Below are 72,089 nucleotides of genomic sequence, written 5' to 3' on the forward strand. Positions count from 1 at the left end.
TATCATTCTTTACAGTCCACATTCATCAGATAGGATGAACATGATATTCCCCTTGAGTCTTTTAGTTTTACTGGTATATTCAAATGTCAGAAAATGTGCTATTTTTAATAATTGATAGGGAATAATGACAACAAAATTTGTTTGTCATTTGATGAGTACAATTTACTAGTACAACTTAGGCCTGCCACCGAGCAGAGAAAACAGGGCTGATAATGTTGTGCTCCACGTTTGGGGAGTCAACAACAGATAGACATAACACCATCAGCTCCTCCATCGGCTCCATCAGCTCCATCAGCTCCATCGGGTCCATCGGCTCCATCAGCTCCATCAGCTCCATCGGGTCCATCAGCTCCATCAGCTCCATCGGGTCCATCGACTCCATCAGCTCCATCGGCTCCATCAGCTCCATCGGGTCCATCAGCTCCATCGGGTCCATCAGCTCCATCAGCTCCATCGGCTCCATCTTCTCCATCGGCTCCATCAGCTCCATCGGGTCCATCGGCTCCATCAGCTCCATCAGCTCCATCGGGTCCATCAGCTCCATCAGCTCCATCGGGTCCATCGACTCCATCAGCTCCATCGGCTCCATCAGCTCCATCGGGTCCATCAGCTCCATCGGGTCCATCGGCTCCATCAGCTCCATCGGCTCCATCAGCTCCATCAGCTCCATCAGCTCCATCGGCTCCATCGGCTCCATCAGCTCCATCGGCTCCATCGGCTCCATCGGCTCCATCAGCTCCATCGGCTCCATCAGCTCCATCGGCTCCATCAGCTCCATCGGCTCCATCAGCTCCATCGGCTCCATCGGGTCCATCAGCTCCATCGGGTCCATCAGCTCCATCCATCTGCACCGGCGCTCATTAGAAGTGATCAATACGGGACACTGCAGGGAGCTGATGGACATTCTGGTTGGAAGGGCCTTGTATAAAGGTCCCTACACCTTCAACTTCAAGGTCTCCTTGAGCTGATATAACCTGGATTTAGTCATCGTGGAAGGAGAGAGAGGGTGGGGGTTTGGGGGGGGGGGGTGGCTCAGCATGTTGAATTCTGAAATACAGAAATATCAATATTGGCTTTGAATGGATGCCCAGAGGAATGATGTCAGGATGCCTTGTTATCTGTGCAGGATCATAAGCACGTGTGGGAGACAAACGCATCAAGGATGCCGACGTACTAGACAGCGTGTGCTAGCATGTTCAAATGACTGTACAGAAACTATTCAGGATTTCAGCTTACTTTCAGAGATCTGTATCATTTCCTTGTGACTAGGTGTCTCTTTTTTTGTTGTTGTCTCCAAACATGTCTGATAGTAAGACAGTAAAAAGGAAGAGGAACGTGTAAAGGAGAACATCAAACAGTTCCTCAACAGTAAGTACGAGTCAGGAAGCTCTCTGCTGTGTGACCCAATGACGTAGCTAGTTAAAACCAGGAACCAATCAGGAGGCTCTCTGCTGTCTGACCTAATGAGGTAGCTAGTTAAAACCAGGAACCAGTCAGGAGGCTCTCTGCTGTCTGACCCAATGACGTAGCTAGTTAAAACCAGGAACCAGTCAGGAGGCTCTCTGCTGTCTGACCCAATGACGTAGCTAGTTAAAACCAGGAACCAGTTAGGAGGCTCTCTGCTGTCTGACCCAATGACGTAGCTAGTTAAAATCAGGAACCAGTCAGGAGGCTCTCTGCTGTCTGACCCAATGACGTAGCTAGTTAAAACCAGGAACCAGTCAGGCCGACAGCACCGAGCATCTCTCTCTTTCGCAGGGAGTCTTTTAATCTCTGCAGAACAAAAATGAAGAAGCACAACGTTTCCCCAATTTATTTGCTTTAAATCGAAGCTTTGGAGAAATCAGGAAAGGACAACAACAACAAAAACAAAAACAGATCTGAGAAGAGAGAGAGAGGAAAAAAGAGAGAGAGAACAAACTGACCTGCTGTAACATGAGTTAGTAGCTGGAAGGTAAAGCCTGCTTATATTGAAGCAAAGTTCTGAAAATAAGCAAAGAACAGAATGTATTGATTTTCGGTGGATTCTGGGTGTAGAATAGAGAAGGAATAGAGAAGTGCTCTTTGCCCGATACGTCCAAATGACATCCCCCGAGAGCTGCTTAATGGTAGGGGAGGGGAGGGGAGGGGCCTAGCCCGTCTCATGGATAGAACTGCCCTCGGGCTAGGGCTAATGGTATTGGCTGAGCCCGCCGCTATAAGAAGTTATTTTCTAATAGCCAACTCTGTGTGTGCCAGGAAGACAGACGCTTTATTGATTGGACCAAATGCCCTTGAGTTGGTAACATCTGAAATGGAAAATCCACCAGGCTAGCAGAAACTTTCTGCCAGTTATGTTTCTGGACGGCAATGAGAGAGAAAGGGTTTCAGGTGGAGGGGGTAGGAGGAGGAGGTAGAGCCATGAGAAAGGGTTTCAGGTGGAGGGGGTAGGAGGAGGAGGTAGAGCCAGGAGAAAGGGTTTCAGGTGGAGGGGGTAGCAGGAGGAGGTAGAGCCATGAGAAAGGGTTTCAGGTGGAGGAGGTAGGAGGAGGTAGAGCCAGGAGAAAGGGTTTCAGGTGGAGGGGGTAGGAGGAGGTAGAAGGAGGTATAGCCATGATAAAGGGTTTCAGGTGGAGGGGGTAGGAGGAGGAGGTAGGGGGTAGGGGGTAGGAGGTAGAGCCATGAGAAAGGGTTTCAGGTGGAGGGGGTAGGAGGAGGAGGTAGGGGGTAGGGGGTAGGAGGTAGAGCCATGATAAAGGGTTTTGGGTGGAGGGGGTAGGAGGAGGAGGAGGTAGAGCCATGAGAAAGGGTTTCAGGTGGAGGGGGTAGGAGGAGGAGGTAGAGCCACTAGAAAGGGTTTCAGGTGGAGGAGGTATAGCCATGAGAAAGGTTCAGGTGGAGGGGGTAGGAGGAGGAGGTATAGACATGATAAAGGGTTTCAGGTGGAGGAGGTAGGAGGAGGTATAGCCATGATAAAGGGTTTCGGGTGGAGGAGGTAGGAGGAGGAGGTAGAGCCATGAGAAAGGGTTTCAGGTGGAGGGGGTAGGAGGAGGTAGGAGGAGGTAGAGCCATGAGAAAGGGTTTCAGGTGGAGGGGGTAGGAGGAGGCTGGAGGAGGTTTTGAAAGACGTCTTCTTTTGCTTCTATACTACCTTCTTCTTTAAGCGTGTCTCTCTCATTATATTTAAATCTTGAAATCACATCATATTTTGTATCATAGATAGATGACAGGAGCAGGATGTACTTTGTGTCATAGATAGATGATAGGAGCAGAATGTACTTTGTATCATAGATGATAGGAGCAGGATGTATGTTGTGTCATAGATAGATGATAGGAACAGGATGTATGTTGTATCATAGATAGATGATAGGAGCAGGATGTATGTTGTGTCATAGATAGATGATAGGAGCAGGATGTATGTTGTATCATAGATAGATGATAGGAGCAGGATGTATGTTGTGTCATAGATAGATGATAGGAACAGGATGTATGTTGTATCATAGATAGGTGATAGGTGCAGGATGTATGTTGTGTCATAGATAGATGATAGGAGCAGGATGTATGTTGTGTCATAGATAGGTGATAGGAGCAGAATGTATGTTGTGTCATAGATAGATGATAGGAGCAGAATGTATGTTGTGTCATAGATAGATGATAGGAACAGGATGTATGTTGTGTCATAGATAGATGATAGGAGCAGAATGTATGTTGTATCATAGATAGATGATAGGAACAGGAGGTATTTTTTTTTATTAAGAATGTGTTTATTAAATGAAAACCAAACCACACTGCTAATCATCTGAGCCGTTCTTCCTCCTCCACCCGGGCTTTGAAAGAGTTCACGGAGAACAGGATCACATGTATAACACATCCTGTGTTAATGATTCAAATGTATAGCACTTCCTGTGTTAATGATTCTCTGCCAGGATGTCGTTTTCCAGCGAGGCACAGTCACATAAACACCAAACATTTCCTCCTTTGTTGAGCAGAATCATCCATAGGGTTTTATTCAAGAGAGACCGCTAAATGACATTTAATTAATGCTCTAAAAAAAATAACAATCCATTATATCTGTCACGGTCACCTGACACAAGTACAATTTCTAATAGTGAGAGCAACATGATCCGCTAGTGAAACATCAGTACAACGTTTATAAAAGGATGAAACTAATTCTTCCATTTAAGACAATTTAACTTTGAGTTAATACCACTGAGGCAAACAGTGTAATCCACATTAATCAGCAGTTGGGTTTGCTTGCTGAGAATCCTAGATTAAGTGAAACAGACTCGGGGTCCCACAACCAATCACACCCCGTCAGGGGAGACTTCACAGTTTTCACAAAATGGAGAAAAAAAAAAAAAAAAGAAGACATAAAAAATGAAAAGCCAGGCCATCTAGAAAAAAGGCAAGACGGAGAAAACAAATGGAATTGTTTTGAAAAGCCGCGCCGTCACAGAGACGATCAAGCCCTCAGTGAGTTCAACATCAAACCAACCAACTCCATTGACAGTTGTATTTTTTGTGTCCGTCGTTAAATATGAGACATAACATGATTAGTTTTCTTCGTGCCTTTAGAAAGGAGGATGCATGAAGACACTGGGTTACCAGCGCCTTTGTTCCAGGTAGTCAACCTGACTACATCTGGGTTACCAGCGCCTTTGTTCCAGGTAGTCAACCTGACTACATCTGGGTTACCAGCTGGGTTACCTGCGCCTTTGTTTCAGGTAGTCAACCTGACTACCGCTGGGTTACCAGCACCTTTGTTTCAGGTAGTCAACCTGACTACCGCTGGGTTACCAGCGCCTTTGTTCCAGGTAGTCAACCTGACTACCGCTGGGTTACCAGCACCTTTGTTTCAGGTAGTCAACCTGACTACCGCTGGGTTACCAGCGCCTTTGTTTCAGGTAGTCAACCTGACTACCGCTGGGTTACCAGCGCCTTTGTTCCAGGTAGTCAACCTGACTACCGCTGGGTTACCAGCGCCTTTGTTCCAGGTAGTCAACCTGACTACATCTGGGTTACCAGCTGGGTTACCAGCGCCTTTGTTTCAGGTAGTCAACCTGACTACCGCTGGGTTACCAGCGCCTTTGTTCCAGGTAGTCAACCTGACTACATCTGGGTTACCAGCTGGGTTACCTGCGCCTTTGTTTCAGGTAGTCAACCTGACTACCGCTGGGTTACCAGCGCCTTTGTTCCAGGTAGTCAACCTGACTACATCTGGGTTACCAGCTGGGTTACCAGCGCCTTTGTTCCAGGTAGTCAACCTGACTACATCTGGGTTACCAGCTGGGTTACCAGCGCCTTTGTTCCAGGTAGTCAACCTGACTACATCTGGGTTACCAGCTGGGTTACCAGCGCCTTTGTTTCAGGTAGTCAACCTCACTACCGCTGGGTTACCAGCGCCTTTGTTTCAGGTAGTCAACCTCACTACCGCTGGGTTACCAGGGTCTTTGTTTCAGGTAGTCAACCTCACTACCGCTGGGTTACCAGCGCCTTTGTTTCAGGTAGTCAACCTCACTACCGCTGGGTTACCAGGGTCTTTGTTTCAGGTAGTCAACCTGACTACCGCTGGGTTACCAGCGTCTTTGTTTCAGGTAGTCAACTGAGCCGTACGTCTTGCTGTCCTCAAGCTCTTTCCTCCGTCAGTTAATTATTATCCAACTCCTTCTCATCTCACTTCAAGAAACAAATAAACCACCGTGAAGCACGACCTTAAAAAATCAGACTTAAAAAGCCTGTCACGACTTCTACCGAAGGTAGCTCCTCTCCCTGTTCGGGCGGCGCTCGGCGGTCGGCGTCGCCCGGTCTACTAGCCATCACCGATCCCTTTTTCCTTTTCTGTTTGTTTTGTCTTTGGTTCTGTTTCACACCTGGTTTCACTTGCAATTAATTTCTGTGTGTATAATTGTAACCTGTTGCCTGATTCGTCGTTGATTGTGAGGTCATTTCTGTGTGTATAATTGTAACCTGTTGCCTGATTCGTCGTTGATTGTGAGGTCATTTCTGTGTGTATAATTGTAACCTGTTGCCTGATTCGTCGTTGATTGTGAGGTCATTTCTGTGTGCATAATTGTAACCTGTTGCCTGATTCGTCGTTGATTGTGAGGTCATTTCTGTGTGTATAATTGTAACCTGTTGCCTGATTCGTCGTTGATTGTGAGGTCATTTCTGTGTGCATAATTGTAACCTGTTGCCTGATTAGTCGTTGATTGTGAGGTCATTTCTGTGTGTATAATTGTAACCTGTTGCCTGATTCGTCGTTGATTGTGAGGTCATTTCTGTGTGTATAATTGTAACCTGTTGCCTGATTAGTCGTTGATTGTGAGGTCATTTCTGTGTGTATAATTGTAACCTGTTCCCTGATTCGTCGTTGGTTAAGTACTACCGTTATTTGTTTTCACGGGTTCTGAAGAAGAGGAGTGTCGGACCTTTGTTTGCTCCTCCGTACGTTTGTACGGGTTTTCTGTTGTCGAGGGCGTTGTACCTTTTGATTGTGCCATTCCTGGTGTTGGTGGACTTTCTTATTAAAAACACGCTTCTCAGACATCCCTGCTCTCCTGCGCCTGACTCCTACACCCACCACCTAGACGCACGTTGTCACAAAGCCTCGACATGTATATATTTTTATTTTTATTTAACCTTTATTTAAACTATATATATATATATATATACATATAGACTCCTCTGGCAATAAGAGTGAAAGAATCTCATCATTATTAAAAGAGAAGTGTCGTATTTCACCAGGGATCATTCACATAACCAGGCAAGCGGTGTTGGTCAAGGCTGAGAGGAACCAGACAACCACCAGGTCGTGACCCCACCATTAAAAACGTGATTCCCAGGTAGTAGGGCGATGACATCATGATACCCAAGGTTGAACCCCCGAAACATAAATAGATCATTACGAATAGATTATAGACTGTTCGACCTTTTGAACTTCTCTTCGTCGAGGTATATCTGGAATAACTAAGAAAGGAAACGAAATTACCAATGCTGATAGACTTGATAACTGTAGCATGATCTGAAAATATGAATATAATGAATACCGTATGAGTACTATGTGGTGATGATGTTGTCCACAGATCAGCATTCAATCTCAAATCTAACTGATGTATAAAAAAAATGATATAGCTGACAAAAGCCAACAATAAATTAGATTGATTTTTGTTAAATAAAAAACGCCATGTGTTTTCACTAAGCTCAGAACTGTTGTCTTATTTACAGTTTTCATCTTTCAGAATCCCACTATAGAACCACTGAAATGTGTTAGTCTGGTTGTGAATGGAGGCCATGTGTTTTCACTAAGCTCAGAACTGTTGTCTTATCTACAGTTTTCATCTTTCAGAGTCCCACCATAGAACCACTGACATGTGTTAGTCTGGTTGTGATTGGAGGCCATGTGTTAGTCTGGTTGTGATTGGAGGCCATGCGTGCTTCATTATGGTTTTAAATTGTTTTATTTAGATCTATAGATCTATAGATTTCTTTGCGTACTGCACTATAATCTCCGGAGAGGTCCGTAATGAAATATTGAATTGAAAGAAATGTTGGGACAGAGGAGAGGAGGCTGAGAGAATAACTGAAGGCTATTGTAGAGAGAGAGGCTGTTGCAGATTCAAGTCCACACAGATCTTCCCAATGATAATCAGACTACTGCTAGTCAGATTAGACAATGAGACACCACAGTAGTCAGATTAGACCATCAGACACCACTGTAGTCAGATTATACCATCAGACACCACAGTAGTCAGATTAGACCATCAGACACCACAGTAGTCAGATTAGACCATCAGACTACTCCTAGTCAGATTAGACAATGAGACACCACAGTAGTCAGATTAGACCATCAGTCTCCACATTAGTCAGATTAGACCATCAGACACCACAGTAATCAGATTAGACAATGAGACACCACAGTAGTCAGATTAGACCATCAGACTACTCCTAGTCAGATTAGACAATGAGACACCACAGTAGTCAGATTAGACCATCAGTCTCCACATTAGTCAGATTAGACCATCAGACACCACAGTAATCAGATTAGACAATGAGACACCACAGTAGTCAGATTAGACCATCAGTCTCCACAGTAGTCAGATTAGACCACCAGACACCACAGTAGTCAGATTAGACCATCAGACACCACAGTAGTCAGATTAGACCATCAGACACCACAGTAGTCAGATTAGACCATCAGACACCACAGTACTCAGATTAGACCATCAGACACCACAGTTGTCAGATTAGACCATCAGACACCACAGTAGTCAGATTAGACCATCAGACACCACAGTAGTCAGATTATACAATCAGACACCACAGTCGTCAGATTAGACCATCAGACACCGCAGTAGTCAGATTAGACCATAAATCTCCACAGTAGTCAGATTAGACCACCAGACACCGCAGTAGTCAGATTAGACCATAAATCTCCACAGTAGTCAGATTAGACCATCAGACACCACAGTCCTCAGATTATACAATCAGACACCACAGTCGTCAGATTAGACCATCAGACACCGCAGTAGTCAGATTAGACCATAAATCTCCACAGTAGTCAGATTAGACCACCAGACACCACCGAAGATAGACAGTATAGTAAAACTCTATAACATTGGTTTTCCATTGAAATCCATGTTAAAACGGAACCTGCTTTGAATGTGGATCAATGTGCAATAACCAATGAGATCAGATATCCAAAACTATTTCATACATCATACACGTATTCTCACAATTTCACTCAATTTCACCATCCAACTAAAATGAGACTGGTACAATAGAACATACAGCACGATTAAACTGGGAACTTTGACTCAGTCATTGTGGGACATTATGAATTCTTAATGAGCAGAACATGTACAGAACAATACAGCCTCTTTCTTTCTGATGACATCATTTCCTGGAGACCGGTTTTGCATAATATGCTAATACAAGAGCCTGTTTTATACTGAATTTAGTTTATAAATATATATTTTTTTACGTCTGAAGATAAATTCTGTAACGACAATTGTAAACGATGTATTTATAAATCAATTTACTAATTTTTTATATTTGAATAATATCATATTCCTTTAAATGGTTCAGAACTCCAGAACAATATATTATTCAAATTATGAAATTAGTATGTACATTCTATAGTTCTGAATAACTTGAGAAATACCTAAAAAAAAAATAAAAAAAAGAGATAGACGTTTTCTACCCTTTTCTAACACACTCAGAAGTCAAGGTTATTTGCTTTGTGATTTCCTCAGTCTTACAGCTGGTGAAAAAAACTGTGTAACAAGAAAGACTAGGAGGAGAATTACCATGTTATACATCTACAAACAGATTCTAAAAAAGAAAAAGAGTTTAACCTCCTGAAGAAAAATGGGGCATCATCCCTTCCAACACGCTTTGTGCTTTGTGTTAAGACCGAGTGAGTTAAAAGGGAGGGGTGGGAGGAAGAGAAAGAGAGAAAAAGGAGGGGTGGGAGGAAGAGAAAGAGAGAAAAGGGGGAGGGGGTGGGAGGAAGAGAAAGAGAGAAAAGAGGGAGGGGTGGGAGGAAGAGAAAGAGAGAAAAAGGAGGGGTGGGAGGAAGAGAAAGAGAGAAAAGAGGGAGGGGTGGGAGGAAGAGAAAGAGAGAAAAAGGAGGGGTGGGAGGAAGAGAAAGAGAGAAAAGAGGGAGGGGTGGGAGGAAGAGAAAGAGAGAAAAAGGAGGGGTGGGAGGAAGAGAAAGAGAGAAAAGAGGGAGGGGGTGGGAGGAAGAGAAAGAGAGAAAAGAGGGAGGGGTGGGAGGAAGAGAAAGAGAGAAAAAGGAGGGGTGGGAGGAAGAGAAAGAGAGAAAAGAGGGAGGGGTGGGAGGAAGAGAAAGAGAGAAAAAGGAGGGGTGGGAGGAAGAGAAAGAGAGAAAAGAGGGAGGGGTGGGAGGAAGAGAAAGAGAGAAAAAGGAGGGGTGGGAGGAAGAGAAAGAGAGAAAAGAGGGAGGGGTGGGAGGAAGAGAAAGAGAGAAAAACAAGTATTCTCCTGGCGATTTAGAGTAAAAATCCTTAAATGACGAAAGCGGCAATACATCGTTTAAATGGAGGTATGCTCCGACATTCGCTGTACCCTGATTTGGTTTGCACTAAGATGTTACTGTGCCGCTGCAAGGGCCTCTGGGAGAGAGAGATTTTCCGCTCAGCCTCATTTTACAATGCTCAGCATTTGGAGCACAACGTACAGGCACAGGCCACGCCGCGTTCCTCCCTGATCAAATATCGGACATCTTTATTCTTCAGGAAGCAAAGTAGAGAAATGTGCTCTCACTCAGCCGAACCCGGCCATACACGTGCATTTTTATGAGGCTAACAGCCGTGGCAATAGGGGGGCCCTCTGCGAGTTAGCTTAAAAGTAGTCAACTCCGCTCTGTCCTAATCAGTAGGGGGGTATGAACAGGGGTACCCTGGGATTGGAGAGAGTCAAAAACAGCATTTAGCACTTTGCTGACCTTGAGTCCACGCGTGTGTCCGAAATGACACCCTATTCCCTAAATAGTGTACTATATCTTTGACCAGGGTTCACAATGATCTGGTTGAAAGTAGTGTACGATACAGGGAACAAGGTGCCATTTCGGGACACATTCCACCTTTTTTTTTCTCTCTAAATGTCCTCGTGGAACTAAGATTTTTTCCAGACATTTTCAATTCATTTCCTCCCCCTCAGGAGGATAAAGTACTTGATTGACCAGCAGCACTCAGAGGCCATATATACACTCTCTGTACAAGAACCCGACGGCTGACACTTTCTACACTTTCTGAAGTAGAAGCATTTTGAGGAATTTGGAAATAACTTTACATTTTTTAAGAAAAGGAGGAACTGAATTGCAGTTGGTTATGTCTGGTTATATTGAGGTGATAAACCACCGAAATGGAAATGAAAATACGATTATTTTTTCTGGCATCGTACAAGTGTTAAACAATCAATGAGAGGCAATCCTGATGACTACCTGACAACTCTAAACTACTCTACATTATTCTATTGATGATTACCTGACAACTCTAAACTACTCTACATTATTCTCCTGATGACTACCTGACAACTCTAAACTACTCTACATTATTCTATTGATGATTACCTGACAACTCTAAACTACTCTACATTATTCTATTGATGATTACCTGACAACTCTAAACTACTCTACATTATTCTCCTGATGACTACCTGACAACTCTAAACTACTCTACATTATTCTATTGATGATTACCTGACAACTCTAAACTACTCTACATTATTCTACTGATGATTACCTGACAACTCTAAACTACTCTACATTATTCTATTGATGATTACCTGACAATTGTAAACTACTCTACATTATTCTCCTGATGATTACCTGACAACTCTAAACTACTCTACATTATTCTCCTGATGACTACCTGACAACTCTAAACTACTCTACATTATTCTATTGATGATTACCTGACAACTCTAAACTACTCTACATTATTCTATTGATGATTACCTGACAACTCTAAACTACTCTACATTATTCTCCTGATGACTACCTGACAACTCTAAACTACTCTACATTATTCTATTGATGATTACCTGACAACTCTAAACTACTCTACATTATTCTATTGATGATTACCTGACAATTGTAAACTACTCTACATTATTCTCCTGATGATTACCTGACAACTCTAAACTACTCTACATTATTCTCCTGATGACTACCTGACAACTCTAAACTACTCTACATTATTCTATTGATGATTACCTGACAACTCTAAACTACTCTACATTATTCTATTGATGATTACCTGACAATTGTAAACTACTCTACATTATTCTATTGATGATTACCTGACAACTCTAAACTACTCTACATTATTCTACTGATGATTACCTGACAACTCTAAACTACTCTACATTATTCTATTGATGATTACCTGACAATTGTAAACTACTCTACATTATTCTATTGATGATTACCTGACAACTCTAAACTACTCTACATTATTCTACTGATGATTACCTGACAACTGTAAACTACTCTACATTATTCTACTGATGATTACCTGACAACTCTAAACTACTGTACATTATTCTACTGACTGATTACCTGACAACTCTAAACTACTCTTCATTATTCTCCTGATGGTTATCTGACAACTCTAAACTACTCTACATTATTCTCCTGATGACTACCTGACAACTCTAAACTAATCTACATTATTCTACTGGCTGACAACTCTAAACTACTCTACATTATTCTACTGGCTGACAACTCTAAACTGCTCTACATTATTCTACTGGCTGACAACTCTAAACTACTCTACATTGTTCTACTGATGACCTGATAACTCTAAACTACTCTACATTATTCTACTGATTACCTGACAACTCTAAACTACTCTACATTATTCTCCCGATGACTACCTGACAACCCTACATTATTCTACTGATGATTACCCTGACAACTCTAAACTACTCTACAATATTCTACTGATGATTACCTGACAACTCTAAACTACTCTACATTATTCTACTGAATGACTTCCTGACAACTCTGACAACTGTAATGAGGACCAGTATGTTTATGGTCTGACAGGGAGGCACTGTAATGAGGACCAGTATGTTGATGGTCTGACAGGGCTGCACTGTAATGAGGACCAGTATGTTGATGGTCTGACAGGGCTGCACTGTAATGAGGACCAGTATATTGATGGTCTGACAGGGAGGCACTGTAATGAGGACCAGTATATTGATGGTCTGACAGGGCTGCACTGTAATGAGGACCAGTATATTGATGGTCTGACAGGGCTGCATGATAATGAGGACCAGTATGTTGATGGTCTGACAGGGCTGCACTGTAATGAGGACCAGTATATTGACGGTCTGACAGGGAGGCACTGTAATGAGGACCAGTATATTGACGGTCTGACAGGGAGGCACTGTAATGAGGACCAGTATATTGACGGTCTGACAGCGCTGCACTGTAATGAGGACCAGTATGTTGACGGTCTGACAGGGCTGCACTGTAATGAGAACCAGTATATTGATGGTCTGACAGGGCTGCATGATAATGAGGACCAGTATGTTGATGGTCTGACAGGGCTGCACTGTAATGAGGACCAGTATGTTGACGGTCTGACAGGGCTGCATGATAATGAGGACCACCAGTATGTTGATGGTCTGACAGGGCTGCATGATAATGAGGACCAGTATATTGATGGTCTGACAGGGCTGCATGATAATGAGGACCAGTATGTTGATGGTCTGACAGGGCTGCACTGTAATGAGGACCAGTATGTTTATGGTCTGACAGGGCTGCACTGTAATGAGGACCAGTATGTTGACGGTCTGACAGGGCTGCACTGTAATGAGAACCAGTATATTGATGGTCTGACAGGGCTGCATGATAATGAGGACCAGTATGTTGACGGTCTGACAGGGCTGCATGATAATGAGGACCAGTATATTGATGGTCTGACAGGGAGGCACTGTAATGAGGACCAGTATGTTGACGGTCTGACAGGGCTGCATGATAATGAGGACCAGTATATTGATGGTCTGACAGGGAGGCACTGTAATGAGGACCAGTATGTTGATGGTCTGACAGGGCTGCATGATAATGAGGACCAGTATATTGATGGTCTGACAGGGCTGCATGATAATGAGGACCAGTATGTTGATGGTCTGACAGGGCTGCACTGTAATGAGGACCAGTATGTTGATGGTCTGACAGGGAGGCACTGTAATGAGGACCAGTATGTTGATGGTCTGACAGGGCTGCACCGTAATGAGGACCAGTATGTTGATGGTCTGACAGGGCTGCACCGAAATGAGGACCAGTATGTTGATGGTCTGACAGGGCTGCACTGTAATGAGGACCAGTATGTTGATGGTCTGACTGCACTGTAATGAGGACCAGTATGTTGATGGTCTGACAGGGAGGCACCGTAATGAGGACCAGTATGTTGATGGTCTGACAGGGCTGCACCGAAATGAGGACCAGTATGTTGATGGTCTGACAGGGCTGCACCGAAATGAGGACCAGTATGTTGATGGTCTGACAGGGCTGCACCGAAATGAGGACCAGTATGTTGATGGTCTGACAGGGCTGCACCGAAATGAGGACCAGTATGTTGATGGTCTGACAGGGCTGCACCGAAATGAGGACCAGTATGTTGATGGTCTGACAGGGCTGCACCGAAATGAGGACCAGTATGTTGATGGTCTGACAGGGCTGCACCGAAATGAGGACCAGTATGTTGATGGTCTGACAGGGCTGCACCGAAATGAGGACCAGTATGTTGATGGTCTGACAGGGCTGCACCTTAATGAGGACCAATACATTGTTGTATCTGTTAGTGATGGATAGGGGTTTGTGCTTCTTCAAGACAAGAGCAGCTTGTGAAATTATTGTTAAGTTATTCAACTTACTTTTCATCTTTGGTTAATATATAACATATTATACAACCTATATATATATATATATATACATATACATACAAACCATTTCTTCATGTTGTACCAAGTACATTTCTCACTTTGGAATTACATCTCCACATTACTTCAGTTGGATTAGAAGCAATTAAATCAATGAGGTGTACATGAGGTGTTGAAAGCAATTTAAAAGCTTTCATTTAATTATTAAAATGATGCTGTGTCATATTCGTTATTTAATTTCAGAATTTTTTTTGAATAGAACAGGTTGGAACGAACCAAAGCGTCATTCTGGAACGAACCAATCAGATAGGCTCTTCAGATTAAAGACAGTACCCGTCCAATGTTATTTAATTTTTTTACAGTGTGGTTCTCTGAAAACAATATGAGAGGCTTGACAAAGGAAATGCAAGCCAGTCTCTCTGCGGTACTACCTCTCTGACGTGAGAACTGGTTAGTACGATAGGAGGGGGCTTTAAACTATATTGCGCTAGAGTCCGATTAGGATTTAACGTTGTTTCTCTGACTCTGTGTTAGACGCTGTTGCTTTCTCCACTGTCGCAGCCGCTGGGCTCTCCTGTCCAATAGGAGTAAATGACTATACACCTGTTCCAGAAGTCAGACAAAACATCTCGGTGGGATTCGGTCGTAGAGATAGAAAAGGATGAAGTGGATATGACAGCATAGCTAGCTGCAGCAAGACAGAGTTGTTGACACCTCTAGGGAACCGCTCTGTTCTGCACAACAACCACCTCTAATATCCTCTCTAAAACTTTGAGAGACGAATTAATTCTGCCGTAGATTCTACATCCAGTCGAGTCCAGTACTGTACACAGGAGCCCATTTAACTTCAACAACCACCTCTAATATCCTCTCTAAAACTTTGAGAGACGAATTAATTCTGCCGTAGATTCTACATCCAGTCGAGTCCAGTACTGTACACAGGAGCCCATTTAACTTCAACAACACACCTCCTACAGCTAGACAAACAACTCGGGCTGTCATCGTAAATAAGAATTTAATCTTAATAACTAATTTGCCTAGTTAAATAAAAGTTAAATTAAACGTTAAATAAAATTAAATATACTGTGGTCACATAAATACCTACTTTTAATATTTTTTTAACAGGGCATATAAACGTTAGCCTGGCTACCCATCCACACCTCTCCCGGCCAACTGACGTTTCCCCTTTACCATCAGGCCAGATTAGCCTCCCTGCCCGATGAGTTCTAGAATGGGAACACATTCTGACCGTATCTGATTGGTCCATGAAACCGAGCCGGCCCACATTATGACGTCGTCAACTTTGATGCTCTGATTGGTTAGAGACCATCCAATCGCTGATTGATAAGTTTCGTACAACGCGACTCATTTTGAAGTCACACAAACTACTTCTAGGACGGTTTGTTACAGACTGAATGTACGGGGGGTACTGGTACAGAGTCAATGTGGAGGCTATATACAGGGGGTACTGGTACAGAGTCAATGTGGAGGCTATATACAGAGGGTACCGGTACAGAGTCAATGTGGAGGCTATATACAGGGTGTACCGGTACAGAGTCAATGTGGAGGATATATACAGGGGGTACTGGTACAGAGTCAATGTGGAGGCTATATACAGGGGGTACTGGTACAGAGTCAATGTGGGGGCTATATACAGGGGGTACCAGTACAGAGTCAATGTGGAGGCTATATACAGGGGGCACCAGTACAGAGTCAATGTGGAGGCTATATACAGGGGGTACCAGTACAGAGTCAATGTGGAGGCTATATACAGGGGGTACTGGTACAGAGTCAATGTGGAGGCTATATACAGGGGGTACTGGTACAGAGTCAATGTGGAGGCTATATACAGGGGGTACCAGTACAGAGTCAATGTGGAGGCTATATACAGGGGGTACTGGTACAGAGTCAATGTGGAGGCTATATACAGGGGGTACTGGTACAGAGTCAATGTGGAGGCTATATACAGGGGGTACTGGTACAGAGTCAATGTGGAGGCTATATACAGGGGGTACTGGTACAGAGTCAATGTGGAGGCTATATACAGGGGGTACTGGTACAGAGTCAATGTGGAGGCTATATACAGGGGGTACCGGTACAGAGTCAATGTGGAGGCTATATACAGGGGGTACTGGTACAGAGTCAATGTGGAGGCTATATACAGGGGGTACTGGTACAGAGTCAATGTGGAGGCTATATACAGGGGGTACTGGTACAGAGTCAATGTGGAGGCTATATACAGGGGGTACTGGTACAGAGTCAATGTGGAGGCTACATACAGGGGGGTACCGGTACACAGTCAATGTGGAGGCTATATACAGGGGGTACCAGTACAGAGTCAATGTGGAGGCTATATACAGGGGGTACTGGTACAGAGTCAATGTGGAGGCTATATACAGGGGGTACTGGTACAGAGTCAATGTGGAGGCTATATACAGGGGGTACTGGTACAGAGTCAATGTGGAGGCTATATACCGGGGGTACTGGTACAGAGTCAATGTGGAGGCTATATACAGGGGGTACTGGTACAGAGTCAATGTGGAGGCTACATACAGGGGGGTACCGGTACAGAGTCAATGTGGAGGCTATATACAGGGGGTACTGGTACAGAGTCAATGTGGAGGCTATATACAGGGGGTACTGGTACAGAGTCAATGTGGAGGCTATATACAGGGGGTACTGGTACAGAGTCAATGTGGAGGCTATATACAGGGGGTACTGGTACAGAGTCAATGTGGAGGCTATATACAGGGGGTACTGGTACAGAGTCAATGTGGAGGCTATATACAGGGGGTACTGGTACAGAGTCAATGTGGAGGCTATATACAGGGGGTACTGGTACAGAGTCAATGTGGAGGCTATATACAGGGGGTACCGGTACAGAGTCAATGTGGAGGCTATATACAGGGGGTACTGGTACAGAGTCAATGTGGAGGCTATATACAGGGGGTACTGGTACAGAGTAAATGTGGAGGCGATATACAGGGGATACCGGTACAGAGTCAATGTGGAGGCTATATACAGGGGGTACTGGTACAGAGTCAATGTGGAGGCTATATACAGGGGGTACTGGTACAGAGTCAATGTGGAGACTATATACAGGGGGTCCGGTACAGAGTCAATGTGGAGGTTATATACAGGGGATACCGGTACAGAGTCAATGTGGAGGCTATATACAGGGGGTCCGGTACAGAGTCAATGTGGAAGTTATATACAGGGGATACCGGTACAGAGTCAATGTGGAGGCTATATACAGGGGGTACTGGTACAGAGTCAATGTGGAGGCTATATACAGGGGGTACCGGTACAGAGTCAATGTGGAAGCTATATACAGGGGGTACCGGTACAGAGTAAATGTGGAGGCTATATACAGGGGGTACCGGTACAGAGTCAATGTGGAGGCTATATACAGGGGGTACTGGTACAGAGTCAATGTGGAGGCTATATACAGGGGGTACTGGTACAGAGTCAATGTGGAGGCTATATACAGGGGGTACTGGTACAGAGTCAATGTGGAGGCTATATACAGGGGGTACCAGTACAGAGTCAATGTGGAGGCTATATACAGGGGGTACTGGTACAGAGTCAATGTGGAGGCTATATACAGGGGGTACTGGTACAGAGTCAATGTGGAGGCTATATACAGGGGGTACTGGTACAGAGTCAATGTGGAGGCTATATACAGGGGGTACCGGTACAGAGTCAATGTGGAGGCTATAAACAGGGGGTACTGGTACAGAGTCAATGTGGAGGCTATATACAGGGGGTACTGGTACAGAGTCAATGTGGAGGCTATATACAGGGGGTACTGGTACAGAGTAAATGTGGAGGCTATATACAGGGGATACCGGTACAGAGTCAATGTGGAGGCTATATACAGGGGGTACTGGTACAGAGTCAATGTGGAGGCTATATACAGGGGGTACTGGTACAGAGTCAATGTGGAGACTATATACAGGGGGTACTGGTACAGAGTCAATGTGGAGGCTATATACAGGGGGTACTGGTACAGAGTCAATGTGGAGGCTGTATACAGGGGGTACCAGTACAGAGTCAATGTGGAGGCTATATACAGGGGGTACCGGTACAGAGTCAATGTGGAGGCTATATACAGGGGGTACCTGTACAGAGTCAATGTGGAGGCTATATACAGGGGTACTGGTACAGAGTCAATGTGGAGACTATATACAGGGGGTCCGGTACAGAGTCAATGTGGAGGTTATATACAGGGGATACCGGTACAGAGTCAATGTGGAGGCTATATACAGGGGGTCCGGTACAGAGTCAATGTGGAAGTTATATACAGGGGATACCGGTACAGAGTCAATGTGGAGGCTATATACAGGGGGTACTGGTACAGAGTCAATGTGGAGGCTATATACAGGGGGTACCGGTACAGAGTCAATGTGGAAGCTATATACAGGGGGTACCGGTACAGAGTCAATGTGGAGGCTATATACAGGGGGTACCGGTACAGAGTCAATGTGGAGGCTATATACAGGGGGTACTGGTACAGAGTCAATGTGGAGGCTATATACAGGGGGTACTGGTACAGAGTCAATGTGGAGGCTATATACAGGGGGTACTGGTACAGAGTCAATGTGGAGGCTATATACAGGGGGTACCAGTACAGAGTCAATGTGGAGGCTATATACAGGGGGTACTGGTACAGAGTCAATGTGGAGGCTATATACAGGGGGTACTGGTACAGAGTCAATGTGGAGGCTATATACAGGGGGTACTGGTACAGAGTCAATGTGGAGGCTATATACAGGGGGTACCGGTACAGAGTCAATGTGGAGGCTATAAACAGGGGGTACTGGTACAGAGTCAATGTGGAGGCTATATACAGGGGGTACTGGTACAGAGTCAATGTGGAGGCTATATACAGGGGGTACTGGTACAGAGTAAATGTGGAGGCTATATACAGGGGATACCGGTACAGAGTCAATGTGGAGGCTATATACAGGGGGTACTGGTACAGAGTCAATGTGGAGGCTATATACAGGGGGTACTGGTACAGAGTCAATGTGGAGACTATATACAGGGGGTACTGGTACAGAGTCAATGTGGAGGCTATATACAGGGGGTACTGGTACAGAGTCAATGTGGAGGCTGTATACAGGGGGTACCAGTACAGAGTCAATGTGGAGGCTATATACAGGGGGTACCGGTACAGAGTCAATGTGGAGGCTATATACAGGGGGTACCTGTACAGAGTCAATGTGGAGGCTATATACAGGGGTACTGGTACAGAGTCAATGTGGAGACTATATACAGCGGGTACTGGTACAGAGTCAATGTGGAGGCTATATACAGGGGGTACTGGTACAGAGTCAATGTGGAGGCTATATACAGGGGGTACTGGTACAGAGTCAATGTGGAGGCTATATACAGGGGGTACTGGTACAGAGTCAATGTGGAGGCTATATACAGGGGGTACCGGTACAGAGTCAATGTGGAGGCTATATACAGGGGTACCGGTACAGAGTCAATGTGGAGGCTATATACAGGGGGTACTGGTACAGAGTCAATGTGGAGGCTATATACAGGGGGTACTGGTACAGAGTCAATGTGGAGGCTATATACAGGGGGTACTGGTACAGAGTCAATGTGGAGGCTATATACAGGGGGTACTGGTACAGAGTCAATGTGGAGACTATATACAGGGGATACCGGTACAGAGTCAATGTGGAGGCTATATACAGGGGGTACTGGTACAGAGTCAATGTGGAGGCTATATACAGGGGGTACTGGTACAGAGTCAATGTGGAGGCTATATACAGGGGGTACTGGTACAGAGTCAATGTGGAGGCTATATACAGGGGGTACCGGTACAGAGTCAATGTGGAGGCTATATACAGGGGTACCGGTACAGAGTCAATGTGGAGGCTATATACAGGGGGTACTGGTACAGAGTCAATGTGGAGGCTATATACAGGGGGTACTGGTACAGAGTCAATGTGGAGGCTATATACAGGGGGTACTGGTACAGAGTCAATGTGGAGGCTATATACAGGGGATACCGGTACAGAGTCAATGTGGAGGCTATATACAGGGGGTACTAGTACAGAGTCAATGTGGAGGCTATATACAGGGGGTACTGGTACAGAGTCAATGTGGAGGCTATATACAGGGGGTACTGGTACAGAGTCAATGTGGAGGCTATATACAGGGGGTACCGGTATAGAGTCAATGTGGAGGCTATATACAGGGGGTACTGGTACAGAGTCAATGTGGAGGCTACATACAGGGGGTACTGGTACAGAGTCAATGTGGAGGCTATATACAGGGGGTACTGGTACAGAGTCAATGTGGAGGCTATATACAGGGGATACCGGTACAGAGTCAATGTGGAGGCTATATACAGGGGGTACCGGTACAGAGTCAATGTGGAGGCTATATACAGGGGGTACCGGTACAGAGTCAATGTGGAGGCTATATACAGGGGGTACCGGTACAGAGTCAATGTGGAGGCTATATACAGGGGGTACCGGTACAGAGTCAATGTGGAGGCTATATACAGGGGGTACCAGTACAGAGTCAATGTGGAGGCTATATACAGGGGGTACCGGTACATATTCAGTAGGACTCCTCAGTAGGACTCCTCAACAGGACTCCTCAACAGGACCCCTCAACAGGACTCCTCAGTAGGACTCCTCAACAGGACTCCTCAACAGGACTCCTCAACAGGACTCCTCAATAGGTCTCCTCAGTAGCGCTAATCAGCAGGTCTCCTCAGCAGGTCTCCTCAGTAGGTCTCCTCAGCAGGACTCCTCAGTAGGACTCCTCAGTAGGACTCCTCAACAGGACTCCTCAACCGGGCTCCTCAGTAGGACTCCTCAACAGGACTCCTCAACAGGTCTCCTCAGTAGGACTCCTCAGTAGGACTTCTCAGTAGGACTCCTCAACAGGACTCCCCAACAGGACTCCTCTGTGTTTTCAGGCCGCTGGTCTCTATGTGACTGAGTATGATATCGGGTCCTAGCTAGCTGCTACATGTACATTAGTGTAAATAAGCTGCTCCAGCCCCGTGGGGAACAGGTTTTAAAATGTGCTGGCATTTATCAGGACCTCTATCAGCTGCACGGGACACACACACACACACACACACACACACGCTCGCAGCGAGAGCCCCTGGTCTGGAGAGGCGTTATCTGAAACAATCAGCCATTAGGCCTCTTTAATAAGCCCTTCATGTTGGAGACCGTTAGAGCTACACAGCCCTCATAGAGGATGCCCAGGTCAAGTGGTGATGTTAGGGCTTCAGATCAGAGATGCTCCCCTGACCTGCCTGGGTCTGGTGCTCTCCTTCTCCCTCCTCCTCTCTCTCACCCTCCTCTCCTCCTCTCTCTCTCCTCTCCTCTCCCTCCCCATCCTCCTCTCCTCTCCTATCCTCTTCTCCACTCTTCCTCCTATCCTCTCCTCCTCTCTCTCTCCTCTTCTCTTCCTCTACTCCTCTACTCCTCTCCTCCTCTCCTCCTCCCCTCCTCCCCTCTATCCTCTCCTCCTCACCTCCTCTCCTCCTCTCCTCCTCTCCTCCTCACCTCTCCTCTCCTCTCCTCTCCTCTCCTCTCCTCTCCTCTCTCCCTCCTCTCCTCCTCTCCTCAACTCCACTCATCTCATCTCATCTCCTCCTCTCTCCTCCTCTCCTCTCCTCTCTCCTCCTCTCTCCTCCTCTCCTCTCGTCCTTTCCTCTTCTGATGTTCTATTTAAGCCATAGATTAACAATCAGCACACCTCTCCTGTGCTGATGTTTAATTTTTCAATCAAAGTTTCTACAGACAGGTAGCCTATTGAATAACATCATTTTAATATGCGTAAAATGCATCGTCCAATCACAACGTCTGACTATGCCCACACATACCTGCACATGTCTCTATTTTTGACACCCTCAAACACTAAAAACATTTATTTATGTTTAATACCCTCAAACACCAAAAACATTTATTTATGTTTAATACCCTCAATCAACAAATAAATGTGTTTTTGTTTAATACCCTCAAACACCAAATAAGGCCGACCTCATTTCAAAATAGACTATCATTACTGTCAATCATGAATGATAAATCCACACGTTTTATGGGTGAAACGTCCAAGCTGCATCTGAATGCCAACCCTGGGATCTCAATCGGTTTCATGGGAATGAGCATTTAGACCTTGTTGACTGAGGTGAGTAGGCTGACTACTGTTTGAGGGAATTGAAGAGCAGGCTACAGTGTAGAGCAGGCTGTATGTTGTTTAAACCATGGCTCATACAGTAGTAGCAGTGGTGGGCTCCGGCAGGACTGCCCTCTCTCGATGAGTTCCCCCTATCCCCATTCGCTGAGTTCCCCCCACCCCCTCTCGCTGAGTTCCCCTATCCCCATTCGCTGAGTTCCCCCTCTCGCTGAGTTCCCCCTATCCCCATTCGCTGAGTTCCCCCCGCCCTCTCTCGCTGAGTTCCCCCTATCCCCATTCGCTGAGTTCCCCCCTCCACCTCTCGCTGAGTTTCCCCTCTCGCTGAGTTCCCACTATCCCCATTCGCTGAGTTCCCCCCGCCCTCTCTCGCTGAGTTCCCCCTATCCCCATTCGCTGAGTTCCCCCCTCCCCTCTCGCTGAGTTTCCCCTCTCGCTGAGTTCCCCCTATCCCCATTCGCTGAGTTCCCCCAACCCCCTCTCGCTGAGTTTCCCCTCTCGCTGAGTTCCCCCTATCCCCATTCGCTGAGTTCCCCCCGCCCCCTGTCACTGAGTTTCCCCTCTCGCTGAGTTCCCCCTATCCCCATTCGCTGAGTTCCCCCCGCCCCCTGTCACTGAGTTTCCCCTCTCGCTGAGTTCCCCCTATCCCCATTCGCTGAGTTCCCCCCGCCCCCTCTCGCTGAGTTTCCCCTCTCGCCGAGTTCACCCCGCCCTTTCTCTCTGAGTTTCCCCTCTCACTGAGTTTCCCCTCTCGCCGAGTTCCCCCCGCCCCCTCTCGCCGAGTTCCCCCAGGTCCCTCTCGCCGAGTTCCCCGCGCCCCCTCTCGCTGAGTTCCCCCCGCCCCCTCTTGCCGAGTTCCCCCTGCCCCCTCTCGCCGAGTTCCCCCCGCCACCTCTCGCTGAGTTTCCCCTCTCACTGAGTTCCCCCCGCCCCCTCTCGCTGAGTTTCCCCTGACCCTCTCGCTGAGTTCCCCCTCTCGCTGAGTTCCCCCCACCCCCCCTCGCTGAGTTCCCCCCGCCCCCTCTCGCTGAGTTCCCCCCGCCCCCTCTCGCTGAGTTCCCCCTCTCGCTGAGTTCCCCCCGCCCCCTTTCGCCGAGTTCCCCCAGCCTTCTCTCGCTGAGTTTCCCCTGCCCCCTCTCGCTGAGTTCCCCCCGCCCCCTCTCGCTGAGTTCCCCCCGCCCCCTCTCGCTGAGTTCCCCCCGCCCCCTCTCGCTTAGTTTCCCCTGCCCCCTCTCGCTGAGTTTCCTCTATCGCTGAGTTTCCCCTGCCCCCTCTCGCTGAGTTTCCCCTCTCGCTGAGTTCTCCCTATCCACATTCGCTGAGTTTCCCCTGCCCCCTCTCGCCGAGTTTCCCCTATCGCTGAGTTCCCCCCGCCCCCTCTCGCTTAGTTTCCCCTGCCCCCTCTCGCTGAGTTTCCCCTATTGCTGAGTTTCCCCTGCCCCCTCTCGCTGAGTTTCCCCTCTCGCTGAGTTCCCCCTATCCCCATTCGCTGAGTTTCCCCTGCCCCCTCTCGCCGAGTTCCCCCCGCCCCCTCTCGCCGAGTTCCCCCTGCCCCCTCTCGCCGAGTTCCCCCCGCCCCCTCTCGCCGAGTTCCCCCAGCCCCCTCTCGCCGAGTTCCCCCAGCCCCCTCTCGCCGAGTTCCCCCTGCCCCCTCTCGCCGAGTTCCCCCTGCCCCCTCTCGCCGAGTTCCCCCCGCCCCCTCTCGCCGAGTTCCCCGCGCCCCCTCTCGCTGAGTTCCCCCCGCCCCCTCTTGCCGAGTTCCCCCTGCCCCCTCTCGCTGAGTTCCCCCCGCCCCCTCTCGCTGAGTTTCCCCTCTCACTGAGTTCCCCCCGCCCCCTCTCGCTGAGTTTCCCCTGCCCCCTCTCGCTGAGTTCACCCTCTCGCTGAGTTCCCCCCACCCCCCCCTCGCTGAGTTCCCCCCGCCCCCTCTCGCTGAGTTCCCCCCGCCCCCTCTCGCTGAGTTCCCCCTCTCGCTGAGTTCCCCCCGCCCCCTCTCGCCGAGTTCCCCCAGCCTTCTCTCGCTGAGTTTCCCCTGCCCCCTCTCGCTGAGTTCCCCCCGCCCCCTCTCGCTGAGTTCCCCCCGCCCCCTCTCGCTTAGTTTCCCCTGCCCCCTCTCGCTGAGTTTCCCCTATCGCTGAGTTTCTCCTGCCCCCTCTTGCTGAGTTTCCCCTATCGCTGAGTTCGCCCTATCCCCATTCGCTGAGTTTCCCCTGCCCCCTCTCGCCGAGTTCCCCCAGCCCCCTCTCGCCGAGTTCCCCCTGCCCCCTCTCGCCGAGTTCCCCCCTCCCCCTCTCGCCGAGTTCCCCCCGCCCCCTCTCGCCGAGTTCCCCCAAACCCCTCTCGCCGAGTTCCCCCCGCCCCCTCTCGCCGAGTTACCCCCACCCCCTCTCGCTGAGTTCCCCCCGCCCCCTCTCGCTTAGTTTCCCCTGCCCCCTCTCGCTGAGTTTCCCCTATCGCTGAGTTCCCCCCGCCCCCTCTCGCTTAGTTTCCCCTGCCCCCTCTCGCTGAGTTTCCCCTATCGCTGAGTTTCCCCTGCCCCCTCTCGCTGAGTTTCCCCTCTCGCTGAGTTCCCCCTATCCCCATTCGCTGAGTTCCCCCCGCCCCCTCTCGCCGAGTTCCCCCTGCCCCCTCTCGCCGAGTTCCCCCCGCCCCCTCTCGCCGAGTTCCCCCCGCCCCCTCTCGCCGAGTTCCCCCCGCCCCCTCTCGCCGAGTTCCCCCCGCCCCCTCTCGCCGAGTTCCCCCCGCCCCCTCTCGCCGAGTTCCCCCCGCCCCCTCTCGCCGAGTTCCCCCCGCCCCCTCTCGCCGAGTTCCCCCAGCCCTCTCTCGCCGAGTTCCCCCCGCCCCCTCTCGCCGAGTTCCCCCCGCCCCCTCTCGCCGAGTTCCCCCCGCCCCCTCTCGCCGAGTTCCCCCCGCCCCCTCTCGCCGAGTTCCCCCCGCCCCCTCTCGCCGAGTTCCCCCCGCCCCCTCTGGTTCCATGACTGAAACCTTCTCCATATCACACACTGCTTTGATGATCAATACTTCAACATGCTATGAGGATGGTCCATGCTTCCAGTCTGTACATAGACGGATTCCTTTGTCTAGAGTCAATAGACAGGTAGGAGAGGCAATATGACAATCTGGTTATCCAGGTTAAAAGAAGGCTGGCCGAGGTGAGACTCAGCCCTGTTCTATTACTACCAACCAAATGAAGAAGGATACCTGTGTTTAGGTGAGACTCAGCCCTGTTCTATTACTACCAACCTAATGAAGAAGGATACCTGTGTTTAGGTGAGACTCAGCCCTGTTCTATTACTACCAACCTAATGAAGAAGGATACCTGTGTTTAGGTGAGACTCAGCCCTGTTCTATTACTACCAACCAAATGAAGAAGGATACCTGTGTTTAGGTGAGACTCAGCCCTGTTCTATTACTACCAACCAAATGAAGAAGGATACCTGTGTTTAGGTGAGACTCAGCCCTGTTCTATTACTACCAACCTAATGAAGAAGGATACATGTGTTTAGGTGAGACTCAGTCCTATTTATTTATTTAGTGCAGATTTTAGATGAATTCCAAATTCTGATCGTTTGCACTCTTATTGGCTCATGATCTGATTTAGTGGCAAAAGATCAGAATTGGTCTGTCTGTGTAAATGCTGCCTTACTGACATGAATTGACTTCAAGAGGCCCCCTAAAACACTGAAAAAATCAGGGTTTGTTTCAGTTTCCTTTACCATTATTTAAGTCAGTTAAAAACAAGTTCTAACTTACAATGACGGCCTAGGAACAGAGCCTTGTTCAGAACGACAGATTTTTACCTTATTAACTCGGGGATTCGATCTGGCAACCTTTCGGTGACTAGTCCAACGCTCTAACCACTAGGTTACCTGCCGCCCCTACCATCAAAAGGTACCAGTCTATATATCACGTTGTTCACAGACGCTCAAACAAAGTTTAACATTACAACACTATACAGTTTATCACATAATAAATTATCTTTGAAACACTTACTGCAAACAGAAGAAGAAGAAGAACACATTGAAGGTGCCATGTAGCCAAGATAAGGAAACAGGAAATACAAGAAATACTCAGTCAGTAAATTATTTTAGACCAAAAAATATATATAAAACATTTAAATAAATAAATATAAAAATTACAAATAAAAAAGTAATTAAAAATTAAAATGGGAATTTGTCTCATTTTGCTTTGTGTTCTTCATGCTTCTATTGAAATGGGAAAAAAAGCTCATCATTCCCTGATCGGAGACTCGGTTTATTAGCAGAAACTCCATCCATCTGTAAATAGTCCAGCTAACTTCCTGTTTCTTCTCAGCTAGAGGAACGGCGTGAGCTACTTCCTCCCTGTTTCATTGGGTGAAATGAAAGAAAGACGCTGCGTGTGATTCCATCCTCAGATCAGCAGAGGAACACGTCTGCCTCCAACATGGCACCCTAATCCCTATGTAGTGCACTACTTTTGACCAGGGTCCTATGGTCCCCTATGGTTAAAAGTAGTGCACTATAAAGGGAATCGGGAGCCATTTGGGACACAGACCCATGTAGGACTCGCATGCAGAACACCACCCAGCCCGTCAGGAAATGAAACGACTTCCTAATTAGTTTCCTAAATCTATCTTGTCATCAGCACTACTTTTGACTAATCCCATTTATTTGGGGGGGGGGGTGGGGGGGTGGGGGGGTAATGATCACATGCACAGCGTATTTGTCGACCCCCTCCCCGCTACCACCCCAGCATCAACATTCATACACAGGCATACCCCCCCCTGCTCTCTCCCCAGCCCCCCCTCACCAACATTCGTACACAGGCATACCCCCTGCTCTCTCCCCAGCCCCCCTCTCCACTGACAATCTCTCCTCTTAAAGCAGAGTTATATTATCCCAGCCTCTAATTATCTAATTAAACAGGGAAGTCAGTAGCGTGTCCTGGCTTTGAAGTTCTGCTGACGGCCAGGGTAGGATTGAAATGGACCTGCCCTCCTCACAGTTTACACCTCAGTCCTGCTGCTATGGTGGAGCAGCCGGAGTCCGGGCTTGATCAAAAGCTGCCTACGCAGGACCGGAGGAAGGACAGGGGAGGGAGGCCAAGGGAGGTAGAGGGAGGTAGGAGGAGGCGGAGGGAGGCGTGGGGGAGAGGAGGCGGGGGGTGCAGCAGGGTCCCCTACTGCTGGCCTGCTCTGATGATAAAGGTCAGCCCAAACCGTGCAGTTGGGGCCTGTGGTTTAACTTGCTTTTTGTTTTTAGGCCTCCCTCAAAGTCCAAGGTGGCCCCACTTTGGCTGTGTTCACACAGGCAGCCCAATTCTATTTTATTCACTAATTGGGCTTTTGACCAATCAGATCAGCTATGAAAAATATCTGATGTGAACATCTCTTCTATGATTGGTCAAAGCCCTGTTGAGGATTAATTTACCTGTTTTCATTCCAACGGGTCTTATTGGAATGATACCAGGGAAATCACCCCATCAACCCCTGGCCAGCTGGCTGTCCCTGTGTTGAACTGCCACTCTTCATGGGGAAGAAGATAGGAAGACAAGGTACAGTCTGCATGATCTCTTCATGGGGAAGAAGATAGGAAGACAAGGTACAGTCTGCATTATCTCTTCATGGGGACGCAGATAGGAGGACAAGGTACAGCCTGCATTATCTCTTCATGGGGGCGCAGATAGGAAGACACGGTACAGCCTGCATTATCTCTTCATGGGGAAGAAGATAGGAAGACAAGGTACAGGCTGCATTATCTCTTCATGGGGACAGCCTGCATTATCTCTTCATGGAGAAGAAGATAGGAGGACAAGGTACAGCCTGCATTATCTCTTCATGGGGACGCAGATAGGAAGACAAGGTACAGCCTGCATTATCTCTTCATGGGGAAGAAGATAGGAAGACAAGGTACAGCCTGCATTATCTCTTCATGGGGAAGAAGATAGGAGGACAAGGTACAGCCTGCATTATCTCTTCATGGGGACGCAGATAGGAAGACAAGGTACAGCCTGCATTATCTCTTCATGGGGAAGAATAGAGGAAGACTTTAGGTTCAGGCTGCATTATCTTCCTGGGCCATGGTTATGCCGAGGTGGACATGAGCTCCCTGAGGTAGAAGAGCAGGGCAGGAATGTGTATGTGTTTGGGGACAGAGAAAGAGACAAGGTAAGGAAAAGTGGCCCGACTGACTAGATGTCAGTAACTTTGTGGAACAAACAAAGACCAGGGACAAGCTAGGACGACTAGGAAAGATGAAGGAACTCGTGTCAACCTGTTCAAGACTAGGAAAGATGAAGGAACTCGTGTCAAACTAGCTCCCCCATCTCCTAGATATTCAAATTAGTATACTTAATAAGCTCCAAATGAGTTCACTGGACATCCGTGTATTTGTGATCTGGCTGTGGAAGCAGTCAGAGGACTGCATTTGGAGTGGTATGTATTCTGGCCTCAGTCATTCTCTCCTCAACAGCCTCCTGTGTCCCAACAGTGGAATCATGTAGTCAAGACAAGCATGCAGGAGAGTAGAGGAGAGGAGAGCCCTCTGATGGGATGGAGAGGGCCTGAGCTCCCGGATGGGGCCTCCGCGGGGCCACTACAGGGCCGAAGGAACATGTCCCTGGCTCTCCCTGGTTCTCCCTGGACAGGCATAATGACTTTATCTGGATTTAAGCCGCGTTGCACAGCTCTCGCTCTCTCCCTCCTCTTTTTCTCTCTCTCTCTCTCTCTCTCTCTCTCTCTCTCTCTCTCTCTCTCTCTCTCTCTCTCTCTCTCTCTCTCTCCCTTCACCAGGTGATCAGAGCACGGGGACCGCACCGGACTCATTCCACCTCACAATAGAGAGAAGAAGAATAGGAACCCCAACCGGTCTCCCTCTCTCTCTCTCTCTCTCTCTCTCTAGTCTCTCTCCTCTCACTCCCACTTGAGAGCCTCCCACCATGGCTACAGAGACATAGTAATTTGGACCTCATCATATCTGTTTCTAAACCAGCAGGCCAGAGCTCTCTGTCTCTCTGGACTCTCCTCTCCTCTCCTTCATTCAGCTGAGGACGTTTTGGACGGTATTCATCAGAGACACATTGACTTCTGGGAAGGCTCCACTTAAATACGTCTCACTACATTTATGAATGTATGATTATATAATGCTACTTTAGACAGGGTTTTACTTAAGGCAGGGATAATTTTGAAATGGAAATGTGCCCTAAAACCAGAGAGGCCAAAGGTGAAAGGTGAAAGGTCGGCTCATCTTGGCTCGGCCCAGGCAGCCAATCGAAAGATCCCACTCCCCCAACAAAAACAGGCAGCACAGCCCTTAACTGTCTGTGACTGAAATACTTACCAGAAAGCTAATCAAAATCAGGACATACTCATCTATATTTCATGTTTTACTTGTTCTCCCTTCTTATTTTGCTGCCGCTGCTCTCTCTCTCTCTCTCCCTCTCTCTCTCTCTCTCTCTCTCTCTCTCTTTGTCTCTCTCTCTTTGTCTCTCTCTCTCTCTCTCGCTCTCTCTCTCTCTCTCTCTGATCTCAGAATACAAAGTGCTCGTACTACAGTAAAATCTCACAAAGCCAGAGTTCACTTCAATATAAGTGAAGTGGTCAAAAAACCTAACGGGAGAAACTTCCTCTTCCGCGTTTGAATTATAACGCTTTATAGAATTGTCGTGAGTTTACGTTGCCTTGGATTTCAAGTCATTTTCAATTCATGTTCAATTCATTTTCAATGCATGTTCAATTCATTTTCAATTCATTTTCAATTCATGTTCAATTCATGTTCAATTCATTTTCAATTAATTTTCAATTAATTTTCAATTCATGTTCAATTCATTTTCAATTCATTTTCAATTCATTTTCAATTCATGTTCAATTCATTTTCAATTCATTTTCAATTCATTTTCAATTCATGTTCAATTGCAATATACAGGTCATGTCAGGTCATTGTTCTATAAAACTCATCACATTCGCAATGTTGAATAACCTTCCATTGATCCACAAACTGTCAACGCTGGTTACACGTCTGTGTATATGTATCTGTACAAAACAACTGTGAAAAAACACGTGTCAATAATCACATGACATTTTCACATGAGTCGGACACGTGTGATATTTTACATTAAAAGATCACGTAAAAAATGCAACACTAATTTTGAAGTCGCAGGCGGGTGACCTCATTGGGACCATGACCAACCATGCCCGACTCATGTCACGTGACCATGACCAACCATGACCGACTCATGTCACGTGATCATGACCAACCATGCCCGACTCAGGTCACGTGACCATGACAAACCATGACCGACTCATGTCACGTGACCATGACCAACCATGACCGACTCATGTCACGTGACCATGACTCACCATGACCGACTCATGTCACGTGACCATGACCAACCATGACCGACTCATGTCACGTGACCATGACCAACCATGACCGACCATGTCACGTGACCATGACCAACCATGACGACTCATGTCACGTGACCATGACCAACCATGACCGACTCATGTCACGTGACCATGACCAATCATGACCGACTCATGTCACGTGACCATGACCAACCATGACCGACTCATGTCACGTGACCATGACCAACCATGACCGACTCATGTCACGTGACCATGACCAACCATGACCGACTCATGTCACGTGACCATGACCAACCATGACCGACTCATGTCACGTGACCATGACCAACCATGACCGACTCATGTCACGTGATCATGACCAACCATGACCGACTCATGTCACGTGACCATGACCAACCTTGACCGACTCATGTCACGTGACCATGACCAACCATGCCCGACTCATGTCACGTGACCATGACCAACCATGACCGACTCATGTCACGTGACCATGACCAACCATGACCGACTCATGTCACGTGACCATGACCAACCATGACCGACTCATGTCACGTGACCATGACCAACCATGACCGACTCATGTAACGTGACCATGACCAATCATGACCGACTCATGTCACGTGACCATGACCAACCATGACCGACTCATGTCACGTGACCATGACCAACCATGACCGACTCATGTCACGTGACCATGACCGACTCATGTCACGTGACCATGACCAACCATGACCGACTCATGTCACGTGACCATGACCAACCATGACCGACTCATGTAACGTGACAATGACCAATCATGACCGACTCATGTCACGTGACCATGACCAACCATGACCGACTCATGTCACGTGACCATGACCAACCATGACCGACTCATGTCACGTGACCATGACCAACCATGACCGACTCATGTCACGTGACCATGACCAACCATGACCGACTCATGTCACGTGACCATGACCAACCATGACCGACTCATGTCACGTGACCATGACCAACCATGACCGACTCATGTCACGTGACCATGACCAACCATGACCGACTCATGTCACGTGACCATGACCAACCATGACCGACTCATGTCACGTGACCATGACCAACCATGACCGACTCATGTCACGTGATCATGACCAACCATGACCGACTCATGTCACGTGACCATGACCAACCATGACCGACTCATGTCACGTGATCATGACCAACCATGACCGACTCATGTCACGTGACCATGACCAACCATGACCGACTCATGTCACGTGATCATGACCAACCATGACCGACTCATGTCACGTGACCATGACCAACCATGACCGACTCATGTCACGTGATCATGACCAACCATGACCGACTCATGTCACGTGACCATGACCAACCTTGACCGACTCATGTCACGTGACCATGACCAACCATGACCGACTCATGTCATGTGACCATGACCAACCATGACCGACTCATGTCCTCTACATGTGCATGTTCACATTTAAATGTCAACTAGCTGTCAAAAGACACAACATCTAATCCAGTTTCATAGAATTTGCTGTGATTAACCATGATTTATTGGCAAATTCATGATTTGCTCAAATTGAGCTGTAATTTAAAAATGTAATACAAAAAGCATTACAACAATATTGCTGTTTTATATTTTGTTCAAAGTAATGGTTTGCAAAACCAAGTAGATTAATTAACACACTTTCTTTAACCTCAAAGTCAACTTCTTTTGACATCACATTGTTGTTTTAACACTGACATTGTTTAATTTACCACGTTAAACTTAACCTGAGTTAACGGATTAACACGGACATTGTTTAATTTACCACGTTAAACTTAACCTGAGTTAACTGATTAACACGGACATTGTTTAATTTACCACGTTAAACTTAACCTGAGTTAACTGATTAACACTGACATTGTTTAATTTTAACACTTTAAACTTAACCTGAGTTAACGGATTAACACCTCAGGCGCATTGGTGCGGCTGGCTTCCGGGTTGGATGCGCGCTGTGTTAAGAAGCAGTGCGGCTGGTTGGGTTGTGTATCGGAGGACGCATGACATTCAACCTTTGTCTCTCCCGAGCCTGTACAGGAGTTGTAGCGATGAGACAAGATAGTAGCTACAACAACAATTGGATACCACGAAAATTGGGGAGAAAAAAAGAGTAAAAAAAAACAAAAAAAACACTGACATTGATCATTTTAAACCAGATCATTGTGTAGCTAGTATCTCTGTTCTTTCACTGGGTGTCTTCCAATGCTCACTGGCCAACATGTGAACAAGAGAGGGAAAAGTCAGCTGTCCAACTGAATGTATTCAACTGAAACGTGTCTTCCGCATTTAACCCAACCCCTCTGAATCAGAGAGGTCAGGAGGAGCTGGCATAATCAACAGCCACGTCTTTGGCACCCGGGGAACAGTGCAGTCCTGTCTCCTTGCTCCGGAGCAGAACAACAGAACCTTGTCTGCTCGGGGATTCGATCCAGTAACCTTTCAGTAACACAGCTCTAACCACCAGACTACCTGCCGCCCCCCCACCCCCCTCCCCCCTCCCCCCTGAATTCTGCCATTTTTGCTCATCAATTTCACCGGATGTTGTCGTAGGTGGCTCGCTAGCGGTTCATGTGCCTAAAGAGGTTTGGCTAAGTTATCTTTTTACAGAATGTCTTTACAGAATGTCCTTACAGAATGTCTTTCCAGAATGACTTTCAAAAATGTCTTTCCAGAATGACTTTCCAGAATATCTTTACAGAATGACTTTCCAGAATGTCTTTCCAGAATGTCTTTCCAGAATGTCTTTCCAGAATGTCTATAAAGAATGTCTTTACATAATGACTTTCCAGAATGTCTTTCCAGAATGTCTTTACATAATGACTTTCCAGAATGTCTTTCCAGAATGTCTTTACAGAATGTCTTTCCAGAATGTCTTTACAGAATGTCTTTCCAGAATGTCTTTACAGAATGTCTTTCCAGAATGTCTTTCCAGAATGTCCTTACAGAATGTCTTTCCAGAATGTCTTTACAGAATTAACAATTTCATATGTGGAAACATTTCTTTAGATTTTTTTACATTTTCACATGTAAATGTGAGATTTTCACGAGGACGTTTTTTTACTTGTGAAACTGCACATTTCACATGTTTAACTGCAATTCACATGTAAGGTAAAAACATGTACATGTGACAAGGTGGTGTTAACACGTAAACTATAAACGTAATGAAAATATGGTGTCACGTGAAATTTAAGCTCAACATGTGAAAACAGCTATTTCACATTTGAAAATACGATTTTCACAAGTGAAACTGCAAATTTGACATGTTTTGTTTTTGTTGTTGTTGTTGTAAAGGGGAAGTCAGCAGCAGCCCGGAACATTCTTGATCCTCCATCCGCCATGCTACATGTCCAGAAGATCTGGAACACATCGAGCACGTTGAAAACTCTACTCAGTTATACCCTAATTCACTATACTTGCGTTCCGTCAAGTTTAGTGAGAGGGTCCGTGTGGGTTCTGTTCTCAGAGAGACGGACATGACTAAAGCAGATTCAATTTGATTGGCTGTGAGGAACCTGAAGTGAGACGTATTCCGTTTCAGAATACGAACTACAGGAGTTTTTCTGGTTGTGAGTGTTTTATCCTGCAGGTCATTTTTACAAGACTATGAGGGATAAACAGGGGAGGTAGGGTAGTCTAGTGGTTAGCGTGTTGGGCTGGTAACTAAAAGGTTGTAAGTTCGAATCCCCGAGCTGACAAGGTACAAATCTGTCATTCTGCCCCTGAACAAGGCAGTTAACCCACTGTTCCTAGGCCATCATTGAAAATAAGAATTTGTTCTTAACTGACTTGCCTAGTTAAATACATTTTATACAATCTAGTCTACTTTGACTAAACCTCCCCTTTTTATATTTTAATAATAATAATAGATTTGTACAGTAATTCACAGATAAAGTTATAACATCAATTATATAAATACTAGTTATTCATTTAGTATACATCCCTCCTCGTATTACTGTACCATTCAGCCTGTTCATCACATCCAGTGTGTGTCTGAAACACATCCGTATAGTTTTAACACAGCTTAATACTGCCCCCCTGTGGCTTTATGGATTATTACATTAGTTTCAAGTGTTACACAGTCTATGAGGTGGGTTTACCCAACATTATCACATGAGTCTATGAGGGTTTATCAAACATTATCATATGAGTCTACGAGGTGGGTTTATCAAACATTATCATATGTGTCTATGGGGGTTTATCAAACATTATCATATGAGTCTACGAGGTGGGTTTATCCAACATTATCATATGTGTCTATGGGGGTTTATCAAACATTATCATATGAGTCTACGAGGTGGGTTTATCCAACATTATCATATGAGTCTATGAGGGTTTATCAAACATTATCACATGAGTCTACGAGGTGGGTTTATCAAACATTATCACATGAGTCTATGAGGGTGTATCCAACATTATCATATGTGTCTATGGGGGTTTATCAAACATTATCATATGAGTCTACGAGGTGGGTTTATCCAACATTATCATATGAGTCTATGAGGGTTTATCAAACATTATCACATGAGTCTATGAGGGTTTATCAAACATTATCATATGAGTCTACAAGGTGGGTTTATCAACCATTATCACATGAGTCTATGAGGGTTTATCAAACATTATCACATGAGTCTACGATGTGGGTTTATCAAACATTATCACATGAGTCTATGAGGGTTTATCAAACATTATCACATGAGTCTATGTGGTGGGTTTATCATACATTATCACATGAGTCTATGAGGTGGGTTTATCCAACCTTATCACATGAGTCTACGAGGTGGTAACATTATAATAATCATTGGTCTATGAGGTGGGTTTATAACATTATAATAATCATTGACCCATGAGGTGGGTTTATAACATTATAATAATCATTGGTCTATGAGGTGGGTTTATAACATTATAATAATCATTGGTCTATGAGGTGGGTTTATAACATTATAATAATCATTGGTCTATGAGGTGGGTTTATAACATTATAATAATCATTGGTCTATGAGGTGGGTTTATAACATTATAATAATCATTGACCTATGAGGTGGGTTTATAACATTATAATAATCATTGACCTATGAGGTGGGTTTATAACATTATAATAATCATTGGCCTATGAGGTGGGTTTATAACATTATAATAATCATTGGTCTATGAGGTGGGTTTATAACATTATAATAATCATTGGTCTATGAGGTGGGTTTATAACATTATAATAATCATTGGTCTATGAGGTGGGTTTATAACATTATAATAATCATTGGTCTATGAGGTGGGTTTATAACATTATAATAATCATTGGTCTATGAGGTGGGTTTATAACATTATAATAATCATTGGCCTCTGAGGTGGGTGTATAACATTATAATAATCATTGGTCTATGAGGTGGGTTTATAACATTATAATAATCATTGACCTATGAGGTGGGTTTATAACATTATAATAATCATTGGCCTCTGAGGTGGGTTTATAACATTATAATAATCATTGACCTATGATGTGGGTTTATAACATTATAATAATCATTGACCTATGAGGTGGGTTTATAACATTATAATAATCATTGACCTATGAGGTGGGTTTATAACATTATATGGATTGACATGACTAAGGCAGATTCAATTTGATTGGCTGTTGCGTGCGATTTCAGGTGCGTTTGAGTTGTGTCGCGTAATCAGCAAAATTGTTTGAAGCGATGTCACTTTCAACCCGTAACTGAAACTAAAATTGTGTGAACGTTGCGTTGTCTGACCTCAGCCTCGTTACACGAAGAAGAAAACTGGCAACGTAGGCTACATCTCCCCCAACGTAGTGTAGATACCAACCTCTCCCCCCAATGTAGTGTAGATACCAACATCTCCTCCAACGTAGTGTAGATATCAACATCTCCCCCAACGTAGTGTAGAGACCAACATCTCCCCCAATGTAGTGTAGATACCAACATCTCCCCCAAAATAGTGTAGATACCCAATGTAGTGTAGATACCAACATCTCCCCCAACGAAGTGTAGATACCAACGTCTCCCCCAACGTAGTGTAGATGCCAGCATCTCCCCCAACATAGTGTAGATACCCAACGTAGTGTATATACCAACATCTCCCCCAACGTAGTGTAGATACCAACATCTCCCCCAACGTAGTGTAGATACCAACATCTCCCCCAACGTAGTGTAGATACCAACATCTCCCCCAACGTAGTGTAGATACCAACATCTCCCCCAAAATAGTGTAGATACCCAATGTAGTGTAGATACCAACATCTCCCCCAACGAAGTGTAGATACCAACATCTCCCCCAACATAGTGTAGATACCAACATCTCCCCCAACATAGTGTAGATACCCAACGTAGTGTAGATGCCAGCATCTCCCCCAACATAGTGTAGATACCCAACGTAGTGTATATACCAACATCTCCCCCAACGTAGTGTAGATACCAACATCTCCCCCAACGTAGTGTAGATACCAACATCTCCCCCAACGTAGTGTAGATACCAACATCTCCCCCAAAATAGTGTAGATACCCAACGTAGTGTAGATACCAACATCTCCCCCAAAATAGTGTAGATCCCCAACGAAGTGTAGATACCAACATCTCCCCCAACGTAGTGTAGAAACCAATATCTCCCCCAATGTAGTGTAGATACCCAACGTAGTGTAGATACCAACAACTCCCCCAACGTAGTGTAGATACCAACATCTCCCCCAACGTAGTGTAGATACCAACATCTCCCCCGACGTAGTGTAGATACCAACATCTCCCCCAACGTAGTGTAGATACCAACATCTCCCCCGACGTAGTGTAGATACCAACATCTCCCCCAACGTAGTGTAGATACCAACATCTCCCCCCAATGTAGTGTAGATACCAACATCTCCCCCTACGTAGTGTAGATACCAACATCTCCCCCAACGTAGTGTAGATACCAACATCTCCTCCAATGTAGTGTAGATACCAACATCTCCCCCAACGTAGTTTAGATACCAACATCTCCCCCAACGTAGTGTAGATACCAACATCTCCCCCAACGTAGTGTAGATACCAACATCTCCCCCAACGTAGTGTAGATATCAACATCTCCCCCAACGTAGTGTAGATATCAACATCTCCCCCAACGTAGTGTAGATATCAACATCTCCCCCAACGTAGTGTAGATATCAACATCTCCCCCAACGTAGTGTAGATACCAACATCTCCCCCAACATAGTGTAGATACCAACATCTCCCCCAACGTAGTGTAGATACCAACATCTCCCCCAACGTAGTGTAGATATCAACATCTCCCCCAACGTAGTGTAGTTACCAGCATCTCCCCCAACGTAGAATAGATACCAAAATCTCCCCCAACGTAGTGTAGATACCAACATCTCCCCCAACGTAATGTAGATACCAACATCTCCCCCAACGTAGTGTAGATACCAGCATCTCCCCCAACATAGTGTAGAGACATACATCTCCCCCAACGTAGTGTAGATACCAACATCTTCCCCAACGTAGTGTAGATACCAACATCTCCCCCAACGTAGTGTAGATACCAACATCTCCCCCAAAATAGTGTAGATACCCAATGTAGTGTAGATACCAACATCTCCCCCAACGAAGTGTAGATACCAACATCTCCCCCAACATAGTGTAGATACCAACATCTCCCCCAATGTAGTGTAGATACCAACATCTCCCCCAACGTAGTGTAGATACCAACATCTCCCCCAATGTAGTGTAGATACCCAACGTAGTGTAGATACCAACATCTCCCCCAACGTAGTGTAGATACCAACATCTCGCCCAACGTAGGGTAGATACCCAATGTAGTGTAGATACCAACATCTCCCCCAAAGTAGTGTAGATACCAACATCTCCCCCAACGTAGTGTAGATACCAACATCTCCTCCAACGTAGTGTAGATACCCAATGTAGTGTAGATACCAACATCTCCCCCTACGTAGTGTAGATACCAACATCTCCCCCAACGTAGTGTAGATACCAACATCTCCCCCAACGTAGTGTAGATACCAACATCTCCCCCAACGTAGTGTAGATACCAACATCTCCCCCAACATAGTGTGGATACCAACATCTCCCCCAACGTAGTGTAGATACCAACATCTCCCCCAACTTAGTGTAGATACCAGCATGTCCCCCAACGTAGTGTAGACACCAACATCTCCCCCAACGTTGTGTAGATACCAACATCTCCCCCAACATAGTGTAGATACCAACATCTCCCCCAACATAGTGTAGATACCAACATCTCCCCCAATGTAGTGTAGATACCCAACGTAGTGTAGATACCAACATCTCCCCCAATGTAGTGTAGATACCAACATCTCCCCCAACGTAGTGTAGATACCAACATCTCCTCCAACATAGTGTAGATACCAACATCTCCCCCAACATAGTGTAGATACCAACATCTCCTCCAACATAGTGTAGATACCAACATCTCCCCCAACATAGTGTAGATACCAACATCTCCCCCAACATAGTGTAGATACCAACATCTCCCCCAACGTAGTGTCGATACCAACATCTCCCCCAACGTAGTGTAGATACCAACATCTCCCCTGCATTGACTGAGTCTAGGGGTCCTGATCAGTTCAAGGAACTGATGTACTGTGGTAGTTCATGGAGTGGAATAGAGTACACAAAATATTTCATTATCAGATACATTTCAGTTTTTAAATTCTCCCAGCTAGTATACCTTATAGACTGGCGTCATATGTAGATATATCCACCCAGCACACAACTATCTTTCTGTCCAGACCCGTTCTTTCCCTGGGATTTCCTCAACACCTACACCACAGACAGCCAAGCCGTGTCTATGAACCTAGAGCCCCCGGGTCATGTCTTAGAGAGCTAGAAGGTTCCTCAGGTTAAAATGTTAAAATATCTGTATATTTTTTTTTTATAGAAAAGGGAAAAGGGAGGATAGTTTTTAACGATCACCTGCCTGTCTTTGTCAGTCCAGACCAAAAAGCCACTCTAGACGTGTCTAAATGAAGTCTGTGTCTTCGTCCGTCCGTCCGTCCCCCCCACCGTGGGGGCCCAAATCAAATAGAAACACAGCATGAGTCCAAACCAGTTAAAAGACGGTCCTTTATCCACCAAAAAGCAACGGTATAGAACAACCTTCACAAAGGCCGACAAGCCCCCAGCGGCCCGACACTCAATAAGCATTTAGATACTTAAGATGGTGGAAAGCAGCAAGCCGTTTAGGACCCAGCTACAGGCCCAGCCAGCACTGCCTGCACGCCGCTCCGGGCATCAGTCATACTGGGAGTAATTACATTTTTTCGGGGATAGTTTTTTTTTTCCAATAGTGCCAGAATGAGTAGTTCTGTGATTTGCTTATAGGCTAATGCACGATGCAAATGACACAGACGGTACGACGTCTCTTCCCCACCGATCCACTCAGCTCAGCTCTGAATGTCCCTTCTCTCCTGAGAACACTCTTATTCACTATCTAACACAATATATTCTCCTGGTGAAAGAGAGAGAGCGGTGAATTTAGGTCTGGTTCAATGTTGCAGGATTACATTAGGCTAGGTTACGACTGGAGAGACTGTGGAGATATATTGACTTTGAAAACAGACATTCTCCAGGAACATCAGCAGGGCCTCACTTAAGTAAAACTAGAATAAAAGGTGTCTTTAATTTGAACACAGAATTTCAATACTGAGGTAGGATTGGATTTCTTTATTGTTTCGTTAGCCTCTCTCTCTCTCTCTCTCTCTCTCTCTCGCTCTCTATCTCTCTCTCTCTCTCTCTCTCTCTCTCTCTCTCTCTCTCTCTCTCTGCCTGTCTCTCTGCTGTGATGTCACACTGTGATGTCACCCAGTATATATATGTGTGAAATAAACTCTCTCTCCATCTCTCACATTGCATTTTATTTGTGTTAAATACATCTCCTATATGTAGTGATCTCTCAGACACTATAGTATGGGCAGTAGTTATCTCTCAGGTACTATAGTATGGGCAGTAGTTATCTCTCAGACACTATAGTATGGGCAGTAGTTATCGCTCAGGTACTATAGTATGGGCAGTAGTTATCTCACAGACACTATAGTATGGGCAGTAGTTATCTCTCAGACACTATAGTATGGGCAGTAGTTATCTCTCAGACACTATAGTATGGGCAGTAGTTATCTCTCAGACACTATAGTATGGGCAGTAGTTATCTCTCAGACACTATAGTATGGGCAGTAGTTATCTCTCAGACACTATAGTATGGGCAGTAGTTATCTCTCAGGTACTATAGTATGGGCAGTAGTTATCTCTTCTCAGACACTAGCATGGGCAGTAGTTATCTCACAGACACTATAGTATGGGCAGTAGTTATCTCTTCTCAGACACTATAGTATGGGCAGTAGTTATCTCTCAGACACTATAGTATGGGCAGTAGTTATCTCTTCTCAGACACTATAGTATGGGCAGTAGTTATCTCTCAGACACTATAGTATGGGCAGTAGTTATCTCTCAGACACTATAGTATGGGCAGTAGTTATCTCTCAGACACTATTGTATGGGCAGTAGTTATCTCTTCTCAGACACTATAGTATGGGCAGTAGTTATCTCTCAGACACTATAGTATGGGCAGTAGTTATCTCTCAGACACTATAGTATGGGCAGTAGTTATCTCTTCTCAGACACTATAGTATGGGCAGTAGTTATCTCTCAGACACTATAGTATGGGCAGTAGTTATCTCTCAGACACTATAGTATGGGCAGTAGTTATCTCTCAGACACTATTGTATGGGCAGTAGTTATCTCTTAGACACTATAGTATGGGCAGTAGTTATCTCTCAGACACTATAGTATGGGCAGTAGTTATCTCTCAGACACTATAGTATGGGCAGTAGTTATCTCTCAGATACTATAGTATGGACAGTAGTTATCTCCCAGACACTATAGTATGGGCAGTAGTTATCTCTTCTCAGACACTAGTATGGGCAGTAGTTATCTCTCATATACACTATAGAATGGGCAGTAGTGATCTCTCAGACACTATAGTATGGGCAGTAGTTATCTTTCAGACACTATAGTATGGGCAGTAGTTATCTCTCATATACACTATAGAATGGGCAGTAGTTATCTCTCAGATACTATAGTATGGACAGTAGTTATCTCTCAGACACTATAGTATGGGCAGTAGTTATCTCTCAGACACTATAGTATGGGCAGTAGTTATCTCTCATATACACTATAGAATGGGCAGTAGTTATCTCTCAGACACTATAGTATGGGCAGTAGTTATCTCTCAGACACTATAGTATGGGCAGTAGTTATCTCTCAGACACTATAGTATGGGCAGTAGTTATCTCTCAGGTACTATAGTATGGGCAGTAGTTATCTCTCAGACACTATAGTATGGGCAGTAGTTATCTCTCAGATACTATGGTATGGGCAGTAGTTATCTCTCAGACACTATAGTATAGGCAGTAGTTATCTCTCAGATACTATGGTTTGGGCAGTAGTTATCTCTCAGGTACTATAGTATGGGCAGTAGTTATCTCTCAGACACTATAGTATGGGCAGTAGTTATCTCTCAGGTACTATAGTATGGGCAGTAGTTATCTCTCAGACACTATAGTATGGGCAGTAGGTATCTCTCAGATACTATGGTTTGGGCAGTAGTTATCTCTCAGGTACTATAGTATGGGCAGTAGTTATCTCTCAGACACTATAGTATGGGCAGTAGTTATCTCTCAGGTACTATAGTATGGGCAGTAGTTATCTCTCAGATACTATGGTATGGGCAGTAGTTATCTCTCAGACACTATAGTATGGGCAGTAGTTATCTCTTCTCAGACATTAGTATGGGCAGTAGTTATCTCTCAGATACTATGGTATGGGCAGTAGTTATCGCTCAGATAATATAGTATGGGCAGTAGTTATCTCTCAGACACTATAGAATGGGCAGTAGTTATCTCTCAGACACTATAGTATGAGCAGTAGTTATCTCTCAGACACTATAGTATGGGCAGTAGTTTCCTCTCAGATGCTATAGTATGGGCAGTAGTTATCTCTCAGACACTATAGTATGGGCAGTAGTTATCTCTCAGATACTATAGTATGGGCAGTAGTTATCTCTCAGATACTATAGTATGGGCAGTAGTTATCTCTCATATACACTATAGAATGGGCAGTAGTTATCTCTCATATACTATGGTATGGGCAGTAGTTATCTCTCAGATACTATGGTATGGACAGTAGTTATCTCTCAGATACTATAGTATGGGCAGTAGTTATCTCTCAGATACTATGGTATGGGCAGTAGTTATCTCTCAGATACTATACTGTGGGCAGTAGTTATCTCTCATATACACTATAGAATGGGCAGTAGTTATCTCTCATATACTATGGTATGGGCAGTAGTTATCTCTCAGATACTATAGTATGGGCAGTAGTGATCTCTCAGACACTATAGTATGGGCAGTAGTTATCTCTTCTCAGACACTAGTATGGGCAGTAGTTATCTCTCAGATACTATAGTATGGGCAGTAGTTATCTCTCAGATACTATAGTATGGACAGTAGTTATCTCTCAGACAATATAGTATGGGCAGTAGTTATCTCTCAGATACTATAGTATGGACAGTAGTTATCTCTCAGACACTATAGTATGGGCAGTAGTTATCTCTCAGATACTATAGTATGGGCAGTAGTTATCTCTCAGACACTATAGTATGGGCAGTAGTTATCTCTCAGACACTATAGTATGGCCAGTAGTTCAAATGATGAATACGTTACATGAACCTCTCTGAATCTAGGTTGGCTTTGATAAAAAATCCTTTCTGATTTAAGTGTTGCTCCATCTAGTGAAATCCCATCATATTCAACACGTCAATCAATAACAACAGACATTTCTTCCCTCCCAAATTAGTGAACCGTTTGGTAATTAAAAGTTATTTTAATGCCAATAATGAGTCATTCATTTTCATAATACATATTTAATTCAGTGAGCACTGGGGTCCTGCAGCCTTGCCTGTTAACTGTCAGCTTTGAAAATAATCAAAAATCTGTCAAAGTTTGGAGTGACTGACTGCCTGGCTTCAAACATGGCCCCTAATTAAAGATGAAAGCAATGTGCTAGCTGCTGAGGTTTTTTTTCCCTGACTGACTGATGGAGAGAGTCTCCCTTTCCTTCTCTTCTCTTCTCAATCAATGTTCCTGCCGATGCTGCCGGTGGTGCAGAGGAGGAGGAGGAGGCACGATGAGGCACGTTTCAAATGGAATCACTTTCGCCAGTTCAGTTCATTTCTAAATCATCTTTCCTCTCTCTCGTTACGACAGTTTGAAATGGTGACGATGTGAACACAGCAGTAGCCAAGTTCGAGGTGTTGATGCTGAGTGATATTTCCTTCTGTTCGTTGATCGTGCGGATGAATAGTCCTCACACTGCAGCAGTAGTTCCTACCGTACATCCACACTACTCTTGGTTAGGTCTGTCTTTTCTCAACCACATTTTCTCAGAGACATGTCGCACATTCTTTTTTTATGTGAACAAAGAGACAATTACTGTCTTTTTTTTTCTAGAACCAGCTTTAACTTCTGCAGTATTCCTTTTGAAGGCACACCATTCACTGGCACATAACTAAGGCATTTTTATTGTGTTTGTTTATCACACTTTTGACTGACAAGCTTTGTTCGGTGTTTGTCGACTAAGCAATTGAGCCCGTAGCGCCATGATTACAAGCTTACATCAAAGTTTCTTTCCCAGACTGCATCCAGTGGCCTGGGAGGTCCCTAAAGCCCTGTCTGCTCTGACAGCCCTCTGCTCTGCTCTGTTCCTTACCCCTTGTATGTGACAGGGTGTGAGCGCCGGGAAGAGAGAAGAGAAGAGAGAGCAGCCAGCAGGGAGGGAGAGAGAGAGAGAGAGAGAGAGAGAGAGAGAGAGAGAGCGAGAGGGAGAGAGAGATAGAGGCAGAGCAGAGAGAGGCAGAGCAGAGAGAGGCAGAGCAGAGAGAGAGGCAGAGCAGAGAGAGTAACAGAGCAGAGAGAGTAACAGAGCAGAGAGAGAGGCAGAACAGAGAGAGAGGCAGAGAGAGGGAGAGACAGAGCAGAGAGAGAGGCAGAGCAGAGAGAGAGGCAGAGCAGAGAGAGAGAGACAGAGCAGAGAGAGAGACAGAACAGAGAGAGAGACAGAGCAGAGCAGAGAGAGAGGCAGAGCAGAGAAAGAGGCAGAGCAGAGAGAGAGACAGAGCAGAGAGAGAGACAGAACAGAGAGAGAGGCAGAGAGAGGGAGAGACAGAGCAGAGAGAGAGGCAGAGCAGAGAGAGAGGCAGAGCAGAGAGAGAGAGACAGAGCAGAGAGAGAGACAGAACAGAGAGAGAGACAGAGCAGAGCAGAGAGAGAGGCAGAGCAGAGAAAGAGGCAGAGCAGAGAGAGAGACAGAGCAGAGAGAGACAGCTCTACAGGTGCTACATCATGGTCCGGAGCATTAATGTTGAAGTCTTTGTTTCAGGCTGCCATGTACAGGGAGATTAACTAGATGAGGGCTCCTGCCAGCCTTCATTCCAGAGAATTCGTTCCAGGGCCTTCCTCCCAGACTCTTCCTTCCAGTGCCTTCCTCCCAGAGCCTTCCTCCCAGAGCCTTCCTCCCAGAGTCTTCCTCCCAGAGCCTTCCTCCAAGAGCCTTCCTCCAAGAGTCTTCCTCCCAGAGCCTTCCTCCCAGAGCCTTCCTCCCATAAGACTTCCTTCCAGAGTCTTCGTCCCAGAGCCTTCCTCCCAGAGCCTTCCTGTGGGGAGAACAAGTATTTGATACACTGCCGATTTTGCAGGTTTTCCTACTTACAAAGCATGTAGAGGCCTGTAATTGTTTTCATAGGTACAGTTCAACTGTGAGAGACAGAATCTAAAACAAAAATCCAGAAAATCACATTGTATGATTTTTAAGTAATTAATTTGCATTGTATTGCATGACATAAGTATTTGATACATCAGAAAAGCAGAACTTAGTATTTGGTACAGAAACCTTTGTTTGCAATTACAGAGATCATACGTTTCCTGTAGTTCTTGTCCAGGTTTGCACACACTGCAACAGGGATTTTGGCCCACTCCTCCATACAGACCTTCTCCAGATCCTTCAGGTTTCGGGGCTATCGCTGGGCAATACGGACTTTCAGCTCCCTCCAAATATTTTCTATTGGGTTCAGGTCTGGAGACAGTCTGTCTGTCTGTCTGTCTGTTCTGTCTGTCTGTCTGTCTGTCTGTCTGTCTGTCTGTCTGTCTGTCTGTCTGTCTGTCTGCCTGCCTGCCTGCCTGACTGCCTGTGATTTCCTGATAGGAAGTGAAAAGCAGGAAAACGAAGAAGAGGGAGTGGAAATCTGTCCCTGAGGAAGAGAACAATCACATGTAACAGAACGTTACAACCTGCCACTATCCCGTCAGTAAAACAAACGAAGAAGAGGGAGTGGAGAAAGAGAACAATCACATGTAACAGAACGTTACAACCTGCCACTATCCCGTCAGTAAAACACCACGAAGAAGAGGGAGTGGAGAAAGAGAACAATCACATGTAACAGAACGTTACAACCTGCCACTATCCCGTCAGTAAAACACCACGAAGAAGAGGGAGTGGAGAAAGAGAACAATCACATGTAACAGAACGTTACAACCTGCCACTATCCCGTCAGTAAAACGCCACGTCCAATGGAATGCACGGCTTCTGTTCCAGGAAGACAGAGACTGGTCACTCTGTTCCAGGAAGACAGAGACTGGTCACTCTGTTCCAGGAAGACAGAGACTGGTCACTCTGTTCCAGGAAGACAGAGACTGGTCACTCTGTTCCAGGAAGACAGAGACTGGTCACTCTGTCCCTGAGAAAGAGAACAATCACATGTAACAGAATGTTACAACCTGCCACTATCCCGTCAGTAAAACGCCACGTCCAATGAAATGTACGTCTTTAAACACCTTTTAATGTTCTCAGCAAACCACACGTTGACCTTTATTACTTTTTATTTAGCATTAAAATAGAAACGAGAAGACCTAGAGACTGGTCACTGTGTTCCTGCTATAGACAGAGACTGGTCACTCTGTTCCTGCTATAGACAGAGACTGGTCACTCAGTTCCTGCCATAGACAGAGACTGGTCACTCAGTTCCTGCCATAGACAGAGACTGGTCACTCTGTTCCTGCCATAGACAGAGACTGGTCACTCTGTTCCTAACATAGACAGAGACTGGTCACTGTGTTCCTGCCAGACAGAGACGGGTCACTCTATTCCTGCCAGACAGAGACTGGTCACTCTGTTCCTGCCATAGACAGAGACTGGTCACTCTGTTCCTGTCATAGACAGAGACTGGTCACTCTGTTCCAGCCAGACAGAGACTGGTCACTCTGTTCCAGCCATAGACAGAGACTGGTCACTCTTTTCCTGCTATAGACAGAGACTGGTCACTCTGTCCCTGCTATAGACAGAGACTGGTCACTCAGTTCCTGCCAGACAGAGACTGGTCACTCTGTTCCTGCCAGACAGTGACTGGTCACTCTTTTCCTGCTATAGACAGAGACTGGTCACTCTGTTCCTGCCAGACAGAGACTGGTCACTCTTTTCCTGCTATAGACAGAGACTGGTCACTCTGTTCCTGCCATAGACAGAGACTGGTCACTCTGTTCCTGCTATAGATAGAGACTGGTCACTCTGTTCCTGCCATAGACAGAGACTGGTCACTCTGTTCCTGCCATAGACAGAGACTGGTCACTCTGTTCCTGCCATAGATAGAGACTGGTCACTCTGTTCCAGGAAGACAGAGACTGGTCACTCTGTTCCTGCCAGACAGAGACTGGTCACTCTGTTCCTGCCAGACAGAGACTGGTCACTCTGTTCCTGCCAGACAGAGACTGGTCACTGTGTTCCTGCCATAGACAGAGACTGGTCACTCTGTTCCTGCTATAGACAGAGACTGGTCACTCTGTTCCTGCCATAGACAGAGACTGGTCACTCTGTTCCTGCCATAGATAGAGACTGGTCACTCTGTTCCAGGAAGACAGAGACTGGTCACTCTGTTCCTGCCATAGATAGAGACTGGTCACTCTGTTCCTGCCATAGATAGAGACTGGTCACTCTGTTCCTGCTATAGACAGAGACAGGTCACTCTGTTCCTGCCATAGACAGAGACTGGTCACTCTGTTCCTGCTATAGACAGAGACAGGTCACTCTGTTCCTGCTATAGACAGAGACTGGTCACTCAGTTCCTGCTATAGACAGAGACTGGTCACTCTGTTCCTGCCATAGACAGAGACTGGTCACTCTGTTCCTGCTATAGACAGAGACAGGTCACTCTGTTCCTGCTATAGACAGAGACTGGTCACTCTGTTCCTGCCAGATAGAGACTGGTCACTCTGTTCCTGCCATAGACAGAGACTGATCCAGGGGAATAGGACTCCCTCTAAAGTCTAACTGACTGCTCTCTCTCTCTCTCTCTCTCTCTCTCTCTCTCTGTCTCTCTCTCTCTCTCTCTCTCTCTCTCTGTCTCTCTCTCTCTCTCTCTCTCTCTCTCTCTCTCCCCCTCCCGTTTCCCTTCCTCTCTCTCTCTCTCTCTCTCTCTCTCTCTCTCTCTCTCTCTCTCTCTCTCTCTCTCTCTCTTTCTCTCTCTCTCTGTGTCAAGTCCAGTATTCATATCTAATTTGAATGCTAATTAAGTTGGTCAGTTCATAAACTATAGATCAACCTCACGTCACATTGTTTCACCTCAGGAAGTAGAGTCCTGTGACGGTTTGAATCGCCTTCGAACTGGCCATCTATCTCTGCTTCTTTCATTACAGACCAGATGAACTCTCTGATAGTCCCCTCTTTCATTACAGACCAGATGCCCTCTCTGATAGTCCTCTTTCATTACAGACCAGATGCCCTCTCTGATAGTCCTCTTTCATTACAGACCAGATGCCCTCTCTGATAGTCCTCTTTCATTACAGACCAGATGCCCTCTCTGATAGTCCTCTTTCATTACAGACCAGATGACCTATAGTCCTCTCTTTCATTACAGACCAAATGACCTATAGTCCTCTCTTTCATTACAGACCAGATGACCTATAGTCCTCTCTTTCATTACAGACCAAATGACCTATAGTCCTCTCTTTCATTACAGACCAAATGACCTATAGTCCTCTCTTTCACTACAGACCAGATGACCTATAGTCCTCTCTTTCATTACAGACCAGATGACCTCTCTGATAGTCCTCTCTTTCACCATCTCATTACTTGTTGCCATCAGGAGGTTTTTATCTTCCTTCATGCTCCTGTTTTCTATCTTTCTTGTTTTCTTTCTTGTGATGGCTTGGCTTTCTCTGGTGTGCCCCAGAGGAGCGTCTTCAGAACTGACAACTCTCACTTCTTTCATTGTGTTCTTTATCTTTTTTTTTCATTGTTCTAAAAAGAAAACGTTGCGTTAAAGTCATTGTGTAGTATGTATTGCCTTTACACAGACAGACAGACAGACAGACAGACATTGGTAGTATGTAGTATCTTTACACAGACCTTCACAGAGACAGACGGACAGAGGAGATTAAATCACTTAAATAAAATATATGAATATATAAATTCTGTGTTTGAGTTGTTTCCCATAACATAGCATCCAACATGAATGAAGACGGATTCAAATTAAGGTATAATATAAGCAGCTTTTCAAGACGTTAAAGGCGGGTTGTGGCAGACGGCAGGGAGTGGTGAGGGGAGTGGTTATTGAGGGGAGATATCTGGCAGCCCGCTGGCTCCACCTCCGAGCCTTATATGGACTTCCTTCCCCAACGAGGCAAGCCTCTGGTTCGTTAAGCCAGGGAGTGCTTGGGGATAAAAGAGGAAGCAGCCTGCACAAAGGGGCGGAGTAAGAGGGGACCAAGAGCGTTATGAAGAGTGGGAGAGGCGAGAACAACAGCGGTGTGATTACCCATTGTGACCTGGACTGATGGACTAACCCCCTTGTGTACCAGACCGGATTGGCTGAGGACCCAAGTGTGAGGATTACCCCTGGAGAACAGAACGGACAACGAGAACGGCTTGTGGACTGTGAAGTAATTAGTGAATTCCCCCTTCTTCCCCAGTGTACCAAAATCCCTATTAAACTCCCCATTTGCATTCTAGTTGTGCTACTGGTGCAGTGTTTTGGCATTGAACTAGGTGATGTGGAAACCCCAGACCCTTGAGCCTGCTACACTATATTCTGTTATTTGTCTATTTTCAACAAGCTTTTGTTCCTAATACAAAAACAGAATAAAAAATCTGTCTATTTACTGCTATTTTTTTCCCCTGACAAAGGGACTTTTATATTTTCAAAGGATAAAGAGTCAATATCCTTTTCATACTACATAATAAGAGTTCAACCTTTCTCCCCTGCTCATTGGTCACTCCAGAACAACACTGCCACAGAGATCATCATCTTCAGAGACCTCCCCTTTCTCCTAATACCATTATCTCTGCCTCCCTGTGTCCAGGGACGTAAAACACAACAAAAATAAGTCATTTGGTGTCCTTTGTTCTCAATAATTGTGGGAGGACTTCAGGATAAGTATTGGCCTACTACGTGATGCAGAGTTATATAGTTGGGAGTCACGTCACTCCTCACATAACACCAATCAAACGGAGGTATTTCCTCACGCCATGTGGGCCTCTAACAATACTAGCAGCGGATTGTTTTGGTTTTGTTTTTTGATGGACAGAGACTTAAGTTATTTTGTCTCTGCGTACTTACAGATGACACTCACGGCCTGCTAGCTGCTCTGGCAGCCTCTCTCTCTGTTTTGTCCTGACCGTGGTAATTCAGCCGCATTGTTTCTCTGCCTCATTGAAGCAGTTTGTAAAGAAAATAGTATTTATTCAAATTGCATGCAAGTCACTGCACTTCTACCATCAGAAACAAATGAACAAGCTGATTAATCAACAGTTAATTGTATACCGTAATTCTCATGCAGATGAGGCCTCAAGTACAGGAGTCCCTGATCTTCAATTATTAAAATACATAAATCAACACTATATAAAAACAGCGTGGGACTCCGTGGATAGTTAACAATTAGGCAACGTTTAATTTGTGACAAACAAAGTAAAGATACACAAGGTGTCTCCAAGGAAACAATAAGGTTGAATTAAACTGGGAAACTTATACAGATTTAACTGCAGAAGACACATTTTGTGCTTAAAGCCATGCAATTAAATCAAAACCATTATGAGGAAAGATCTGGTTGCATGGGAACAATTGGATATAACGTTACTGAATATATACTCTGCATTACTGTACGTAGGAAAAACAGTTAATAGATATTGGCTTTCATTCCTGGAGAGAAACAAAAACAAATCTAACTGTGAATTGAACTTGAGTACTGCAAGCTTCACAAAATGAACTAAATTATGCTGTTTTACAAAAATGAAAGTTTCGGCTCAAGTGAAATCCTGTAATGATATATCCCATGCTGTGCTAGTGGTGCCTTCCCAGTGTTTTTGGAACAGTTCTGCCAAGTCTTCCCCTGTGGGAATACTGAGCATAACTCGTCCACTTCCCCCCCAATGCACAATTCTATTACTTTAACCGTTATCTACAGGGCTTAGAGAATGTTTTGAACCAAATACAATGCTTTTTTGTTTTAGATGTATTTAAGACCAATTTATTATTAATCAACAATTCTGATACTGACTTTAACTCCTTGGCTTTGGGTGCTGACATCAGCATACATAGTCATTGTAGTTTTGTGTAAGACCAATGGCAAATCATTTGTAAAAAAAAATAAAAAATAAATTGAGAAAAGTAATGGCCCAAGGCAACTGCCCTGAGGGACACCGCACTGTACACACCTGATGTTAGAAAAGCTTCCATTGAAGAACACTCGCTGGGTTCTATTGGATAAATAACTCTCCAACCATATATATTATATTACCTTTATTTAACTAGGCAAGTCAGTTAAGAACAAATTCTTATTTTCAATGACGGCCTAGGAACAGTGGGGTTAACTGCCTTGTTCAGGGCCAGAACGACAGATTTGTACCTTGTCAGCTCGGGGATTTGAACTTGCAACCTTCCGGTCTCCAACCATGTGATGGGAAGTGATGTAAAGCCAATGCAAGTGAGTTTCTTCAAGAACAATTTATAATCAATAACATCAAAGACTGCGCTGAAATCTAACAATAGATTATCAACTATCATTTATCCATGTATTTGAACCAACCATCTGTCATCTGAGTCAGTGCAGTACAAGTTGAGTGCCCTTCTCTCTGTGCCTGCAGTTATCTTGTGCCCTGAAAAATAGCATTGTATTTGGTCAAACACAATTCTGTCCGTCAGTTTATTAAGAACAGGCAGCAAACTGATTGGGTGGCTGTTGGAGCCAGCAAAGGGTGCTTTACTTTTCCCCTCTCCAACCAGTATACTGTATGTAACAGTCCCCTCTCCAACCAGTATACTGTATGTAACAGTCCCCTGTATACTGTATGTAACAGTCCCCTGTATACTGTATGTAACAGTCCCCTCTCCAACCTGTATACTGTATGTAACAGTCCCCTCTCCAACCAGTATACTGTATGTAACAGTCCCCTGTATACTGTATGTAACAGTCCCATGTATACTGTATGTAACAGTCCCCTGTATACTGTATGTAACAGTCCCCTGTATACTGTATGTAACAGCCCCCTGTATACTGTATGTAACAGTCCCCTGTATACTGTATGTAACAGTCCCCTGTATACTGTATGTAACAGTCCCCTGTATACTGTATGTAACAGTCCCATGTATACTGTATGTAACAGTCCCCTGTATACTGTATGTAACAGTCCCCTGTATACTGTATGTAACAGTCCCCTCTCCAACCTGTATACTGTATGTAACAGTCCCCTGTATACTGTATGTAACAGTCCCCTGTATACTGTATGTAACAGTCCCCTGTATACTGTATGTAACAGTCCCCTGTATACTGTATGTAACAGCCCCCTGTATACTGTATGTAACAGTCCCCTGTATACTGTATGTAACAGTCCCCTGTATACTGTATGTAACAGTCCCCTGTATACTGTATGTAACAGTCCCCTCTCCAACCTGTATACTGTATGTAACAGTCCCTGTATACTGTATGTAACAGTCCCCTGTATACTGTATGTAACAGTCCCCTGTATACTGTATGTAACAGTCCCCTGTATACTGTATGTAACAGCCCCCTGTATACTCTATGTAACAGTCCCCTGTATACTGTATGTAACAGTCCCCTGTATACTGTATGTAACAGTCCCCTGTATACTGTGTGTAACAGTCCCGTCTCCAAACGGTATACTGTATGTAACAGTCCCCTGTATACTGTATGTACCAGTCCCCTTTATACTGTATGTAACAGTCCCCTCTCCAACCTGTATACTGTATGTACCAATCCCCTGTATACTGTATGTAACAGTCCCCTCTCCAACCTGTATACTGTATGTACCAGTCCCCTGTATACTGTATGTAACAGTCCCCTCTCCAACCTGTATACTGTATGTACCAGTCCCCTGTATACTGTATGTAACAGTCCCATGTATACTGTATGTAACAGTCCCCTGTATACTGTATGTAACAGCCCCCTGTATACTGTATGTAACAGCCCCCTCTCCAACCTGTATACTGTATGTAACAGTCCCCTGTATACTGTATGTAACAGTCCCATGTATACTGTATGTAACAGTCCCATGTATACTGTATGTAACAGCCCCCTGTATACTGTATGTAACAGTCCCCTGTATACTATATGTAACAGCCCCCTGTATACTGTATGTAACAGCCCCCTCTCCAACCTGTATACTGTATGTAACAGTCCCCTGTATACTGTATGTAACAGTCCCCTGTATACTGTATGTAACAGTCCCCTGTAGACTGTATGTAACAGCCCCCTGTATACTGTATGTAACAGCCCCCTGTATACTGTATGTAACAGTCCCCTGTATACTGTATGTAACAGCCCCCTCTCCAACCTGTATACTGTATGTAACAGTCCTCTGTATACTGTATGTAACAGCCCCCTGTATACTGTATGTAACAGTCCCCTGTATACTGTATGTAACAGTCCCCTGTATACTGTATGTAACAGTCCCCTGTATACTGTATGTAACAGTCCCCTGTATACTGTATGTAACAGTCCCCTGTATACTGTATGTAACAGTCCCCTGTATACTGTATGTAACAGTCCCCTGTATACTGTATGTAACAGTCCCCTGTATACTGTATGTAACAGTCCCCTGTATACTGTATGTAACAGTCCCCTGTATACTGTATGTAACAGTCCCCTGTATACTGTATGTAACAGTCTCCTGTATACTGTATGTAATACCCCCCTGTATACTGTATGTAACAATCCCCTCACCAACCTGTGTGTAACAGTCCCCTCTCCAACCTGTATACTGTATGTAACAGTCCCCTGTATACTGTATGTAACAGCCCCCTGTATACTGTATGTAACAGTCCCCTGTATACTGTATGATACAGTCCCATGTATACTGTATGTAACAGTCCCCTGTATACTGTATGTAACAGTCCCCTGTATACTGTATGTAACAGTCCCCTGTATACTGTATGTAACAGTCCCCTGTATACTGTATGTAACAGTCCCCTGTATACTGTATGTAACAGTCCCCTGTATACTGTATGTAACAGTCCCCTGTATACTGTATGTAACAGTCCTCTGTATACTGTATGTAACAGTCCCCTGTATACTGTATGTAACAGTCCCCTGTATACTGTATGTAATACCCCCCTGTATACTGTATGTAACAATCCCCTCACCAACTTGTGTGTAACAGTCCCCTCTCCAACCTGTATACTGTATGTAACAGTCCCCTGTATACTGTATGTAACAGTCCCCTGTATACTGTATGTAACAGTCCCCTGTATACTGTATGTAACAGTCCCCTGTATACTGTATGTAACAGTCCCCTGTATACTGTATGTAACAGTCCCCTGTATACTGTATGATACAGTCCCATGTATACTGTATGTAACAGTCCCCTGTATACTGTATGTAACAGTCCCCTGTATACTGTATGTAACAGTCCCCTGTATACTGTATGTAACAGTCCCCTGTATACTGTATGTAACAGTCCCCTGTATACTGTATGTAACAGTCCCCTCTCCAACCTGTATACTGTATGTAACAGTCCCCTGTATACTGTATGTAACAGTCCCCTGTATACTGTATGTAACAGTCCCCTGTATATTGTATGTAACAGTCCCCTGTATACTGTATGTAACAGTTCCCTGTATACTGTATGTAACAGTCCCCTGTATATTGTATGTAACAGTCCCTTGCTCCAACATATTTATTTTATTTTTACATTACTTAACTGGGCAAGTAAGTTAACAAACAAATTCTTACTTACAACCCCGGACGATACTGGGCCAATTGTGCGCCGCCCTATGGGACTCCCAACTACGCCCGGATGTGATGCAGCCTGGATTCGAACCAGGGACTGTAGTGACACCTCTTGCACTGAGATACAGTGCCTTAGACCACTTTGCCCCTCGGGAGCAGAATAGGATATTTCAACTTAACAGTGACATCTACTGGTTCTCATAAATCATAATATGCCTGAATCATTTATACCCCTTCTTCACCACTAGATGGCAGTGCTGAATCACATGTAAGTGAATTGACAGAGCAAAAAGTAGGTTTTTCAATGAATTTAATGTTGCAACCTGGCATTTAAAAGACATTGAGAATCCAAGAGAGGGCGACAATGAAAAGCAGAAAACTAAAGATGAAGAGGTGTGACCTGAAAACACCCTCTTCATCTTCATCAAAGAACAGATCAAAAATAGGCCGAGAGAGAGAGAGGTCGAGAGAGAGGGGCCAAGAGAGAGAGAGAGGCCGAGAGAGAGAGGGGCCGAGAGAGAGAGAGAGGCCGCGAGAGAGAGGGGCCGAGAGAGAGAGAGAGAGGCCGAGAGAGAGAGGGGCCGAGAGAGAGAGAGAGGCCGAGAGAGAGGGGCCAAGAGAGTAAAGGGAGAGAGAGAGTGAGAGGGGCCGAGAGAGAGAGTAAAGGGAGAGAGAGAGAGAGGCCGAGAGAGATAGTAAAGGGAGAGAGAGAGTGAGTAAAGGTAGAGAGAGAGAGAGAGAGAGAGTAAAGGGAGAGAGAGTGAGTAAAGGGAGAGAGAGAGACAGAGAGAGAGAGAGAGAGAGAGATGAGGTTAAGTTAGGCCATTCCTCCGGAACAACAACTCACATCTGACAAAGCATCCAACAATTCCATATTCCCAACTATTATACATCCTTGTTCACTGTGTATCTGACGAGGTTAAAGTTCATCCTCCCGTTGCATCAACATGTCATATAGACATAGAGGGGTGTGTAAAATGTGGGGCTTCTGGGCCCTTGGCATTCAGCTGGACTCATTTCAGATTCCTATACGAGGGCGCCCTTATAAAACTGGCATTGAAGCACCACTGGAGTCCAAGAGGTAATGTTTTGGTTGACCCCTGACCTAATCGTTCACAACAATGCAAATGGTGTAAGGCCATAATGAGGATATGTGTGTTTCATGAGATTGGTGGTAGCCGGTGTACTATAACGGCACTGAGGTCTAAATACTAAAGTATGGCATTTACATGGATACATTATTAACAGATTGAGGATCGTTATTTTAAATTAAACACGCCCATCTTTTGTGCTTTTTAAAAATAAAAAAAAAGTATATATATTGTGTCGAGTTCATTTCGATGCCCTTTAAGTTACATTATTTTAATTTTACAGGTCACACTGAGTGTTGCGTCAGATCAGAACGACTTGTGTTTTTTTTTATTCCTATAGTCATTTTTGGCAACTGCATCAGCAGACACCTTCCTATCTAGGTCGAATAATACACGGCACTTCTAAACGATATGGACAGTTCAGGACTGCGCACATTTAACAAAACATAATGTATCCAATCTGCTATTAAAGCAATACACGTGAATATACAAATAAATGACTGTAACGTTTCAGATTGAACATATTTGACAGAATGTATCTGTGCTGTTCCTTGGTGGTATTCTGGGTGATGTACATGTGCTTCAGAATATGTGCCGTGGCTAAAACAAACTGCAGTATGGTCGTATTAGTACTACTGATTAGTACTACTGATTAGTACTACTGATGTATCTGTGCTGTTCCTTGGTGGTATTCTGGGTGATGTACATGTGCTTCAGAATATGTGCCGTGGCTAAAACAAACTGCAGTATGGTCGTATTAGTACTACTGATTAGTACTACTGATTAGTACTACTACTGGTACCTTGTTATTATATGTGTAGTTGCATGTTGATTTTCTGTACTGAAGTAGGCTACTACTTCCATCAGGTTAATGGAAACTAATTCTTACAATTCCTTAATATGTTGTTTTAAACTATTATCCTTGACAATAATAATAATAATAATAATAATAATAATGGCGTAACTTGATATTCAATACTTTGCATATTTTTTGTTGTTGTTGTGTGTTCTTGATATTGTGCCTGAAAATACTTGCATTGTAAAGACCTTAAATATATATATTTTGTTTTAAATAAAAGGGTTATTTCCAATTAAATAAAAGATAGATGAGACATCACCTCTAGTCACAGATAGAAGGCGTCAATACATGTCAGAATATCTTACTAATTAATATTCACGTAACGTTGTTGGAATGCATTTAAATGGAAGGTCTGCTATCGATACGTACAACATTTACAATAGCGCCTCTTTTCAAAAGGAAACAAGGACGGTCAAAAGCCAAAGTAAACACTCAGTCTGAATAAACAAGATTTTTAACAAAAGTACAGTATCATACAACAACTAAAACATGTGAATAAAGAGACTCAAGGTTTTTTTTTAAAACACACAAAAAAAAACCACTTGAATTTCATTACAAAATAATTATTATACATGATGTGAAATATACATTATTAATCTTACAATTTTGGCATTTACAAATTTTTGTCCGTTGACGTACAGTATATTACAACGAGGGATGGAGTTTTTAGTTACAGTAAGGACAAGTGCATAGCGAAATAGAAAAACCTGTCAATCCTTCTAAGGACAGAACACAAAGCCTGACCAACTGGTATTTGAAGAAAGAAAAATCAACAACAACAACTTTTGAACAAAACAAAAAAAAAATGTTTGTAAGGCAAATATTTCATCATTTAAAATTGGCATAGTCTGAGAAAATGTCCACAAAGTCTTGTACCACCCGGTAGCAGAAGTCGTATTGTTCCTGGGGAAAGAATTTGAGAACCATCAGGGAGAATTCTAGATACGACTCCGGTGAACTGACATTATAAAAATGTTCATTGTGTCGATGTTTTACGTCCGTTCTGATCGTTTTACTGTAAAGCCAGAGCACCAAAGACAAATGTCCATTCTGTGTTAAACTTAATGGACCATAAATTATTATATTATCTATTAACGGCATTGGGGACCCGATAGATACTTGGTCAATTATAATGTGTGCCAAACTATGTTCAAATATTGGATTCTTTGGAAATTAAAATAGGTTTACAAATGGTGATTTGTGTCCAAAGTCCTCACCACGGTCTGGACCATATGTGGCCTCTGCATCCGTAAACTCTTCACAGTCTGGAAGACGTCCAGTAGGCCCTCAGCCTTGACCCGCTCCAGGATATTGCTCAGTGCAATGAACGTACCTGTTCGCCCTGCACCAGCACTACACAACAAAACATTCAAGGAAAAACTGTGACTTTTGGGGTTTTGTGACTGTTGTAATGGGTTGCTATAGTAACAGTAAATGTGTAATAAAGTGTTACCATAGTAACAGTAAATGTGTAATACAGTGTTATCATAGTAACAGTAAATGTGTAATACAGTGTTACCATAGTAACAGTAAATGTGTAATAAAGTGTTACCATAGTAACAGCAAATGTGTAATAAAGTGTTACCATAGCAACAGTAGATGTGTAATAAAGTGTTACCATAGTAACAGTAAATGTGTGAAAATAAAGTGTTACCATAGTAACAGTAAATGTGTAATAAAGAATTGTTACGAAGTATATTTAAAGTGGTATAAGAGTGTTACTTAGGTAACAGTGAAGTGTAAAAGGTGTTACCAAAGTAACATATTCCACCACATGGTGATAAGGGTCAGAGTCTTAGCTACCTGCAGTGTACGATGATGGGATGGTTTCCTGACTGCTGTTGCTGTCTCTGCACCGAGGCGATGATGTCGATCATTCCTTTCCCTTCGGCTGGGATCCCGATCTCTGGCCAGCCGTGAAAATGGAAGTGGCGGACCAGACGTGTCTGCTTATCCTGAAACATGGAAACCCAGGTTCGGAAAGATAATGTAGCTGTCAGGATGCCAATTGTAGCAACATGCTAGGTGTGGACAGATCATTTAGCATTGGGAGCTAATTTTAGCAACATGCTAGGTTTGGACAGATAATTTAGCATTGGGAGCTAATTTTAGCAACATGCTAGGTGTGGACAGATCATTTAGCATTGGGAGCTAATTTTAGCAACATGCTATGTGTGGACAGATCATTTAGCATTGGGAGCTAATTTTAGCAACATGCTAGGTTTGGACAGATCATTTAGTATTGAGAGCTAATTTTAGCAACATGCTAGGTTTGGACAGATCATTTAGTATTGGGTGCTAATTTTAGCAACATGCTAGGCTTGGATGGATAATTCAGCATTGGGAGCTAATTTTAGCAACATGCTAGGTTTGGACAGATCATTTAGTATTGGGAGCTAATTTTAGCAACATGCTAGGCTTGGATGGATAATTCAGCATTGGGAGCTAATTATAGCAAAATGCTAGGCTTGGATGGATAATTCAGCATTGGGAGCTAATTTTAGCAACATGCTAGGTTTGGACAGATCATTTAGTATTGGGAGCTAATTTTAGCAACATGCTAGGTTTGGACAGATCATTTAGTATTGGGTGCTAATTTTAGCAACATGCTAGGCTTGGATGGATAATTCAGCATTGGGAGCTAATTTTAGCAACATGCTAGGCTTGGATGGATAATTCAGCATTGGGAGCTAATTTTAGCAACATGCTAGGTTTGGACAGATCATTTAGTATTGGGTGCTAATTTTAGCAACATGCTAGGCTTGGATGGATAATTCAGCATTGGGAGCTAATTTTAGCAACATGCTAGGCTTGGATGGATAATTCAGCATTGGGAGCAAATTTTTGCCACTTGCTAAGTTTTGGAAAGATAATTTAGGATGCAGATTTTTGCAATACACTACTTTCTCGTGATGACTGTAAAACGTCTAATTTGGGTTGAGGGTTACAAGATTAGCAATATGCTAACACGACAAACACTTTATTCCTGTGATTAATCACTCCTCTAGAGGTAAGAAGAAGGTTACGGTTAATGTCTCAATAAACTATTGCTTTTAGGTCCCTCACTACCTCAGGGTATTTCCATGTAAACTTACTGGGCCGTAGGTGAGTACCAGATCCCGTACACTGAAGCTGTCACACACAGTGGATCCCTTCATCTCTACAGTGTAGTCTCCATAGGTCACTGAGTCCTCTGTGGGCCAGTACTGGAAACACTTGTCCTACAGGAGACACAGTCAGGAGATTAAGACTGAGTACTGGATAACACAGTGATTATATTACCATCAAATAATAGAAGACATGTTCACGAACAGTAGCCTACTACAATATTACAATAACTCAAATCATGTTAAGAACAGTACTCTACTACAATATTACAATAACTCAAATCATGTTAGAACAGTAGCCTACTACAATATTACAATAACTCAAATCATGTTAAGAACAGTACTCTACTACAATATTACAATAGCTCAACACAAAGAGGTCCTAGTTTTGGATCCTTGCTAGCGGTAGACAACTAAGATGCAGTAGTTCAGTAAGTGAATAGCATAGAGATATATCATATAATATGAATTGTTTAAATGCTATTTCTTGGATCCCTCCTACCTGCTCCCTCTCCTGTAGTTCCGTCAGCATGACGACGGAGTGACACTTCCACTCCCACGCCATCCTCCAGTAGTCCTCTACCGTGTGAGATAACGGACCCTGGGTCGCTATGAAGTAGTCCTTCTGCCTGTAGCCCTGAGGACACCCCACCACAGTACAGAGTACAGGCATTACCACCATGTCAGACAGGTACAACTCCCTGTCCACCACAGTACACAGTACAGGCATTACCACCATGTCAGACAGGTACAACTTCCTGTCCACCACAGTACAGAGTACAGGCATTACCACCATGTCAGACAGGTACAACTCCCTGTACACCACAGTACACAGTACAGGCATTACCACCATGTCAGACAGGTACAACTCCCTGTCCACCACAGTACACAGTACAGGCATTACCACCATGTCAGACAGGTACAACTCCCTGTCCACCACAGTACAGAGTACAGGCATTACCACCATGTCAGACAGGTACAACTTCCTGTCCACCACAGTACAGAGTACAGGCATTACCACCATGTCAGACAGGTACAACTCCCTGTCCACCACAGTACACAGTACAGGCATTACCACCATGTCAGACAGGTACAACTCCCTGTCCACCACAGTACACAGTACAGGCATTACCACCATGTCAGACAGGTACAACTTCCTGTCCACCACAGTACACAGTACAGGCATTACCACCATGTCAGACAGGTACAACTTCCTGTCCACCACAGTACACAGTACAGGCATTACCACCATGTCAGACAGGTACAACTCCCTGTCCACCACAGTACACAGTACAGGCATTACCACCATGTCAGACAGGTACAACTTCCTGTCCACCACAGTACACAGTACAGGCATTACCACCATGTCAGACAGGTACAACTCCCTGTCCACCACAGTACACAGTACAGGCATTACCACCATGTCAGACATGTACAACTTCCTGTCCACCACAGTACACAGTACAGGCATTACCACCATGTCAGACAGGTACAACTCCCTGTCCACCACAGTACACAGTACAGGCTTTACCACCATGTCAGACAGGTACAACTCCCTGTCCACCACAGTACACAGTACAGGCATTACCACCATGTCAGACAGGTACAACTTCCTGTACACCACAGTACACAGTACAGGCATTACCACCATGTCAGACAGGTACAACTCCCTGTCCACCACAGTACACAGTACAGGCATTACCACCATGTCAGACAGGTACAACTCCCTGTCCACCACAGTACACAGTACAGGCATTACCACCATGTCAGACAGGTACAACTCCCTGTCCACCACAGTACACAGTACAGGCATTACCACCATGTCAGACAGGTACAACTCCCTGTCCACCACAGTACACAGTACAGGCATTACCACCATGTCAGACAGGTACAACTCCCTGTCCACCACAGTACACAGTACAGGCATTACCACCATGTCAGACAGGTACAACTTCCTGTACACCACAGTACACAGTACAGGCATTACCACCATGTCAGACAGGTACAACTTCCTGTACACCACAGTACACAGTACAGGCATTACCACCATGTCAGACAGGTACAACTCCCTGTCCACCACAGTACACAGTACAGGCATTACCACCATGTCAGACAGGTACAACTTCCTGTCCACCACAGTACACAGTACAGGCATTACCACCATGTCAGACAGGTACAACTTCCTGTACACCACAGTACACAGTACAGGCATTACCACCATGTCAGACAGAAACAACTCCCTGTCCACCACAGTACACAGTACAGGCATTACCACCATGTCAGACAGGTACAACTCCCTGTCCACCACAGTACACAGTACAGGCATTACCACCATGTCAGACAGGTACAACTCCCTGTCCACCACAGTACACAGTACAGGCATTACCACCATGTCAGACAGGTACAACTCCCTGTACACCACAGTACACAGTACAGGCATTACCACCATGTCAGACAGGTACAACTCCCTGTCCACCACAGTACACAGTACAGGCATTACCACCATGTCAGACAGGTACAACTTCCTGTCCACCACAGTACACAGTACAGGCATTACCACCATGTCAGACAGGTACAACTTCCTGTACACCACAGTACACAGTACAGGCATTACCACCATGTCAGACAGGTACAACTCCCTGTCCACCACAGTACACAGTACAGGCATTACCACCATGTCAGACAGGTACAACTCCCTGTCCACCACAGTACAGGCATTACCACCATGTCAGACAGGTACAACTCCCTGTCCACCACAGTACAGGCATTACCACCATGTCAGACAGGTACAACTCCCTGTCCACCACAGTACAGGCATTACCACCATGTCAGACAGGTACAACTCCCTGTCCACCACAGTACAGGCATTACCACCATGTCAGACAGGTACAACTTCCTGTCCACCACAGTACACAGTACAGGCATTACCACCATGTCAGACAGGTACAACTTCCTGTCCACCACAGTACACAGTACAGGCATTACCACCATGTCAGACAGGTACAACTTCCTGTACACCACAGTACACAGTACAGGCATTACCACCATGTCAGACAGGTACAACTCCCTGTCCACCACAGTACACAGTACAGGCATTACCACCATGTCAGACAGGTACAACTCCCTGTCCACCACAGTACAGGCATTACCACCATGTCAGACAGGTACAACTCCCTGTCCACCACAGTACAGGCATTACCACCATGTCAGACAGGTACAACTCCCTGTCCACCACAGTACAGGCATTACCACCATGTCAGACAGGTACAACTCCCTGTCCACCACAGTACAGGCATTACCACCATGTCAGACAGGTACAACTCCCTGTCCACCACAGTACAGGCATTACCACCATGTCAGACAGGTACAACTCCCTGTCCACCACAGTACAGGCATTACCACCATGTCAGACAGGTACAACTCCCTGTCCACCACAGTACAGGCATTACCACCATGTCAGACAGGTACAACTCCCTGTCCACCACAGTACAGGCATTACCACCATGTCAGACAGGTACAACTCCCTGTCCACCACAGTACAGGCATTACCACCATGTCAGACAGGTACAACTCCCTGTCCACCACAGTACAGGCATTACCACCATGTCAGACAGGTACAACTCCCTGTCCACCACAGTACAGGCATTACCACCATGTCAGACAGGTACAACTCCCTGTCCACCACAGTACAGGCATTACCACCATGTCAGACAGGTACAACTCCCTGTCCACCACAGTACAGGCATTACCACCATGTCAGACAGGTACAACTCCCTGTCCACCACAGTACAGGCATTACCACCATGTCAGACAGGTACAACTCCCTGTCCACCACAGTACACAGTACAGGAATTACCACCATGTCAGACAGGTACAACTCCCTGTCCACCACAGTACAGGCATTACCACCATGTCAGACAGGTACAACTCCCTGTCCACCACAGTACAGGCATTACCACCATGTCAGACAGGTACAACTCCCTGTCCACCACAGTACAGGCATTACCACCATGTCAGACAGGTACAACTCCCTGTCCACCACAGTACAGGCATTACCACCATGTCAGACAGGTACAACTCCCTGTCCACCACAGTACAGGCATTACCACCATGTCAGACAGGTACAACTCCCTGTCCACCACAGTACACAGTACAGGCATTACCACCATGTCAGACAGGTACAACTCCCTGTCCACCACAGTACACAGTACAGGCATTACCACCATGTCAGACAGGTACAACTCCCTGTCCACCACAGTACACAGTACAGGCATTACCACCATGTCAGACAGGTACAACTCCCTGTCCACCACAGTACACAGTACAGGCATTACCACCATGTCAGACAGGTACAACTCCCTGTCCACCACAGTACACAGTACAGGCATTACCACCATGTCAGACAGGTACAACTTCCTGTACACCACAGTACACAGTACAGGCATTACCACCATGTCAGACAGGTACAACTTGATTGCAGCGTATGAATGTATGTTAAAAAAAATGAAATAAAAATAAAAATAACTGTTGATAAATATGACATTGATTCACGTCTACTCATTGATGTAGTAGTGAGTATTGTAACGTTTACTCATTGATGTAGTAGTGAGTTTTGTAATGTTTACTCATTGATGTAGTAGTGATAATGTTTACTCATTGATGTAGTAGTGATAATGTTTACTCATTGATGTAGTAGTGAGTATTGTACTGTTTACTCGTTGATGTAGTAGTGATAATGTTTACTCATTGATGTAGTAGTGATAATGTTTACTCATTGATGTAGTAGTGATAATGTTTACTCATTGATGTAGTAGTGATAATGTTTACTCATTGATGTAGTAGTGAGTATTGTAATGTTTACTCATTGATGTAGTAGTGATAATGTTTACTCATTGATGTAGTAGTGAGTATTGTACTGTTTACTCGTTGATGTAGTAGTGATAATGTTTACTCATTGATGTAGTAGTGAGTATTGTAATGTCTACTCATTGATGTAGTAGTGATAATGTTTACTCATTGATGTAGTAGTGAGTATTGTAATGTTCAATCATTGATGTAGTAGTGAGTATTGTAATGTTTACTCATGGATGTAGTAGTGAGTATTGTAATGTTTACTCATTGATGTAGTAGTGATAATGTTTACTCATTGATGTAGTAGTGAGTATTGTAATGTTTACTCACTGATGTAGTAGTGAGTATTTTAATGTTTACTCATTGATGTAGTAGTGATAATGTTTACTCATTGATGTAGTAGTGATAATGTTTACTCATTGATGTAGTAGTGATAATGTTTACTCATTGATGTAGTAGTGATAATGTTTACTCATTGATGTAGTAGTGAGTATTGTAATGTTTACTCATTGATGTAGTAGTGATAATGTTTACTCATTGATGTAGTAGTGAGTATTGTAATGTTTACTCATTGATGTAGTAGTGAGTATTGTAATGTTTACTCATTGATGTAGTAGTGAGTATTGTAATGTCTACTCATTGATGTAGTAGTGATAATGTTTACTCATTGATGTAGTAGTGAGTATTGTAATGTTTACTCATTGATGTAGTAGTGATAATGTTTACTCATTGATGTAGTAGTGATAATGTTTACTCATTGATGTAGTAGTGATAATGTTTACTCATTGATGTAGTAGTGATAATGTTTACTCATTGATGTAGTAGTGAGTATTGTAATGTTTACTCATTGATGTAGTAGTGATAATGTTTACTCATTGATGTAGTAGTGAGTATTGTAAGGTTTACTCATTGACGTAGTAGTGAGTATTGTAATGTTTACTCGTTGATGTAGTAGTGAGTATTGTAATGTTTACTCAATGATGTAGTAGTGAGTATTGTAATGTCTACTCATTGATGTAGTAGTGAGTATTGTAATGTTTACTCATTGATGTAGTAGTGAGTATTGTAATGTCTACTCATTGATGTAGTAGTGAGTATTGTAATGTCTACTCATTGATGTAGTAGTGAGTATTGTAATGTTTACTCATTGATGTAGTAGTGATAATGTTTACTCATTGATGTAGTAGTGAGTATTGTAATGTTTACTCATTCATGTAGTAGTGAGTATTGTAATGTTTACTCATTGATGTAGTAGTGAGTATTGTAATGTTTACTCATTGATGTAGTAGTGAGTATTGTAATGTTTACTCATTGATGTAGTAGTGAGTATTGTAATGTTTACTCATTGATGTAGTAGTGAGTATTGCAATGTTTACTCATTGATGTAGTAGTGAGTATTGTAATGTTTACTCATTGATGTAGTAGTGAGTATTGTAATGTTTACTCATTGATGTAGTAGTGATAATGTTTACTCATTGATGTAGTAGTGAGTATTGTAATGTTTACTCATTGATGTAGTAGTGAGTATTGTAATGTTTACTCATTGATGTAGTAGTGAGTAGTGTAATGTTTACTCATTGATGTAGTAGTGAGTATTGTAAGGTTTACTTATTGATGTAGTAGTGATAATGTTTACTCATTGATGTAGTAGTGATAGTGTTTACTCATTGATGTAGTAGTGATAGTGTTTACTCATTGATGTAGTAGTGAGTATTGTAATGTTTACTCATTGATGTAGTAGTGAGTATTGTAATGTTTACTCATTGATGTAGTAGTGAGTATTGTAATGTTTACTCATTGATGTAGTAGTGAGTATTGTAATGTTTACTCATTGATGTAGTAGTGAGTATTGTAATGTTTACTCATTGAGGTAGTAGTGAGTATTGTAACGTCTACTTACATCTATAAATGACGCATTGATGTAGTCAGTAAACTCTTGGCCTCTTCTCATGGACATAATCACTCTGTTGAAGTCATCTGAAAAATACAATTAAAGATTCAAATTCATATTAAACTGGTGATAACTATAAAGCCCGTGTCTACAGAGTATATCAATGGCATTACAACTCAATCTCCAGATAAAAACCCCACCCCCTTCATCCTAACTGCAGAATTACGACATGGGTTGGCGTTTTAATGACGCGGCACCTTTGGTTTTTGGCCATATTTATTAGCTGTCAGACAAACTACGCAAAAAGTGAAGGCCTTCATTCTGAGCCCTATAGACCCTGGTCAAACGTAGTGCACTAAATAGGGAATAGGGTGCCATAGTAGTGCACTAAATAGGGAATAGGGTGCCATAGTAGTGCACTAAATAGGGAATAGGGTGCCATAGTAGTGCACTAAATAGGGAATAGGGTGCCGTTTGAGATGCACCCTAAAAGGCTCCTCCAGATCCATTTCCCAAACACTATATACAAGATGAGAGGCAGGCAATGAAAGAAACGCATCACTCAACCTAAAGAACAGCACAAACAATGAGCGTTTTATCAGATAAAACAACAAGACGACTGGCTAAAAGATCTCTCAATGTCAGTCCCACGCATCAAGGTTTAAATATATGAATACCAAATATGAAAAGGTGGTTTAGGTTAGGGTTAAGGTTTGGGATGGGGTCAAAAATTATGATTTTCAAAATGAGTTCCAAGCACTGGGATTAAACCGGCAATCCGTGGAGACCTAGCAAGGCGCGGGTCTACTAGATGTTAACAGGGACTCACGTCGCCCCCTAGTGGACGTTATAGGAAACTGCCATGGAAATAAATGTCCCTGTAATTTCCCCCTTCCCATTACACCAACACACATCTTAACTCACTAAAGGTGCGGCCCTTAACGGCCCTACAATCGAACGGTCTGAGGAAAGAGCAGAAGAATTAGGGGTAGAAGGAATTGGATTATCTGTGATGCCGTCACTGTTGATTTATGAATAGATCGGCCATATTAGATGCCTAAAAGTCAGCGTCTCAAGTGGCAACCTATTCCCTATATAGTGCACTACTTTTGACCACAGACCCTATAGACCCTGGTCAAAAGTAGTGCACTAAATAGGGAATAGGGTACCGTTTGAGATGCACCCTAAAAGGCTCCTCCAGATCCATTTCCCAAACACTTTTTGTAAGATGAGAGGCAGGCAATGAAAGAAACGCATCACTCAACCTAAAGAACAGCACAAACAATGAGCGTTTTATCAGATAAAACAACAAGACGACTGACTAAAAGATCTCTCAATGTCAGTCCCATGCATCAAGGTTTACATATATGAATACCAAATATGACAAAATAACACATACAATGGATTTCCCTGGTTAATTCTGCACGAATGCAATTTAGGTGAGCGAACCAAGGGAATAAGGGATTTGATAATATCTCTTGTTTCGTTCTAAATAAGGGGGGGGGGGGGGGTTATGAACACAATATAATCTGTGGGTCACAATCTGTCACCAGTTAAAGAATACCCCGAATGACGTAATGTAGAGTTACTGGACTCTGGGCGGAAAACAGATCTCATTCAGTTTGTTGTGTTGTGACTTTTCCGGCATTTCTTACATGGAATAATCTGGAGCACTCTGTTCTTCTTCATGTTGGCAGGGAGATTTCCCATCCTCATGTTCTCCTTCATTATCCGCATGTTGGTCAGTTTCTGGATGATAAAGGGGGGGTGGGGGGACAGGAAAGTGTCAGGGTGTAAATGTACACATAGATGACTTAATATTTTTTACCTTTATTTAACTAGGCAAGTCAGTTAAAGAACAAATCCCCCCCCCCCCGGCGAAAACCCTCCCCTAACCCGGACAACGCTGGGCCAATTGTGCGCCGCCCTAAGGGACTCCCGGTCACGGCCGGGTTGTGACACAACCCGCTGCGCCACTCGGTGAGGCCCCCAAAAAATAAGGGCAATGCAAATTAACATAGAATAATTTATACCCGATGCCCACAATTGCTATTATAAGCATACACAGACTTTCAAGGATTCTAAGCTGCATGTAGCAAAGGGCTCTATCTTATCAACTACAACCCTGTCAGAGAAGAGAGCACCCCTGGCTCTCACTTTGAACTCTTCCTCCAGGCCAACCCTGTCGAAGGGGGCGTGGGTGTTGTGGAGTTTGTGCAGGTGTCCTTCCAGAGATGACACGTCCAGTTCTGTGTCTCCGTAGAGGTAGTATTCCAACAGGGCCTGGTAGATGAACGAGTACTGAATCTGGAGGCCACAGAGGAAGAAAAACAGATTTTAGAGCACTAGAACAATAGGAATGAAAGTCCATACACTTTGATAATTGCTTCCAAAGGAAGAAGCTGAAGAAGAAGTAGAAACTGGAGAAGAGGCTGTAGAAGCAGAAGAAGAAGGAGAAGAAGGAGAAGATGAAGGAGAAAAAGGAGAAGAAGAAGGAGAAAAAGGAGAAGAAGAAGGAGAAGCAGAAGAAGAAAAAGAAGAAGAAGGAGAAGAAGGAGAAAAAGGAGAAGAAGAAGGAGAAGCAGAAGAAAAAGAAGAAGAAGGAGAAGAAGAAGAAGAAGAAGGAGAAGGAGGAGAAAAAGAAGAAGAAGGAGAAGGAGAAGAAGGAGAAAAAGGAGAAGAAGAAGAAGTAGAAGCAGAAGAAGAAGGAGAAGGAGAAGAAGAAGATGAATCAGATGAGATCAAGTGTGGTGTTCCACAGGGATATATTCTTGGAACTCTATTATTTTCTAGTTTACATTAGAAATACATATTTAGAACACTGTAGTAGCAGGAAGGACAATGCTTACTTTTGGACAGTTGCTAGTCCTAGTACTAAGAGAAACATAGACTGATGCATTGCATGAAATAGTGTTGTGACCCTGTTGTTTTGAGCCAACTCACGTCTGTCTGTACAAGCTGTGAGCGCTGGTCTCTTATCTTGGACACAAAACCAAAGACGTCAATCTTCTGCTCTTGGTGCATCATGTCAATCACGCCGTCAATCACAATGAAGGTCCCTGTCCTTCCCACACCAGCACTGCCGAGACAAAGGACAGAGAAGGCCAAGGAGTAAACTATCTATAGCATGACAGTTAGATCTCTCTCTCTCTCTCTCCCTAAAGACAGGTGGGGAAGTAACCTTCAGGATACTATGTCCAGTACAACAGTTGAAATGTGCCTAAAAGACTACATCCCCAGTATAAAGTACCTGCAGTGAACCACGATGGGCCCAGCGAAGGAGGAGTTGACTGTCTTGACTTTCTTGAGGAACTTGAGCATGCCAATGGGGGAAAAGGGCACCCCAAAATCAGGCCAGCTGGTGAAGTGGAGCTGGGTGACCAGCCTGGAGGGCTTGGTGCCGTCGCTGGCCTGCTACAGGAGACGACACACAGAGCAGACATACAGAGTCATTACTATACCTGATACTACGTAGAGTCATTACTATAATCAGATACTACGTAGAGTCATTACTATACCTGATACTACACAGAGTCATTACTATCCAGATACTACATAGAGTCATTACTATAAACCATATACTACATAGAGTCATTACTACAGCAGATACTACATAGAGTCATTACTATAAACCAGATACTCCACAGAGTCATTACTATAAACAAGATACTACATTACTATAGAGTCATTACTATGAACCAGATACTCCACAGAGTCATTACTATAAACAAGATACTACATTACTATAGAGTCATTACTATGAACCAGATACTACCTCTGTGGAAAGGGTTCTGCATGGAACCAAAAAGGGTTCTACCTGAAACCCAAAAGGGTTCTGCATGGAACCCAAAAGGGTTCTGCATGGAACCCAAAAGGGTTCTACCTGAAACCCAAAAGGGTTCTGCATGGAACCCAAAAGGGTTCTGCATGGAACCCAAAAGGGTTCTACCTGAAACCCAAAAGGGTTCTGCATGGAACCCAAAAGGGTTCTGCATGGAACCCAAAAGGGTTCTACCTGAAACCCAAAAGGGTTCTGCATGGAACCCAAAAGGGTTCTACCTGAAACCAAAAAGGGTTCTTCAAAGGGTTCTCCTATGAGGACAGCCAAATTATGTATGTATTATGTAGATTATAATTAAAGGACATTTTTGTAAGGGTTGATACATTTTTCGTTTGGGCAATTCAAGTCTAAATTATCAAAGTGGAAATTACAAACGCTCAAATTATGATCCTACATCTGTAGTCTACTCTATTCACACGACACAAAAAACACACACAGTTTACAGCACATCTTTTAAGTTTCTATGTCCATCAGTGTTGTAGAGCTCTGTAGACTACATATTTACAGTCAAATACCTTTTAGTATCAATTTAGTATACTACAAGTGAACAAGTATAGTACTTTATTATACTACAAGTGAATAAGTATAGGACTTTATTATACTACAAGTGAATAAATATAGTTCTTTATTATACTACAAGTGAACAAGTATAGTACTTTAGTATACTACAAGTGAATAAGTGTAGTACTTTAGTATACTACAAGTGAATAAATATAGTACTTTAGTATACTACAAGTGAATAAGTATAGGACGTTAGTATACTACAAGTGAATAAGTATAGTACTTTAGTATACTACAAGTGAACAAGTATAGTACTTTAGTATACTACAAGTGAATAAGTATAGTACTTTAGTATACTACAAGTGAATAAGTATAGTACTTTAGTATACTACAAGTGAATAAGTATAGTACTTTAGTATACTACAAGTGAACAAGTATAGTACTTTAATATACTACAAGTGAATAAGTATAGGACGTTAGTATACTACAAGTGAATAAGTATAGGACGTTAGTATACTACAAGTGAATAAGTATAGGACGTTAGTATACTACAAGTGAATAAGTATAGTACTTTAGTATACTACAAGTGAATAAGTATAGGACGTTAGTATACTACAAGTGAATAAGTATAGTACTTTAGTATACTACAAGTGAACAAGTATAGTACTTTAGTATACTA

At 44.3% G+C, this 72,089-nt stretch overlaps 3 protein-coding genes across 10 annotated transcripts in view; all 3 read right to left on the reverse strand.

Annotated features, from left to right (window-relative positions):
• Positions 1-36,517: 36,517 nt before the first annotated feature.
• On the reverse strand, positions 36,518-37,998 carry LOC118966742. The gene is made up of 3 exons (XM_036990098.1): positions 37,046-37,998; positions 36,783-36,835; positions 36,518-36,525 (listed from the first exon to the last, which is right to left on the reverse strand). Exons 1-3 carry the CDS (start codon positions 37,972-37,974, stop codon positions 36,518-36,520), a joined length of 990 nt encoding a protein of 329 aa, XP_036845993.1. The 5' UTR covers positions 37,975-37,998.
• Positions 37,999-38,093: 95 nt separating this feature from the next.
• Positions 38,094-39,514, reverse strand: LOC118966095. 3 transcript variants are annotated; one of them, XM_036988731.1, is made up of 3 exons: positions 39,264-39,468; positions 38,869-39,013; positions 38,094-38,821 (listed from the first exon to the last, which is right to left on the reverse strand). In XM_036988731.1, the coding sequence occupies exons 1-3, from the start codon at positions 39,454-39,456 to the stop codon at positions 38,113-38,115; spliced, it is 1,047 nt and encodes a 348-aa protein (XP_036844626.1). In that variant the 5' UTR covers positions 39,457-39,468; the 3' UTR covers positions 38,094-38,112. The 3 variants fall into 3 exon arrangements, with proteins under 3 accessions (XP_036844626.1, XP_036844629.1, XP_036844622.1); XM_036988734.1 differs by having other exon boundaries at positions 38,206-39,013; XM_036988727.1 differs by having other exon boundaries at positions 38,223-38,821; positions 38,869-39,514.
• An 18,141-nt stretch (positions 39,515-57,655) lies between these two features.
• The window catches only part of LOC110528622 (receptor-type tyrosine-protein phosphatase epsilon), a 150,713-nt gene continuing 136,279 nt past the window's right edge, over positions 57,656-72,089 (reverse strand). For 4 of the 6 annotated variants that reach the window (XM_036988769.1, XM_036988748.1, XM_036988786.1 and 1 more), the window contains 10 exons: positions 70,319-70,482; positions 70,012-70,147; positions 69,226-69,375; positions 68,724-68,817; positions 67,078-67,154; positions 60,829-60,963; positions 60,315-60,440; positions 59,023-59,174; positions 58,437-58,572; positions 57,656-58,122 (listed from right to left, as the gene is read on the reverse strand). In XM_036988769.1, the coding sequence (XP_036844664.1) occupies positions 58,048-58,122; positions 58,437-58,572; positions 59,023-59,174; positions 60,315-60,440; positions 60,829-60,963; positions 67,078-67,154; positions 68,724-68,817; positions 69,226-69,375; positions 70,012-70,147; positions 70,319-70,482 (1,245 nt within the window). In that variant the 3' untranslated portion in view covers positions 57,656-58,047. The remainder of the gene's footprint in view (positions 58,123-58,436; positions 58,573-59,022; positions 59,175-60,314; positions 60,441-60,828; positions 60,964-67,077; positions 67,155-68,723; positions 68,818-69,225; positions 69,376-70,011; positions 70,148-70,318; positions 70,483-72,089) is intronic. The other 2 variants (XM_036988773.1, XM_036988759.1) reach the window with 1 other exon arrangement.

Source organism: Oncorhynchus mykiss, chromosome 1 (assembly GCF_013265735.2).
Source record: "Oncorhynchus mykiss isolate Arlee chromosome 1, USDA_OmykA_1.1, whole genome shotgun sequence".
In the NCBI taxonomy this organism is placed as follows: domain Eukaryota; kingdom Metazoa; phylum Chordata; class Actinopteri; order Salmoniformes; family Salmonidae; genus Oncorhynchus; species Oncorhynchus mykiss.

What these genes read in the sequence shown, in the direction of transcription:
- LOC118966742 (XM_036990098.1), bottom strand. Translation starts at nt 37,974, where the DNA reads ATGTTGGTATCTACACTACGTTGGGGGAGATGTTGGTATCTAAACTAC. An exon ending in ACGTTGGGGGAGATGTTGGT is followed by an intron (nt 36,836 to 37,045) that starts ATATACACTACG and finishes GGAGATGTTGAT; the next exon opens with ATCTACACTACGTTGGAGGA.
- LOC118966095 (XM_036988727.1), bottom strand. Translation starts at nt 39,456, where the DNA reads ATGTTGGTATCTACACTATGTTGGGGGAGATGTTGGTATCTACACTAT. An exon ending in GATGTTGGTATCTACACTAC is followed by an intron (nt 38,822 to 38,868) that starts ATTGGGTATCTA and finishes TATCTACACTAC; the next exon opens with GTTGGGGGAGATGTTGGTAT.